We start from the raw sequence: 72,089 nt of genomic DNA, 5'->3' as shown, positions 1-72,089 counted from the left end.
GCGATTCCACTTGTTCACCTAACAAAATGACTTGCAAAACTCCAGAAAACACCTAAAACCATTTATATAATCCTAATGCTAGCTTCTGGTGGCTTGGGCCTCAAAGTGCACAAAAATGACATGGTCAAAACTCACTCTAAACCTCAGGGTACCAAACTGATTTTCTGCAGAAACTAATACTCTCCTTTCACCAAGGTTCTTACTTAACAAACCCAACCAACAACAACCAAAACCCCAACCCAAACCTTAACTAAGGTGTTCTACTGAACTAACTCCCTTACACTCAAAATAATCTTGGTGGAGATCATCCTTACCTAAGGTGCAACATAGCAAAATAAAGGAAATCACATTACATAATTTACAAGCCATTAAGTTTTTGAAAAAGACTAGTTATATATTCTTTTATAAATATATACGAATTAATACCACATATCAAGGAGCACTAATCAAGATTAATATCTTATCTCTACTGAAATTAGGGCTTATTAACAAAAATCAATCCACGTGATCAAAACTTCCAAAATTCCAAGAGAAATCTACATGCATGCATGACTTCGAGTCTTATAAACCAAAACAACATGCTTTTCAAATATATTTTACCATGGAATCAACATGCAAGCCTAGCATAAGCTATAACTAAATGATCACTTAGCATGCAAAGGGTTTTATCAAGTTTTTGACACGAAATTTATGTTATCATCACCAAAAGCAAATAAAATTGACACAAGACAACAAAACATCCCCAACAACCATTCATTCGGCTCCCTTAAGGTCATGGCCGAATGAAGTGGAAGGGAAATGACCATTTAAAATCAAGAGCCTAATTCTCATGACTTGGCATTTCACCATTTCTTGTAGTTCTCTCAAATACAACCTTAAATCCATAAGAATCAAGATTGTACTTTGAGTTCCAACTAAAGCTTTGACATGCAAACTCAAAACTTAAACTTTTCACTCAAAACTCTTTGAATTATGTATGATCAAGATATAGGAAGTAACATTTACTTGAATGGAAAGTGGGAGCTTGAATGAAGAATGAAGAAAAGGGAGGGGGGTATGGCTTCGGCCAAAAAGGCGAGAGGAGAGGGGGAGAGCCGAGAGGAGAGGGGGAGGAAGGAGGAGTGTGGAAATGATGGGGTGAAAGTGGAGTAATAATCATGTTGGTTTGGTTTTTATTTGACCAAAAGTGAGTGGATATGAGAATTTACAAGAGTAACCTTCCAACATAGTTAGGTAGATTTGCATGCAAGGACAAAATGGTAATTTGGCTAGTAGAATGAAAGTGAGTGGGGTTGGAAATGCCTTCCTTGCCCCTTAGTTGAATTGGAAGAGTATTTGCATGCAAGGGTAACCATGTACTTTGCTATTTATAACAAATAAAATTTGTAAAGATTTATTTTTATAAAATAAAATACAAGTTCAAAAATTATAAAATTTATACCATAAAATAACTTGGATTTTTAGAGACTTTATAAAATCATTTTCAAAATTTGTGAACAAAATAACTTTTAAAAGAAAAATTTTCCAAGGCTTAGAATATTCCTTATAAATAAAAAATAAAGGAAATAATTAAACTTTTGTTTTGAAAAATCATATACTACACATAAAAATTTTATAATGCAGAATCTAACTTAAGGGATTCTGTCCCCAGAATCTAAGAGAACATATGAGGATACCGGGAACGCATATCAGACTCTAACTCCCAAGTTGAATCTTCGACCTTGGGGTTCCTCCAAAGTACTTTTACTAACTTTACTGACTTGTTTCTAAGACTCTTCTCTTGCTAGTCGAGTATTTTGACAGGTTGCTCTACAAATGACAGGTCTGCCTGAATTTCTACTGGTTCCTATTCTATCACATGGCTGGCGTCAGGATTGTACTTCTTAAGCAATGACACATGGAACACATTATGCACATGCTGATACTGAGGTGGTAAGGCTAACTCGTAGGCCACCTTCCCCACTTGACTCAAAATTTCAAAAGGACCTATATATCTAGGTGCTAACTTCCCTTTCTTGCCAAATCTAGATAACCCTTTTCTTGGTGACACCTTCAACAAAACGGCTTCGCCTACTTGGAATCGAACATCTTTACGTGTTGGGTCCGCATACTTCCTCTGTTAATCTTGAGCAGCAAGCAACCTTTTTTTGAATTAACTTGACTGTTTCATGCAACTGTTGTACCAATTCTGAGCCTAGAATCTTTCCTTCTCCTACTTCATCCCAACTTGTCGGTGATCTACACTTTCGTCCGTACAAGGCTTCGTATGGTGGCATGCCAATACTGGAGTGATAGCTGTTGTTGTAAGAGAATTCAATCAATGGCAAGTGGTCGTCCCAACTTCCTGCAAAATCAATTGTACAACTGCGCAACATGTCTTCGATTGTTTGAATTGTCCTTTCGCTCTGACCATCGGTCTGCGGGTGGTACACCGTACTCATGTTCAACTTCATGCCAAGACTTTCTTGAAATTGCTTTCAGAATTTCAAGTTAAATTGGGGGTCTCTGTCTGAAACTATCGATACGGGTACTCCATGTCTTAATACGATTTCACGCACGTACAGATGAACCAATTTTTCCAATGACGACTTCTCATTAATTGGAAGGAAATGCGCCGACTTCGTAAGGCGATCAACTACAACCCATATAGTGTCATGTCCAGATTTCGTTCGCGGTAGTCCCACTATAAAGTCCATATCAATATTTTCCCATTTCCACTCTGGAATCTTCAGGGGCTGAATTAATCCACTTGGTCGTTGATGTTCTGCCTTCACTTTCTGACAAGTATAACACTTTGCAACCCATTCTGCCACGTCTCGCTTCATATTTGGCCACCAAAAGTTCTGCTTTAAGTCCCGATACATCTTGGTGCTTCCCGGGTGGATTGAAAATCTTGAATTGTGGGCTTCTTGCAGGATCTCATTCTTCAATTCAGGTACATGAGGAATCCAAATTCTCGAGGAACACCTTAGTATACCTTGCTCATCCCTTTGAGTGCCAATCTCTTCTCCAGTTAGCCTTCTTCCTGACATTTCCTTATCTTTTCCACTAGTTTTGGCTGAAAAGTCATTGCACGACAAACTTCTTCAACCATTCCATAATTACAAAGTTCTAATCCGAATTTCTTAATCTCTTCAGACAATTCCTTTGGTGTTGCCATCATATTCAATCTCTCCTTTCTACTTAAAGCATCGGCTACAACATTCGCCTTTCCAGGATGGTAATTTATCGAGCAGTCGTAGTCCTTTATCAATTCCAACCATCTCTTTTGCCTCATATTGAGCTCCTTCTGGGTGAAAATGTATTTTAAACTCTTGTGATCTGTGTAGATTTCACACTTTTCTCCGTAGAGGTAATGTTTCCAAATCTTAAGTGCGAATACTATGGCGGCTAGTTCCAAGTCATGCGTCGGGTACTTCAACTCATGTGGTTTTAACTGTCTTGACGCATACGCGATCACCTTACTGTGTTGCATTAACACACAGCCCAAACCCTTATGTGAAGTGTCGCTGAATATCACAAAGGTTCATTGGTCATCTGGTAGTACTAACACCGGAGCCGTTACCAATCTCTGTTTCAACTCTTGAAAGCTATCCTCACATTCTGCACTCCATTCGAATCTCTGATTCTTCCTGGTTAACTTAGTCAATGGCGTGGCGATTTTCAAAAAATCCTTGATAAACCTTCTATAATACCCTGCCAATCCTAGAAAACTTCGCACTTCCGTAGGTGTCTTTGGCCTCTCCCAACTAATAATCGCCTCAATCTTTGCCGGATCTACTTTAACTCCTTCATTTCCAACGACATGTCCCAAAAATTGAACTTCCTTTAACCAAAACTCACATTTAGAAAACTTGGCATACAACCTTTCTTGCCGAAGTATCTCCAATGCTATCCATAGGTGCTGCTTATGTTCTTCTTCCGACTTAGAATAAATAAGAATGTCATCAATGAATACTACTACGAACTTGTACAAATACTTTTTAAATACCCGATTCTTCATATCCATAAATGCGGCCGGGGAATTAGTCAATCCAAATGGCATTACTAAGAATTCATAATGTCCGTACCTGGTCCTGAATGCTGTCTTGGGAATATCTTCTTCCTTGATCTTTAGTTGATGGTATTCTGATCTCAAGTCAATCTTTGAAAAGCACTTTGCTCCCTTCAGCTGATCAAATAGGTCATCTATTCTTGGTAGCGGGTAGCAGTTCTTGATCGTTACTTTATTCAACTCCCAATAATCTATACATAGCCGTATACTTCCATCTTTCTTCTTTACAAACAGAACAGGTGCTCCCTATGGTGACGTACTTGGACGAATCACTCCTTTATCCAACAGTTCCTGTAGTTGGCTCGCCAACTCTTTCATTTCTGCTGGTGCCATCCTATACGGGGCCTTTGAAACTGGTTCTGTGCCTGGAGCAAGGTTGATCTCGAACTCAATTTGTCGATCTGGTGGTAAGCCCGATAGTTCATCTGGAAACACATCTGGGAACTCGTTAACTACGGGGATATCTTCTATGCTGGGACTGCCTTTTTCTGAATCCACTACATAAGTTAGGAACGACTCACAACCTTTTCAAAGTAACTTCTTAGCCTGAACGATTGTAAGAAACAGTTGCTCTTGCCTCTGTCCCTTAAATACCACCTTCTCTCCACTCTTCGTCTTTAAATACACTTTCTTGGTCTTACAATTAATCTGGGCGTTATTCTTCCCTAACCAATCCATCCCTAAAATTATATCAAACTCTCCCAACTTGAAGAGTATCAAGTCGGCTGAAAACTTATGCCCCGAAATATCAATCTCACACTTCGGACAGAATTGATTCAAAGGAATCTTCTCTTGGTTCGCAATTACCACATTTACTACCTCGCTCATAATCATTTTATCACATTGTAGTTTATCAACAAAAGTTTTTAATATGAAAGATCTTGTTGCTCCCGAATCAATCAATACTTTAGCTTTGACATTATTGAGTAAAAGTGTACCTGCTATCACGTCAGAGTTCTGAACAGCGTCCTTCATTTTCAAATTGAATGTCCTTGCTGTTGCTTGCGGGGTTGTTGTAGGTGGTGGAGGTAATGCCAATACCTCGGCTGGCACGCTTGCACTGGTACTTGCCACATTCATTAGAGCTTTGACTGGTCCAGTTGTCTTGCACTCCCTAGCTATGTGTCCAGTCTTTCCACACTTATAACATGTAACTCCTGGCTTCGGCATCTTGCACTCATTTGTCAAATGTCCCTTCTGGTTACACCTATAGCATGTCATGCTCAGCTTATTACATACTCCGGGGTGCCTTCTTCCACAGTGCTTGCATTCCGGTCTCTTGAACCTGTTTTCTCCAACTTGCCCTTGGCTTGCCTGGTTGCTTCCCTTCGATTCTTGTCTTTTGCCCAAATTCCCTTTCTTTTGAAAATTTCCACCCTTATGAAATCCAATCCTCTTGACATTCTGATCTTGTGAATTCCCGGCTTCAGACTTCTCTCCATAAAATGGAACCTTTCTCTTCTTGTTATCCCTTTCCTTCCTTGACTGCATTCCATTATTTTAAATTAGAGCAGCTTTATGTATTACTCCCGCATAAGTATCAAGCTCAAACATAGCTACTCTATCTCTGATCCAAGGCTGCAATCCTTGTTGAAATCTCTTTGCTTTTTCCTCCTCAGTGCTGGTAAACTTTGTTACAAACCTTGACAACTCAGTGAACTTCTTCTCATACTCCAGTACAAACATATTCCCTTGCTTCAACTCAAGAAATTTAAGCTCCATCTGACTCTGCATGTACTTAGGGTAATACTTTTCCAGAAATAACTTCTTAAATCTTTCCCAAGAAACCCGCTGAGTTGCTTCCATAGCTTTTACTGATTCCCACCAATAGATGACTTCGCCCTTCAGGAAGTAAGTAGCATATGGCGTCTTTTGATCGTCTCCTAACTGTACCAACTAAAAAGCCCTTTCCATTTCCTTAATCCATGTGTTAGCTATTATTGGATCAGTGGTATCATGAAATGCAGGTGGATTCACATTCTGAAAAGCCTTGAAAGTGACAACTTGTCGAGGTGGTACTGGTGGCTCGGGTGGTTGGTGTGGTTCACGGCTATCTTGGTTTTCAATTCGTTGTTGAAGAGTTAGTTGTTGTTGAGCTATATCATTGGTTTGCTGTTGCAAAGTTTCCAGTAATCGAAGAACATTTGGGTCTGTGGTAGATGTGGTTGTTGGGTTCTTCTTTTTGGGGGGCATGATCCTGAAATAAGAGTTATGTCAAAATAGGTATGAATGATGAAATAATTCGAGGGGTATCGCATGGCATTCTTATTTACATATGAGGTCAAGTTTCAAATTAAACAAATATGGTGATGCGTAAAATAACAGTTGAGAGCAAATGGAACGATAGTGCATAATATTTAAAGGTCACAATACATAGGATTAGGACAAGGTCTGATTATAGGAACAACATGCTTATTTAAAGGAAACAACTGGGAATTCTACGAAGTCTGATAGTACAACAACATGAAAAGGTAAATAATGGAAAGAACTAAGGCTCCACTCCATCAGAACGGGGCTTGGTAGTCTTCTCTTCTCGAAGCGTCTTTACAATGCTCTGGAGCTCATCTGCCACCATCTGGATGACATACTGGCCGGTGCGGTCTCGGTGCGATGGCATCTCCTCAAGCTTAATATTGATGTACTGAACCAAGGTCTCAAGTCTCACAGTCATCTGCTCCTTGGGCTTCCCATTATAGTTTCGGCTGTCCGGGTACACGTTCTTCAGTCGGTCTATCAGTCAGTCGTACTTGCCCTGAAGCATGTCAAACTCGCGCCTCAACTCAGCATACACGGAGAAAGCAATAGTGTCGTCCGACTTAGAGGTTGCCGAGGAATGCGCCCTTTGCTGACAAACCAATAAGAGGAGTATTAATAATAAATTTACTTAACCTACTCTCTCGCATATTATCTATAACCTACACATAAATCCTATAACCTATTTGGGTTGTCCAGGGACTCTAAACCATAGCTCTGATACCAAAACCTGTCACACCCCCAACTTAACAAACAAAATAAATATAACTATTACAATATTTAGAAGAAAGTAAACATAACCGAATCCAAGGTCTTACAGTTTAGGGTTTGGAACAGCCCAACACTACCATCTATTACAACTGATTTTAAATTCGAGTCCTCACACAAAACTATCTCTTATTCTACCTGAGCTCGGACATACGCATCAGCGTCACAGGTCTTACGTGCAGTCTGCTTGAATCTAACCATAGCTGCTAGCTGTAATATCAGGGTAAAGCAAGGAGTGAGCCAAATGCTCAAAGTGCTAAACAATATGGTACAAAGCATAAATCGAGATATATATAAAAGAAAGACAATGCGAAGGCATAACCAATATTAACAAGAGATAAAATTTTGGGTGATGGCATCATTTGCTTGAATCAAAACATTTTCAAATCATTACTTAAACAAAATCATTTTATGACGCTACGAATTACAGCCGGTGATCAGCCGCGAAGTAATCCCGAACCTCGCTGGGTTCTAAAACATTAATGGGATCCCTAGGTAACTTTTAAGCCTACAATATGAGTGTGGAAAGGACTCGCGTCTTAGTCCAGATCCACTATTCAAAGAAAACATTTATCCCCCTTTGGGACTGAAAATCCATATTTTAATCATTTCAAAAACTAATGCCGATTTATAATAAAATCTCTTAAGTAGTAAACATTTTTATCAAGGGATTATAGATCAACTTTGAAACACTGGAAATTTGTCACCGAAGTTCAGGGCCATGATCCACTAGACTATACTGTATTAGGGTAATTGAATGGTTTCCAAATACAAGAACTTTGACAAGGATATTTTAGCAAGGCTATTGGATAATATGAAAGAGTAATGCCAAACTAGGCTTATAGCAATGGTTTTCGACAAGGTACAAGTACTAGAACATCAAGAAGATAAGCTTCATTAGGGTTCAAGCATCAGGTGAGATATCAATGTAAAGTTTCTATAAGGGTTCAAGCATCAGGTGAGATATCAATACTTTAGGAATCATTAGCATGTTAATCAATAGGATCAATCAAGTATTATAACAACTCTTCATTTTATCATGGCATTCCAATTACTTTAATATACTAACGTGATAAGACTTTTGATCTACCTGCAATACGTACTTGAGGGTTCAAGGCATTTCTATATAATTCAAGACAAACTTAAGAATCGCTTGGTTCAAGTATAGAAAATGACTCAGGATAATCGCATCAATATATATATGAACTAATTGTTACACATTTACAGTGAATACGAAAGACAGGTTGAATCACTTGCCTTGAGAAAGGCTGGTCTGGTCTGGCTGGTAGGAGCAACTGAAAGCTTCACTCGACCTTTATGGCAATTTTACCCTCGTGTCGAGATCCTACAATAATAATAATAATAATCCTCATTATAATATATTCTCACCAACTTAACCTATTTACAACACAAATGGCACTTAGGCCTATATACACGCAATTTATATTCACCTTATAAATATAATTGTACACATAGCCACATATACTCACATATCATATTTTAATACCAAATAATATCACACACATCATAATGCAACACTAGGCTTGGATGATCTCGACTCACAACTTAAGTCACTTGGTCGATAAACTAGACAAAGTCTCCAAATTTTGGCTTCCTTACTCAATGTGCCTTTACTAAACTATCCAAAACCTATTGACCCTCACTTGGGCCTTTAATTCTAATGGCTTTATACTATCTTGCAACCATAGCGGTCAACCTAGGTCTTACTCATAAGTGCTCTAAAACTATGTGTTAAGTGAAAGTGCTCACTAGAGTAAATTTCAGAATGACATCTATGGGTTCTTGAGTGCATTAGACACACTTAAAATATAAGCTTACCTCCAAAACTTGTAAACTAGACTCTTCTGACCATAAGGCATCTCCCAAACTTGATGTGGCTCAAGGGCCTAGCTTGGGCCTCCTTGGGCCTAAGCTTAAAGTCCATGGTTCCTTTTTTTTCTGGGCAGAAAATGTCCTGACTTGAATTAACTTGTGATACATGGTTCTAACTCAAATCCTATGAACTATGGTTGGAATAACTCCTCTGATACTCCCTCTAACTAAGGCCCAACAGGGCCTAATGAGGGCCTACCCATGACATGGTCAAAACTTCCTATTTCTAAGTTGCAACAAAACTGTCCCCTGCTGGACAGATTTTGCGATTCCACTTGTGCACCTAACCAAATGACTTGCAAACCTCCAACAAACACCTAAAACCTTTTATATACTCCTAATTATAGCTTCTGGTGAATTGGGCCTCAAAGTGCACAACAATGACATGGTCAAAACTCACTCTAAACCTCAGGGTACCAAACTGATTTTCTGCAGAAACTAATACTCTCCTTTCACCAAGGTTCTTACTTAACAAACCCAACCAACAACAACCAAAACCCCAACCCAAACCTTAACTAAGGTGTTCTACTGAACTAACTCCCTTACACTCAAAATAATCTTGGTGGAGATCATCCTTACCTAAGGTGCAACATAGCAAAGTAAAGGAAATCACATTACATAATTTACAAGCCATTAAGTTTTTAAAAACGACTAGTTATATATTATTTTATAAATATATACGAATTAATACCACATATCAAGGAGCACTAATCAAGATTAATATCTTATCTCTACTGAAATTAGGGCTTATTAACAAAAAGCAATCCACGTGATCAAAACTTCCAAAATTCCAAGAGAAATCTACATGTATGCATGACTTTGAGTCTTATAAACCAAAACAACATGCTTTTCAAATATATTTTACCATGGAATCAACATGCAAGCCTAGCATAAGCTATAACTAAATGATCACTTAGAATACAAAGGGTTTTATCAAGTTTTTGACACGAAATTTATGTTATCATCACCAATAGCACATAAAATTGACACAAGACAATAAAACATCCCCAAGAACCATTTATTCGGCTCCCTTAAGGTCATGGCCGAATGAAGTGGAAGGGAAATGACCATTTAAAATCAAGAGCCTCATTCTCATGACTTGGCATTTCACCATTCCTTGTAGTTCTCTCAAATACAACCTTAAATCCATAAGAATCAAGATTGTACTTTGAGTTCCAACTAAAGCTTTGACATGCAAACTCAAAACTTAAACTTTTCACTCAAAACTCTTTGAATTATGTATGATCAAGATATAGGAAGTAACATTTACTTGAATGGAAAGTGGGAGCTTGAATGAAGAATGAAGAAAAGGGAGGGGGTATGGCTTCGGCCAAAAAGCCGAGAGGAGAGGGGGAGAGCCGAGAGGAGAGGGGGAGGAAGGAGGAGTGTGGAAATGGTGGGGTGAAAGTGGAGTAATAATCATGTTGGTTTAGTTTTTATTTGACCAAAAGTGAGTGGATATGAGAATTTACAAGAGTAACCTTCCAACATAGTTAGGTAGATTTGCATGCAAGGACAAAGTGGTAATTTGACTAGTAGAATGAAAGTGAGTGGGGTTGGAAATGCCTTCATTGCCCTTTAGTTGAATTGGAAGAGTATTTGCATGCAAGGGTAACCATGTACTTTGCTATTTATAACAAATAAAATTTGTAAAGATTTATTTTTATAAAATAAAATACAAGTTCAAAAATTATAAAATTTATACCATAAAATAACTTGGATTTTTAGAGACTTTATAAAATCATTTTCAAAATTTGTGAACAAAATAACTTTTAAAAGAAAAATTTTCCAAGGCTTAGAATATTCCTTATAAATCAAAAATAAAGGAAATAATTAAACTTTTGTTTTAAAAAATCATATACTACACATAAAAATTTTATAATGCAGAAATTTTCACTCACACAAATGTACAATCAGTGAACATATTTTTATTCGGCTTTAATATTATACCAAATCCATAATTAATATTACACGAAAATGCCAGTCGTAATAAATTGGATGCAAGACTGCAAAGGAAATATGGGATGCTTTGGAGACAAGATGCCAGGGAACTGAAGCCATCAAAAAGAACAGGAAGACTGTACTCACATAAGAGTATGAGCACTTTGATTCAAAAGCTGATGAATCATTAACTGATTTATATGACAGGTTTGCCAAACTCTTGAATGATCTGTCACTGGTGGACAAGGAATATGATCTTGAAGATTCAAATCTAAAATTCATTTTAGCTCTTCCTGAAAATTGGGATTTGAAGTCTACTACCATGAGGGACACCTATGACCTTGCTGAAACTACTCTTGATAAAATTTATGGTATGCTCAAGACTCATGAAGTTGAGATGGATCAAAGGAGCAAAAGGCATGGAAGAAAGTCAAAGATAGTTGCTCTTAAATCTAAGGAGGAATCTCCTAAAGTGGTTGTCTCAAAGAGGGGCAAAGGAAACGCTCTCATCATACAGTCTGATTCAGAGTCATCATATTCTGATGATGATGATTCAGAATCTGAAAATTTATCTGAATTGGATGTTGATGCAGAGATGATGCAACTGTGTGCTCTTATGGTGAAGGGTATCACAAAGATAGCCTACAAGAAATTCAGAAAGGGCAAGAAGTTTTCCAGGAAAAGTGGAAGTTCTGAAAAGAAAGGGTTCAGGAAGTCTGAAGGCAAAGGAGGAAAGTCTGACAGAGGAGACAACTCAAAAGTCAAATGCTACAATTGTGGTGAAAGAGGCCACATCTCTCCTGACTGCAAGAAAGGAAAAGGTGATAAAGGCTAGGCACTTATCGCAAAGAAGAAAAATTTGGCAGACACTTCAGATTCTGAAGAAGAGGTGAACTATGCCTTGATGGCAAATGCTGATAGCAGTTCTGGAACTGCTGAATTGAAGGTACCTCATTCAACTCTTGCTTTTCATACTGATGATATTTCTGAGCTAAGATTATATCTTAAAACCATGTTCATTAGTTTTAGAGATTAGACTTTAGAAAATGAAAGATTAAAATCTGAAAGTCTTGCTCTTAAAAATAGAAATGAGTACTTAGAAAAAGAGTTAGTTATATTCCATCAAACTCAGAAAGAAAGAGATGAGGCTTTGTATGTTAGAGATGAACTGCTAAAATTGAGAAAATCTCTTAAATCTGAACTGGAAAAAGAAAAGGAGATAATCAAAACTTGGACTAACTCTGGAAGAACAACTAAGAAAATCTTAGAAAATGGAAATTGGAAAGAAGGACTAGGTTACCTAGATGATAAAGAAGAAAAGGAAACTGTGTCATCTAAACCAAACTTTACCAAGAAAGATGAAAAGCCTAAAATTAAACCTGTCAAGTTTGTGTCAAATTCTGACAAGTCAAAATCTGAAAAGATGAAAGACTCTAAAACAGAAGTAAAAGAAAAGTCAACTTCTGACAAATTAAAACAGGATAAACCAACTGAAGTAAACATAGGTGTAATGACAAAGAAGCAACTTAAGTATTAGCTGAAAGAGATTAAAAATGTGAACAAGGTCAAGGAAGCTAGGAAAAATAGGAATGAAAAGGAAGGTGTGAATAAAAGCAATAATTATATGCCTGTTCCTAATGCTCCTAGAAAGAAATGCTATAATTATGAAAACTCTAACCATCTTGCTTTTTTTTGCAGGAAAAATAAAGATATAAACTCTTTACCTCCTAGATCAGGATTTAAGAGTCAGTCTGTTAGGTTTAAACCAAAAAAACCCTTGTTTTCATTGTGGTAGTTTTTGGCATTCGATTTATACTTGTTAGGAATATCATAGTTTGTACTATGATTATTATCAAATAAAACCTTCTTTGAAAAAGTTAGTGTAATTCCTTCTAGTATAAATTCTGATGCAAAGCTTGATATAAGGTCTGATAAAAAGCATGTTAGCATAAACTCTGAAACTAAATCCGCTGCAAATGCTAACAAACTTAATAAGGCCAAAGGATCCAAGCAAGTCTGGGTCCTCAAAACTAACTAATAGTGGTCTTTGTGATTGCATGGCAACAGGAAAAACATCCTCGTTCTGGATAGTGGATGTTCAGGACATATGACTGGAAATAAAGCCCTGCTATCAGACTTTGTGGAGAAAGCTGGCCCAGGAGTTTCTTATAGAGATGGCAACATGGGAAAGACTCTGGGATATGGAAATATCAATCTTGGGAATGCCATAACTGAATCAGTAGCTCTTGTCTCAGGACTTAAACATAATCTGCTAAGTGTGAGTCAAATATGTGACAGAGGTTATCATGTGGATTTCTTTGAAGAACACTATGAAGTTGTAAGTAATTCTACAAGCAAAGTGGTTCTGAAAGGTTACATACATGGTAACATATATGAAGTCGGACTTTCAATAAACTCTGATGGTTCTACAATCTGTCTGTTAAGAAGAGCATCAATTGAAGAAAGATAGAATTGGCACAAGAGACTCTCTCATTTAAATTTGAACCATATAAATGAGCTAGTAAAGAAAGATCTTGTGAGAGGATTGCCAAAATCAGTATTTGCTCCTGATGGTCTTTGTGATTCATGTTAAAAGGCAAAACAAAGAAAATCTTCATTCAAGAGAAAAACTGAATCCTCAATTCATCATACTCGTCTGCCTTTGTTCTGGCTCTAAAGCTTTTACTCTATCTCTATAACCTTGGGAAGTACTTTCCTGAAAACAATTGACTGAACTTAAATCAGTTTATTATAATCTCTTGCTCCGTGCCTTCCTTGGTCTTTCACCAGTGGGTGGTCTCTCTCTTAGGAGGGTAAGTGATAAAAACAGTCTTTTGTGATTCGTCAATCATTTAGAATCTCAAATGATTCCTATATTTCCTTTAGACAGGCTCTTGCCTCGACTGGGTCAGCTTGTTCCTTGGAACTCTGAGAGCTTAGCGACTTAGAGGTCCTGAAAGAATTTCACACCACATTATTTCCTCAAGGTGGTGGTTGGGAATAAAATATAAGTTCTGTTTAGACAGGTTCATGAATTTCCGTATAGGAGTACCGTCTCGGGTCTCCTTATCTCGCTCGACTTCTGCTGTCTTAGTCTAAATATTTCTTCCTACTCCCCATATTTGGGGTCATCTTCTAATTTAAAATCTTCATTTTCCACTTTATTATATTCCGGATTCTTTATATCTTAATTGCGACCTCCCTGATTATCACATTCAAGGTTTGCCCCTAATCTTATTCCTTGTGGGGGCATATTACTTGGAAAATTTTGAGAATCTCCGGATATTTGTCTTACTTACTTTGCTTAAGTCTTCCCCTCGTTTAGTCCTTGCACGATTGCAAATTACGAATTCTCAAGTTCGATAAACTTCATGACACTCTCTTAAGTGTTAATAGAGCAATTAACAATGTAATTTTATCACAAACAAACTGATCTGAACTGAAATTAACGAATATATACATAACCATTTGTTCGAGGGTACAACAACTGAACATATTAAAGAGGATTACATCATATGAACTTATCGCTCCTATCCCAAAAGTACTACCATAGATAGTCATCTCGTCATTAAAACTAATCATTCATAACTTAGGCTAATCCTCCAAAAGCGGTGCTACATGAAACCCTTGTTTGATTGCTCTGGCTCTACACACTACCATGGATTAAGAGATGCGAGCACGCACGACATCCCTAACCTGCTCCATCACAGAGGTGATGAGGTCTAAGATAGTCGCAAGTAGAGCTGGATCAACCTGACCCTCAAGATGGCCTCTAGCTGTAACACGGGTGGTAGCCTCAATCCTTTCCATGCTATACGCTAATCCTGCCGGAAGTATCCTACCCTCAATCCTTGGTGCAGTAAGTCGATCTAACAGATCACTCCTAACATTTCGGACCTCTGACAGGCCACCCAAAGTCATATGATAATCAGCGATAAGAGAAGCCTGAGTGGTAGCATCTAGCAGTCCATGGGGTGCAGGTGGTGCAGACCCAGGAGATCCAAATGGATAACCAAGCACGGTATCAGGTGACAATGGTGCAGGGGATAAAGGTGGCATTTCCTCAGTATGTGCTGGGCTCTATACAGGGGAGGGAACAGGAATTGGTGGAACCTCATGGATGTCTACAGGAGCCTCTGGAAGAGGGTCTGATACTGGTATAATTGGGGTCGTGGAAGGCCCCACTCCTTCTGCCCTCATTAACCTTTGTGCCCTTGGTAATTCTTCATCCTCTATTGCCACCCTCGCGGCCATTCTTGCTCTGGTAGTCGCCCTGACTACGGTCATCTGTTCCTCAGCGGTCCTCTCTTCATTCTCATCAGGATCCTCCATGAGATCCTCCTCAGCCACAATCCTTTCCGGAATAACATCCTCAACTGCAACATTCTCTATATGAACCTCATCCGGTCCCTCATTAGGGTACTCCATCAGATTCACAATTTGATCTCCAACTTGTAATAAAACATCCTCATGCTGATGCTCCTGAACCTCAAGGTTCGGTGCCCCGCTGCCCTATACGAGAACGAACTATGTTACTATCACGATATTTATAAGGGTTCCCATAAGGGTTTTAATTGTCAGTGCTACGTTAGGTAGCCCGACTATGAACTTGGCAAGAGTTCTAATTATCTTAGTGAACTTATTATCTTAACGTCCCATCATCTCTGAGGTTTATAACGCTTAGCTCTGATACCATTTCTGTAACACCCCCAAATCCGGGGTCGGGGATCCGGGTTGTCACGAGTTCCATTTCCCTTAATAACACCCAATCTTAATAATTACTCAACTACTCTGTACTGTGACCCCACAATAAACACACACACCACACGTTATAGTCTCAGAGATGAACATCCAAAAATAACCACAAGTCATTTTATTCCACAATTATCTGTCCATACACCTTAAAAGGTTTTCTGAATAAATTTACATTTCTTTGCCATTATTACAATTCATAAATATACATAAATCTGGTACATTAAAAGTTGAAAGCCTAGCCTATAGGTAGTTCCTACCTCAGCTACGGCGGCATCAATGCTTCTAGAAAACTGCGGAACGTCTCCTAATCACTTGCGAATCGGAAGCTTGGTCCTGTTCATCTTTTCTATCTGTTGTTGTGTGATGAAAGAAGAAAGCAAGGGTGAGCAGCAAGCCCACCAAAATAATATGTATAATGATTAACAATATGAGCCTTCTCATAGTACTCATGAAAGTATTGGTCAAAAGAAATGAACCAAGTTTGATATCTTAATGCGATGAAGTCGCAAAATATTCAGTATATATACATATATACTTTTCAAAATATTGGAAGTCCTCTTCCATGCATAATATACACAGAGTCCCAGTGTATAACTGTATAAAAAATATCGTTGCAAGGTGATCTCATATATCTAACCTTGTCTCAACGTTTTTCTGAAAATCTTTGTCATTCATAAGACAATTATTAATTAGATATAAGTTTAAAAGATGAAGTTACCAAATACTTCACTACACTTATATCATTTATAAAGCTACTTGAACTACCATTGTTCAAAGTATAATGAGCTTTCAACAGTTCATCACATAGATGAGACTACAAGACAAGATTTGAATAGATTAAATCTTTAAAATATTATTAAAGGAAATGAAGTTATGACATACTTCAATAAGTTCTGATATATATATATATATATATATATATATATATATATATCCACATATACATCTTCCTTTATACATTTCCTGAAAACCTCTGTCATTTAAAGTATGAACAGAATTGCAATATCCAATAAATTTGGAAAGGAAAAGAATTTTTTGGCATAAACCAGATATCTTGCTGATCAGGCAAAGATACCCATAAGTAACCTTTTCTACTAGTAGATGGACGAATTCCCCACTGGTCATCACCCTGGTCATAATAGGACCTTATGCTGGACTGCCACTCAGCCACTTATGCATTTGATGGACTCCCACTGAGCCACTTACACTATCATGGACGCCCACTAAGCCCATGTTGCTTATGCCGACTCAATAGATGGACTTACTTCCCGAACGTTGGGTAAGTAATCAATTCATTTACCAAAACTGCAACCGTGTTGCGAATATAAAATACACCACAGAGCCGGATCCCTCAGGTTTTGAGCGAGTATTTAAATCCCCTTAAAAAGGAAGATCTTAAATATAAAAATGAGTTTTGGGATCCGCTCTAACTTTTAAAAATCATTTTGAAGACTCGAAAACACTTTATAGAGTGTTTGGAGTAAAGCTGATTTAATGAAGTAAATCAGTCCCCAGAATATTTAGAAAATGACTGAATATTATTATTTAAATAATATTCCCATAAAGAATAATCTTTATAAAAATAATTGAAGTAGAAGTATTAAAACTTATACTTGAAACGAGTATTAAATAACCAAAGATATACTTATATGAAAGTACTATCTTTATTTGAATAATCGAAAATAAGTTTGATTATTGACACCTTATTCTTTAATAAAATAAATAATATATCTCAGCAAATAATCGGAGTCATAGATCCTCAAATGGATATTCAAATAATATTCATTAAATAATATAAACTGAGTCATAAGCCCTCGAATGAATATTCAAATAATATTCAATAAATAATATAAAAGAGTCATCAGCCCTCGAATGAATATTCAAATAATAAAATAAAAGGAGTCATAAGTCCTCGAATGAATATTCAAAATAATATTCATTTAATATAAAGGAGTCATAAGCCTTCGAATAATATTCGAAATAATATTCAATAATAAAATAAAGTTAAAGTTATCGAATAAACCTTATTCGATTAATAGTTTTGAAAACTATGACCATATATATATATAAGTATATATATATATATTTATATCCATATATACAAAATCTACTCGGGATCCTCGACTCCCGGTTTTAGAAAATATTTTCACCTTTGGGTCCCTATACTAAGGGTATATGCAAATTATCGCTATCCTCTAACATAGGTATTATCAACTGAATCAACAGATATTTATGGAAAGAATATGAAACAGGCATGCATATATATATATATATACCATAGCAGCATGCTTCAATATATTGCAACATTTGCTAATTAACCAACATGCATCTATCGCAAGATAATGCAAATACATATATACATCACAACAACAGTTATAACGGGTAGAAAACTTGCCTGAGCGACTTGGGGTGATAAAAGGCTCGGGACGAGTCTGGTAACCTATAAACAACAAGTAAGTTGGAATTAAACCAAAGTCACTTGTAAATCTATACTTTAACTAACTTAGACTCTAACGCTTATTTTGCGCTTACTGACTCGCTTAAGTCACTCGGGTATCCTCGGCTCCACCATTTTTAATAATTTAACCTTTACGAGTTTTAAGGCGATTCCTTCGCGAGTGTCTTACCAACTGCCTAACACACTTACCATAAATGTTTCATACATTAATTAACCCTTTTTGGTCTTTAACCTATGTTTCAAAGTAAGGCGAGGGGAAAAGTTTCGTTCGCGAAACGCCGTTACATGAAACGGTCGTTTCTCCTAAACCGTGCATCGGAATCGAACGAACTACATATCAAAATGAAGCTCGTAACATGAGCTATCTAAACATGGCAATGGTCATAATCTAGCAGGGGGTTCTCGGGTCCTAATGTTATGCACAAAAACAGTCTAAAGAAAATTGGACGTTACGACGGCTATGTTTACGCGATTTCCCAATTTTAAACCATTCAAAACCAACCCAATTCAACCTCAAATCCAACATACAACCAACATCCATCCTTATCACATCATAACAACCCCAACCAATTCAATTTTTACATTCATACTTATGCCTAAGCTTAACTTTAACCATACTTAAGTTCTTTTATTCAAAACAACAACATTTACCATTCCATTTCACTACCATTTCAAATCCCAAACTCTAAATCACAACATCAAGCTACAATATCACCCTACTAATCAAAATCATCTTATAATACATAGGAATCTAGGGTTTGGAGATGATATACCTTCCTTGAAGTGGTGGGAGGAGTTAGGAAGCCTTAAGAAGCTTTAAGAAGTCTTAGGAATGCTTGGATCTTCAAGGAAAACAAGAAAAATATCAAGTTAAAAACTTGAAAACACTATTCATTGTCTTCTTCTTTGATTAAATGAAGAATATTGAGAAGGAATTAATGGCTTAAACTCATGATATAGCCCTAACTAAGCATAAAGATGATTAGGGAATTATCTTACCAATTTAGGAGGCTTGGATCTTGAGTTTTGAATTTCTTCCCCTTTTGAAATAGTAAAAGCCGAGAGCAAGCTTGCTTGGAATGAGAGAATTGATTTTTTTTTTGTGTTTTGATGAAATGATTTGCTTGGCTTGGTTGATTTGATTTTGTGTTTGATTTAGTCAATTACCTTGTTGCCCTTGAATTTGTGTGGTTCTCATTCAACCACACCTCCTTCCTTCCCATGTCATGCCTATGTCATGTGGTGATGTCATCTTTCCCTCCTTGTCCTCTTCTCATTGGTTGGGTGACATCACTCTCTCTAATCCCTTTGATTAACTTCCTAATTGTTTGCCTAATGACCGCTGATCTGTTATACGGTTCGCTTAACTTTCGTTCTTGTTCATCGTTTGAAGGATCATACCCGGGATCTTATTACTTAGGTTCCCTTAACCTTTCTCAATACATTATATTCCTTTTTATGATCCTCTATTATAATCCTTTAATTTAAATCCTTTTTATCCTGTTACCTTATACTCAATTCTCTCTGTATCTAGTGTATTTCCGGGAAAATCAAAGTGTTCGGATTTGGATTCTGACGATCTTTACATACACTTATATCCCATATAAAGTGCTAATAAAATCTCAGAATATCCATATCAGAACCCCTACATAGTGTGGCATGAAAAGTTTTCTCATTCAGCAAAAACACTATTCATAAGGGTTTCAAAATTTCCCAAAAATTGGGGTTATTACAGTCTCCCCTCCTTAAAAGGATTCCGTCCCGGAACCAGATAGAAATGAATAGGGATACCTTCTTAGTATTGCATTTTCTAACTCTCAAGTCAATTTTCCCACATTGTGGTTCTACCATCAAACTCTTACTAGTTTGATAACACTTCTCCTAAGCACTCGTTCCTTCTTAATCTATACCCTTCCTGGTTGCTCCATATAGGTTACGTCTGGTTGTATGTCTATGCGCTCATATGCCCCTATTTGTCTAGCATCCGAATTACACTTCCTTAACATTGGTACGTGGAACACGTTATGAACTTGCTACAGGTTCGGGGGTAGGGCTAGCTCTTATGCTAACTTCCCAAACGTCTTTATATACCCAAGGGTCCAACTAATTGTAGACTTAGCTTTCCTTTCTTTCCGAACCTCATCAATCCTTTCCAAGGGTTTCCAAGGGAATACCTATAACATTACTAGGTCCTTTATTTCATACTCTTTGCCCTTTTTAAGTCAAATCAGCATACCTCTTATGTCCATCTGGGGTTACTACCATCCGTCCTCTGATTAGATCTATTATATCCCTAGTCCTTTGGACTACTGCGGGTCCGAGCATCTTGCGCTCTACAACTTCATCCTAACATAAGGGAAATCGACATTGTCTTCCCTCAAGGATCTCATAAGGCGATATCTCAATACTGACATATGATCTATTGTCGTAAGAAAACTCAATCCGTGTTAGGTGATCATTCCAAATTCTTTCAAGTCTATTACACAGACTCTCATTAAAACTTTTAGCATTAGAACTTTTGCTTCTCAATACCCATTCTTTTCCAGTTCGTAATCGCTACTACCTTCCGTTCCTAATATTATACGGGTTATCCTTTTTGCTCGCTAGCGTTCTATAACCTTTTAATAACCACGTCAACCTTAGTATCACGAATGTGTTTCCATTCCGCATACTACCACCACTTTATTACTCCTTTTTCAGTTGTTTCTATTTTCCAAAATTTGATCAATCAAATAGAAGTAAAGGAATTTGTTGAGAGATCACTATGATCATGAACACTTGTTATATCGCATAGTTAGTACAGAAGGTGGCCAGCCTTTAGTACTTGACAAGCAATTAAACAATAGCTGGTATCCTACTCGGCTTCTATCACACAGATAGATAGTCATTCGGCAATACCTCCCCTTCTGGAAGGGTTGTTCTTCTCAGTTTACATGAAATGAAAAGAAGAGAAAAGAACGAACTGAAGAGAATTGTATATATATGAAAAAAAAATATACTGCCACAAAATATCTGGCTTGGAACCTACCTCTGAACTATAGAGGTTTGTCATAGGAGAACAAAACATATATGTATTTATATCAACATCAAGTATTATAGCATCGTATTTCCCATGCCTAAATATTTGCTATTCCGTCCATCATTCTATGGACCCATGCTCTTCCTCGAGCTTATACACAATTACCTTTGAAACTCCCTCGACATCGAAAATCGAATCTGGGATCTCATTCTATATATCACCGTTACTAGGATTCTATGCTTGCACCGCAACCTTCCTCATATAGTAATACGACTCTCTATTGCTAAGAAGGAGTAAATATTCAATAGGTAGATACTCTACTTAGTCTATCAATAATAACTTATACACTACCACGACCCGATTAGTGGTACTCAATCTCAACACCCATTCCAATACAACTCTCACGGTTGTAATCAGCTCATTACTCACAGAATCATTGCTGCCTTACTATGGTCCACCACTTACCTACTGTAGTCATTCATTTTCCATGAAGTCTTAATATCTAACCATACGGAGTCCATACATGTCGTATCAAATCCTTCTAAGGAGGTAACATAATCACCATTCATGATTCATGGAGTACACTCCTGATTCTGACATACATACATGACATGAAGCAGATAAAATTGCAGAAGAGTTTCGCTCAAAGCAACGATAGCAGGTTAATACCATTCTTAATCATATGCCTTTAATAGAAGACTTAACTCAAAGGTTTGTTTAGTCCTTTTTGAAATATGGTCCTGGATTATCTCAAGATAGGACCTTCTAAGATAGATAGCCCGTTCATGGCGATTACACGAATTACACCTTTACCAACTACTATTACGGTCGGGTATTGCACAGTCATCAGAAGGAATGTCAATCTTCCAAACCATAATACAACCTTCATAGATTTAACCATCATCACTGTATTCCTTTGGCACAAGCGCCTATAATTATCCTCTTACCTTTAAAGTGTCGGCCACCTCTTTGGCCTTTCCTGATAGTAAAATTTCCTTACAGTCAATGTCATTTTAACCACCTCCAAATAAATTTTCTACCTTATTTCAATCACAGCTTATGTGAAAATGCTTTTCTTTAATATCTGATGAGTAAAAAAAAAATTTCCATTTTTCCATAAGTTATCCCCTCAGTCTTTAGAGGTTAATCACTGTCATGATTGACTCTCAATCATAATTAGAACATCTTTTATCTTAAGTCCTAATTGCCCTGAACAATTTCGACCATTACTGGTTCGATCCATACTTTCTCGTGGTTTAACACGTGCCCCACTTGGCAACATTATAATTACGTCATATTTCCTTTATCAACATTTCTATTCTTGAGAGTTTTGAATATTACCTTTCTCCTTGTAAAACCTCTAAGGTTATCCTTCAATCATTCCTCCTGTATTCCCTAGATACAGGGCATATCACAATACCATTTACTAATACTAGAACCATTGTCTATATTCTTCTGAAAAATTTCTCCACTGATTCTTAAAGGTTGTTGTTACCTTAACCCTTTCCCAATCATACTGTCAAAACTCATATTGTCCCTATTACGGGTGACATGCCAACCTTTATGCAGTTCCCTAGGATTCATTTTAAGTTACCAATGTTATATCCTTAATTCCACCTTTAAAAGGTAACTGCATCCTTCCATGGATAAATCAAGTCATATATCCTTGATAGATTATCTTATTCATCATTCCCACCTCGATAGTCTATACCTAACTTCATAATAGCATCCTTATTCAAATTGAGGTCAATCCATATGGCCTCCAAAAGATAACCATGGTCATCCGCTTTTCTTTCCTGATTTGGTAATGATAACATGGATGTTCTGGAAGATATTGGTCTTGTTCAACGTGAACTTCTTCTTAATAATTCCTTATTTACTTTTGTTGTTTATCTCAACAGTCACCTCAATGTTGGGATACCTTTCATACCTGGCGTCTCCCTTTCTGGGTATCGAGCCACCGGTCTTACACTTCACATCCTTGAAGGTCACTTCCTTCATCCAATTTTTCCTAATTTCTTACTTCCTTGTCTCCTCAGTCTATCCGCGTCTCATTATTTATCCTTCGAACTATTTCAAGGTTTCCTCGAATCCTCCCAACTTAAAGGGGGTACAATATATGTATCTCTTATGCCTTCAACCATCAATTTTAACTCATGGTGGATCATCATCATCCTGACGATTACATACTTTTCTATTTCTATTGCTATGAGTCTTTAGGGTTTCCTCATACCCGACTCCCTTATCATACCTCAAACTCTATTGCCTTTATATCCCTTTCCAATTCAGTTCCTTTTTATTTCCCTTTCTCTTATCATTATTTCATGAACCAACACAACATAAGCATTGATTTCAAACATCCCGTCATTCTGGATTCGTGTCCTTAGAACGAATCTTGACAACTTTTACAACTTAGATTCATAATTCATCATACTCGTCTGCCTTTGTTCTGGCTCTAAAGCTTTTACTCTATCTATATAACCTTGGGAAGTACTTTCCTGAAAACAATTGACTGAACTTAAATCAGTTTATTATAATCTCTTGCTCCGTGCCTTCCTTGGTCTTTCACCAGCGGGTGGTCTCTCTCTTAGGAGGGTAAGTGATAAAAACAGTCTTTTGTGATTCGTCAATCATTTAGAATCTTAAATGATTCCTATATTTACTTTAGCCAGGCTCTTGCCTCGACTGGGTCAGCTTGTTCCTTGGAACTCTGAGAGCTTAGCGACTTAGAGGTCCTGAAAGAATTTCACACCACATTGTTTCCTCAAGGTGGTGGTTGGGAATAAAATATAAGTTCTGTTTAGACAGGTTCATGAATTTCCGTATAGGAGTACCGTCTCGGGTCTCCTTATCTCGCTCGACTTCTGATGTCTTAGTCTAAATATTTCTTCCTACTCCCCATAATTGGGGTCATCTTCTAATTTAAAATCTTCATTTTTTACTTTATTATATTCCGGATTCTTTATATCTTAATTGCGACCTCCCGGATTATCACATTCAAGGTTTGCCCCTAATCTTATTCCTTGTGGGGGCATATTACTTGGAAAATTTTGAGAATCTCCGGATATTTGTCTTACTTACTTTACTTAAGTCTTCCCCTCGTTTAGTCCTTGCACGATTGCAAATTATGAATTCTCAAGTTCAATAAACTTCATGACACTCTCTTAAGTGTTAATAGAGAAAATAACAATGTAATTTTATCACAAACAAACTGATCTGAACTGAAATTAGCGAATATATACATAACCATTTGTTCGAGGGTACAACAACTGAACATATTAAAGAGGATTACATCATATGAACTTATCGCTCCTATCCCAAAAGTACTACCATAGATAGTCATCTCGTCATTAAAACTAATCATTCATAACTTAGGCTAATCCTCCAAAAGCGGTGCTACTTGAAACCCTTGTTTGATTGCTCTGGCTCTACACACTACCATGGATTAAGAGATGCGAGCACGCACGACATCCCTAACCTGCTCTATCACAGAGGTGATGAGGTCTAAGATAGTCGCAAGTAGAGCTGGATCAACCTGACCCTCAAGATGGCCTCTAGCTGTAACACGGGTGGTAGCCTCAATCCTTTCCATGCTATACGCTAATCCTGCCGGAAGTATCCCACCCTCAATCCTTGGTGCAGTAAGTCGATCTAACAGATCACTCCTAACATTCCGGGCCTCTGACAGGCCACCCAAAGTCATATGATAATCAGCGATAAGAGAAGCCTGAGTGGTAGCATCTAGCAGTCCATGGGGTGCAGGTGGTGCAGACCCAGGAGATCCAAATAGATAACCAAGCACGGTATCAGGTGACAATGGTGCAGGGGATAAAGGTGGCATTTCCTCAGTATGTGCTGGGCTCTGTACAGGGGAGGGAACAGGAATTGGTGGAACCTCATGGATGTCTACAGGAGCCTCTGGAAGAGGGTCTGATACTGGTATAATTGGGGTCGTGGAAGGCCCCACTCCTTCTGCCCTCATTAACCTTTGTGCCCTTGGTAATTCTTCATCCTCTATTGCCACCCTCGCGGCCATTCTTGCTCTGGTAGTCGCCCTGACTACGGTCATCTGTTCCTCAACGGTCCTCTCTTCATTCTCATCAGGATCCTCCATGAGATCCTCCTCAGCCACAATCCTTTCCGGAATAACATCCTCAACTGCAACATTCTCTATCTGAACCTCATCCGGTCCCTCATTAGGGTACTCCATCAGATTCACAATTTGATCTCCAACTTGTAATAAAACATCCTCATGCTGATGCTCCTGAACCTCAAGGTTCGGTGCCCCGCTGCCCTATACGAGAACGAACTATGTTACTATCACGATATTTATAAGGGTTCCCATAAGGGTTTTAATTGTCAGTGCTACGTTAGGTAGCCCGACTATGAACTTGGCAAGAGTTCTTATTATCTTAGTGAACTTATTATCTTAACGTCCCATCATCTCTGAGGTTTATAACGCTTAGCTCTGATACCATTTCTGTAACACCCCCAAATCCGGGGTCGGGGATCCGGGTTGTCACGAGTTCCATTTCCCTTAATAACACCCAATCTTAATAATTACTCAACTACTCTGTACTGTGACCCCACAATAAACACACACACCACACGTTATAGTCTCAGAGATGAACATCCAAAAATAACCACAAGTCATTTTATTCCACAATTATCTGTCCATACACCTTAAAAGGTTTTCTGAATAAATTTACATTTCTTTGCCATTATTACAATTCATAAATATACATAAATCTGGTACATTAAAAGTTGAAAGCCTAGCCTATTGGTAGTTCCTACCTCAGCTACGGCGGCATCAATGCTTCTAGAAAACTGCGGAACGTCTCCTAATCGCTTGCGAATCGGGAGCTTGGTCATGTTCATCTTTTCTATCTGTTGTTGTGTGATGAAAGAAGAAAGCAAGGGTGAGCAGCAAGCCCACCAAAATAATATGTATAATGATTAACAATATGAGCCTTCTCATAGTACTCATGAAAGTATTGGTCAAAAGAAATGAACCAAGTTTGATATCTTAATGCGATGAAGTCGCAAAATATTCAGTATATATACATATATACTTTTCAAAATATTGGAAGTCCTCTTCCATGCATAATATACACAGAGTCCCAGTGTATAACTGTATAAAAAATATCGTTGCAAGGTGATCTCATATATCTAACCTTGTCTCAACGTTTTTCTGAAAATCTTTGTCATTCATAAGACAATTATTAATTAGATATAAGTTTAAAGATGAAGTTACCAAATACTTCACTACACTTATATCATTTATAAAGCTACTTGAACTACCATTGTTCAAAGTATAATGAGCTTTCAACAGTTCATCACATAGATGAGACTACAAGACAAGATTTGAATAGATTAAATCTTTAAAATATTATTAAAGGAAATGAAGTTATGACATACTTCAATAACTTCTGATATATATATATATATATATCCACATATACATCTTCCTTTATACATTTCCTGAAAACCTCTGTCATGTAAAGTATGTACAGAATTGCAATATCTAATAAATTTGGAAAGGAAAAGAATTTTTTGGCATAAACCAGATATCTTGCTGATCAGGCAAAGATACCCATAAGTAACATTTTCTACTAGTAGATGGACGAATTCCCCACTGGTCATCACCCTGGTCGTAATAGGACCTTATGCTGGACTGCCACTCAGCCACTTATGCATTTGATGGACTCCCACTGAGCCACTTACACTATCATGGACGCCCACTGAGCCCATGTTGCTTATGCCGACTCAATAGATGGACTTACTTCCCGAACGTTGGGTAAGTAATCAATTCATTTACCAAAACTGCAACCGTGTTGCGAATATAAAATACACCAAAGAGCCGGATCCCTCAGGTTTTGAGCGAGTATTTAAATCCCCTTAAAAAGGAAGATCTTAAATATAAAAATGAGTTTTGGGATCCGCTCTAACTTTTAAAAATCATTTTGAAGACTCGAAAACACTTTATAGAGTGTTTGGAGTAAAGTTGATTTAATGAAGTAAATCAGTCCCCAGAATATTTAGAAAATGACTGAATATTATTATTTAAATAATATTCCCATAAAGAATAATTTTTATAAAAATAATTGAAGTAGAAGTATTAAAACTTATACTTGAAACGAGTATTAAATAACCAAAGATATACTTATATGAAAGTACTATCTTTATTTGAATAATTGAAAATAAGTTTGATTATTGACACCTTATTCTTTAATAAAATAAAGAATATATCTCAGCAAATAATCGGAGTCATAGATCCTCAAATGAATATTCAAATAATATTCATTAAATAATATAAACTGAGTCATAAGATCTCGAATGAATATTCAAATAATATTCAATAAATAATATAAAAGAGTCATCAGCCCTCGAATGAATATTCAAATAATATTCAAATAATAAAATAAAAGGAGTCATAAGTCCTCGAATGAATATTCAAAATAATATTCATTTAATATAAAGGAGTCATAAGCCTTCGAATAATATTCGAAATAATATTCAATAATAAAATAAAGTTAAAGTTATCGAATAAACCTTATTCGATTAATAGTTTTGAAAACTATGACCATATATATATATAAGTATATATATATCTATATATTTATATCCATATATACAAAATCTACTCGGGATCCTCGACTCCCGGTTTTAGAAAATATTTTCACCTTTGGGTCCCTATACTAAGGGTATATGCAAATTATCGCTATCCTCTAACATAGGTATTATCAACTGAATCAACAGATATTTATGGAAAGAATACGAAACAGGCATACATATATATATATATACCATAGCAGCATGCTTCAATATATTGCAACATTTGCTAATTAACCAACATGCATCTATCGCAAGATAATGCAAATACATATATACATCACATCAACAGTTATAACGGGTAGAAAACTTGCCTGAGCGACTTGGGGTGATAAAAGGCTCGGGACGAGTCTGGTAACCTATAAACAACAAGTAAGTTGGAAGTAAACCAAAGTCACTTGTAAATCTATACTTTAACTAACTTAGACTCTAACGCTTATTTTGCGCTTACTGACTCGCTTAAGTCACTCGGGTATCCTCGGCTCCACCATTTTTAATAATTTAACCTCTACGAGTTTTAAGGCGATTTCTTCGCGAGTGTCTTACCAACTGCCTAACACACTTACCATAAATGTTTCATACATTAATTAACCCTTTTTGGTCTTTAACCTATGTTTCAAAGTAAGGCGAGGGGAAAAGTTTCGTTCACGAAACGCCGTTACATGAAACGGTCGTTTCTCCTAAACTGTGCATCGGAATCGAACGAACTACATATCAAAACGAAACTCGTAACATGAGCTATCTAAACATGGCAATGGTAATAATCTAGCAGGGGGTTCTCGGGTCCTAATGTTATGCACAAAAACAGTCTAAAGAAAATTGGACGTTACGACGGCTATGTTTACGCGATTTCCCAATTTTAAACCATTCAAAACCAACCCAATTCAACCTCAAATCCAACATACAACCAACATCCATCCTTATCACATCATAACAACCCCAACCAATTCAATTTTTACATTCATACTTATGCCTAAGCTTAACTTTAACCATACTTAAGTTCTTTTATTCAAAACAACAACATTTACCATTCCATTTCACTACCATTTCAAATCCCAAACTCTAAATCACAACATCAAGCTACAATATCACCCTACTAATCAAAATCATCTTATAATACATAGGAATCTAGGGTTTGGAGATGATATACCTTCCTTGAAGTGGTGGGAGGAGTTAGGAAGCCTTAAGAAGCTTTAAGAAGTCTTAGGAATGCTTGGATCTTCAAGGAAAACAAGAAAAATATCAAGTTAAAAACTTGAAAACACTATTCATTGTCTTCTTCTTTGATTAAATGAAGAAGATTGAGAAGGAATTAATGGCTTAAACTCATGATATAGCCCTAACTAAGCATAAAGATGATTAGGGAATTATCTTACCAATTTAGGAGGCTTGGATCTTGAGTTTTGAATTTCTTCCCCTTTTGAAATAGTAAAAGCCGAGAGCAAGCTTGCTTGGAATGAGAGAATTGATTTTTTTTTTGTGTTTTGATGAAATGATTTGCTTGGCTTGGTTGATTTGATTTTGTGTTTGATTTAGTCAATTACCTTGTTGCCCTTGAATTTGTGTGGTTCTCATTCAACCACACCTCCTTCCTTCCCATGTCATGCCTATGTCATGTGGTGATGTCATCTTTCCCTCCTTGTCCTCTTCTCATTGGTTGGGTGACATCACTCTCTCTAATCCCTTTGATTAACTTCCTAATTGTTTGCCTAACGACCGCTGATCTGTTATACGGTTCGCTTAACTTTCGTTCTCGTTCATCGTTTGAAGGATCATACCCGGGATCTTATTACTTAGGTTCCCTTAACCTTTCTCAATACATTATATTCCTTTTTATGATCCTCTATTATAATCCTTTAATTTAAATCCTTTTTATCCTGTTACCTTATACTCAATTCTCTCCGTATCTAGTGTATTTCCGGGAAAATCAAAGTGTTCGGATTTGGATTCTGACGATCTTTACATACACTTATATCCCATATAAAGTGCTAATAAAATCTCAGAATATCCATATCAGAACCCCTACATAGTGTGGCATGAAAAGTTTTCTCATTCAGCAAAAACACTATTCATAAGGGTTTCAAAATTTCCCAAAAATTGGGGTTATTACAGACAGCATGGATCATGAGGGAGGATCTAGTTCTAGAGATCAACTTCCATCTGCAAGGAAGTGGACTAAATCACACACACTTGACTTAATAATTGGAGATCCTGAAGCAGGTGTCAGAACTAGAACAACAACATCAAATAAATATCTCTATCACTCCTTTCTATCTCAGACTGAACCAAAGAAAGTGGAAGAAGCTCTTCAAGATACTGATTGGGTGCAAGCAATGCAGGAAGAGTTAAATGAATTTGAAAGAAATAAAGTCGGGACCCTAGTGCCAAGACCAAAGGACAGATCTATTGTTGGTACAAAATGGGTGTTCAGAAATAAAACTGACAGTGATGGCATAATTACAAGAAACAAAGCAAGGCTGGTTGCTAAAGGTTACTCTCAACATGAGGGTATTGACTATGATGAAACATTTGCTCCAATTGCTAGATTGGAAGCCATAAGAATCTTTTTGGCTTATGCTGCTCACAAGAAGTTTAAAGTCTTTCAAATGGATGTGAAAGGTGTTTTTCTCAATGGAGAATTGGAAGAAGAGGTATATGTTGAACAACCTCCAGGATTTGTAGATCCAAAATTTCTTAATCATGTCTACAGACTTGATAAAGCACTTTATGGCTTTAAGCAAGCTCCAAGAGCATGGTATGAGACTTTAGCTCAATTTCTTCTGAAAAGTGGATTTACCAGAGGCACAATTGATAAAACTCTGTTCTATCTCAACCTTGGAAAGGACTTACTTTTGGTACAGATATATGTTGATGATATCATCTTTGGTTCTACAAATGCCAAACTCTGTGAAAGGTTTGCAAAGCTAATGCAGTCAAGATATCAAATGAGTATGATGGGAGAACTTAGCTATTTTCTGGGACTTCAAGTCATGCAAAATGAAGAAGGTACTTTCATAAATCAATCCAAGTACACCAGAAATTTACTCAAGAAATTTGGAATGCAAGACTGTTCAACTGAATCCACTCCCATGGCCACTGCAACCAAGTTAGATAAAGATACTGAAGCATTAGTAGATATTACTAAATATAGAGGTATGATTAGCTCTTTACTCTATTTAACTGCAAGTAGACCTGATATCATGTATGCTACCTATCTTTGTGCAAGATTTCAGGCTGATCCAAGAAAACCTCATCTAATAGTTATGAAAAGAATTTTCAAGTACCTCAAGGGTACAGCTGATCTAGGATTATGGTATCCTAGGGAATCATATTTTAAGCTAATAGGTTACTCAGATGCAGATTTTGCAGGATGCAAAATAGACAGGAAAATCACTAGTAGAAACTGCCAATTCCTTGGAGGCAGATTGGTTTCTTGGTTTAGCAAGAAACATAAATAAATTTCCACATCAACTGCAGAAGCAGAATATATTGCTACAGGAAGCTGTTGTGCACATATTCTTTGGATGAAGAATCAGTTACTGGACTATCGGTTAGAATTTTCTAAAATACCCATTTACTGTGATAATCACAATGCTATTGCTATGACAGGTAATCAAATTCAACACTCAATGACAAAGCACATCAACATTATGTACCATTTCATAAGGGAACATGTGATGGAAGGTACAGTGGAATTGCATTTTGTCCCAACAGATCAACAACTAGCAGATATCTTCACAAAACCATTATGTGAAGCTACTTTTACAAGACTGGTAAATGAACTTGAAATGGTTTCAGGTTCTTTCTCAAAATCTGCTTAGTTTTTGTTCTCATGCATCAGACTTTATGATTAGTGTTTATAGATTGTCTTATCTTCATGTAATCTGTGCTTAAATTGTAACATATTAAATACTGATTGTTATCTGATGTGATTCTATAAACTCTGAAAGTGTTTTGAATGTTTTGTGACTATTCACTCCTATGAGGATTATTTGTTAGATGTTGACTTAGTAGTTTTTAACAAACTAGGTATCCCATGTTTGAATTAGTTGTTTATGTGGAAATACATAACACAAGCAAACTCTGATTTTGATCTTAGTCAAATTTACTTCTTGTATCTTATTACTAAGTCACAAACTAGATTATTATTTCTTATCTGTCAAATTTTGATGTCAGTAAATCTTAAGGATGAACTACATGCTTGATAAGCCTCACTTATCTAAAGAAAACAAAAGAAAAGAAAAGTTGAAGTCAGGTACTTCTTTGAGATCTAGAGTAATTATGTGAAAAGGAAGACCCAAGTGCATTGTTGGTATTAATTTATATGCATTAGAAAAGCAAATAAATTTTTCTTAGTGACTTTTCACATTCTCTGATTACTGGAGAAATATTCTGATAATAGCATAAATTTTGATAGCAGTTGTGACTCATTTACACTGAGAAGCCACTGTAAAAAGAATGTCAAAAGATGCATAAAATGAGCACAAACAGTTGAGGTGGACTCTTGCATAAATTTATTCTATAGTAGACTTCAAAATTAAAAACATATTTTAAGCATTTTTCTTAGTTATGCTTAATTTCTAAGATATCTAAAGTTTATCAGACTTTAATCTTTATCTGATCATTTGCAAATACACACACTCTCACTCCATATGAATGATGAAAATTACTGTGGTGATTAAGTTATTTCTGACAAACAGTTAAGTATTATTTGCATAAATTCTAAGGACAAGTTCTGATGATTAAACTCTGAAGAAACCAGTCAGTATTTGTGTGAAGAATCACAAAAAATTGTCATTCACTTTTTAAATACATAAGCCATGTTCTGATGACCGTTAAATTCTGATAATAGTCAAGTTCTAATGCAAACTCTGATGCTTACGTGTCACATTTTAATTACTTGACTTAATTTTACTATTTACTGTAGCAGTTATATTTTGTCAAAAAATAATTAAGTGAGATAAAAATAGTGATAATCATTTGGTTAATGGGTTGCGTGTTTGCTTTGGTAACAGCATGTGAGCAATAATTACTGCACGTTTACCGTGCCCACTAATTACTGTTTTGACTATTTCCATGCTGCCAGGTGTAAAAAGTTTGTTCTGCTTCACAAAAATAGTCGTTGTCACGTGGAGTGTATAAATAAGAGAGTTAAAAGATTTTACAATCTTTTACCTACTATTCTTATTTTCTAATCTCTCTTATTCTCTCTCATTCTCTAATATTCTCTGAAGCTATTTCTTACTGTAATTTTATCAAACACCTTGCAAACACATAATTTTTCACTTAATTTCTTACAGATATGGCACCTAAGGACGTTAACTTTAATGGAGCCAAGTTCGTCCCCAAGCATTATCTTCATAACAGGGGAAGATGAGCATCTGGTTACCTTGTCTACTGTTTGACAAGCTCTACATCTGCCAGAAAATTGCACTTTCAATGCTCAGATTGAGGAGCCACTTCTACAAAGTATGATGGCCAATCTTGGCTATGAGAAAGGTTTGCCAAGCTGGGACAACTGAAGAGGCCATACATTAGAAGGGAGTGGAGTTTTTTCTTTGACTGCATCACCAGAGCTTTTACCAACAAATGCTCCAACTTTAATGCCATTCCCATTCAGAGGCATCAAATAGGGTATGCACTTCTAAATCAAACTCACATTGATTATGCTACTACTATTTTGGGTTTTATTGGGGATAGGATGAAGGAGGACCCAAATACTGTTTACTTTGCTAGATTTTGTCAACTCATTTACAGTTTTTGTTGTTCAGATAAGCCCCAAAACTTTAGTGAGTCAATTCAACCTTTTAAACTTGCTAAAAGGGCCTTCACAGACTTGTTATCTACTGATAACAAGAAAGAGATACTAAGACCCCTTCAAATTCCTACATCGGTAAAACAGTTCTTAGTAAACTCTGACCCCCACATATACAGCCCAATTTCCTGATATTGCACAATCTTCTCATCCACAACCATCAGCACCTACTACCAATACTCAACCAACTCAATCCTCTCAACCACAACCACTATAACACCCTCCAAATCCGGGGTATAGATTTGGGGCATTATTAACAACAATTACCAACTATACCTGCACAAGTGGAATATTAATATAATAATTACCCCGAATTATCACTACTCAGGATCTTTTAAGGTTTGAGTTTGGAAACAAGAATCATGCACTACACTTTATTACAAACCCAGCTAAATAAAACCTGTCTCAAGAACTCTCTTTATTACAAAACTTTATTCTATCTACAGTTTCACTACGCAATCTTTTATTCAAACTACACAAAACTTTTATTCAACCCAACATTACTACTTATCCTGCTACACCTGATCTGGCAATTCAAAGCTCTCTTCGGGAATAGGAAGGAACACTCTTGGTATAAGAGGGTCCCGCTGCTTGACTCGCTTCTTGACTATGCGGGTCCTGATGGGTTTCATTCTCTACCTTAACTGTAAAACAATATGAGTGACAATAAAAGAAATGAGCCAAAATTGCTCAACAAGCCTGCAACAATATATATATATATATATTATAAAGAGAGAGAAATAAATGAACCAATAAGCTGCTGATTTGAACAACCATCTGTATCTGTATATGATAATAATTTGCCAACACTGGCGAGTGCCAAATGAACAAGACTGGAACAAGAACCAACATATGCACTATAACCTGCTGATCAGTCAGAATATAGTGCGGATCTATACCCAACTGCATAGACCCAACCAACATTAGGAGTACTCAGGCAACTATGGCCTATTAAATAATGGTCTGGGTAAAACCCAGTCCGTAAAGTAACCATCCAGTCCAAGGCTTAGCATCCGGAATAATTGGAATGCTATTGATATATCCCAACACCAGGATATACCAGACTATATGTAACAAGGGTAAAGGAATTGAAATATGAACAGGGAATTCAATAAATTGGGTAAATCAAGCATTGAAATGAAATGGAACAAGTGATAATAAGTAGGTAACAGTGTATATGAACAATGATTATCAAAGAGAATCGATACGATAGAAAGGAAATATAAATCACTATTCTGAATTTAGAATAGGGGAAAACTTGCTCTGCCTTGCTAACACTGAACAAATCATGGAAAGATAGGTGTTTAGATAATTTACTACATACGTGTATCTTGAATTGATATCACGCAACCTTATCAGTCTACCCATGCGTTTCTATCTGACTCGCATATATATATATACATACATTTATACAGCACATCTATTCACATAATCACATAAAGCACGTAGCATGTAAAGCACATAATCAATTTCTAGATTTATAATTATTTTTAGAATCAATTCTGGGCTTATACCTGCATTACTAGTCGTATCTGATTTTATTATAATTTTTCGGGATTTATTCGACTCAATTATATCCCTACTGGGACCTACGAACTATCAATTATCACCAAACCACTCTTTTTCAGAAGAAATTATAACTTACAACCATTTTTATTGGATTCGTCTCATTTTTCTGAGTCTAGAGGTCTTCGTTTCACTCAAATCGGACTAACGGTTGAATTATTATGAATTAAATAAGATTTAATTAATTAATAATTAATTATAAATAATTAATTATAATTAAACAATCCTTAATTATATTTTTAAATAATTAATTAATAATTATTATATTTTAAAATAATTAATCCCTAATTATTAGGAATTATTATTATTTATTACAAATTATTATTACTTATTCGATCAGCTCGATTATTTACAAATAATCAATCAACTTAATTAACCGATACGCTATTTATCGAATAACTAAGAATTACTCGAATTATAAATCACTTAACGATTAATCACTCGTATAACTACGAGCTACTCGCAATTCTCGCATAACTATCGAATCGCTATTATTACTATACCTATACGATTAATTAATCACTTGATTATCTATATTTAATTATTAGATACGAATAATTATTACGATATTCTTCGAACAATTATCGGTCGAATAATAATTCTAATTATCGAATCCCTACTCGCATAAATACGAGTTACTCGTAATATTAACTAATTATCGGATTATTAATCATATTATTCGATTACTTATTTATTAATTAATTACCTAATTATTAATTAATTATCTAATTATTAATTAATTACCTAATTATTAATTAATTAGATAACTAATAAATAATGAGATAAATAATTACATAATTAATTACATAATTAAATTCGAAATTCTAAATTAATAAAATAATTTAGAAATTAATTGTAATATTTTTCAGAATTTAAAACTAATTTGTAATTGATTTTTAGAATTATTAAAAACTGATTCTGATTTCCTAAAATATAACTAATTAATTAAATAAATCAGAAACACCATAACAGGTACATGGTTAGGGTTTTCAGGATCAAACCCGGGTCGAAACCGGGTTGGAAACCGGGTCGACGCCGGGTTGAACATGAACACGCCGGCCGGCTGCCTGAACTCGGCACCGGCGGCGAAAACTCCGGCGAACCATAACGCAGGCAAACCCCTTGATTTCGACCCCGTTTTTCATCGTTTTTCCACCCCCGTGACCTCTCCTCCCTACTCGTTGCCACAGCACCCCGAACCACGCCTTCCTTGCCGTTCCTGGCCGCCCGTCGATCCGTCGCCGGCGTCCCTCCGGCCAAAACACGATCACCCAAATTCGTATACCAAACTTCGAAAAACTTATACCAAATCAAAGCCACACTCCACTATAATCATTCCCAATCATCATATTAATTCAACAATCTTTAGAAATTAGTAAAAATGAACTTGAAATTTTACCAAAACCCCTTAACTCGGGAATCATCTTCCCGGGGTTATACGAACTAATTTATTACACCAAATCACTCCTAGGACTGTGAATCAGCTATACAAATCATCAAAATCAACAAACAATTCCCGAATCATAAACCCTTAAATCTAGTATAAACCCTAGAAAAACAAATTGAAAATCGAGACTACAAAACATGAAATTGATGGTATGAATAGAAAGTAGAGATCAAGAGGATCATTTTGGCTACTCACATGATTGAATTGGACAACAGAATCACCTTCAAATCTAGAGATTAATTCTGCAGTTGTTCTTCACCAACAAACTAATTTCTTGATTTTCTGAATTTTTTAATAATAATTAACTAATTAATTAATAATAAAACAGCTATTTATAGTACTGAAAATAATACCCCTAAATAAAATTAAGGGTCTAATTACACTCCTAATAAAAATATTTGGCCCCAATTTTTATAATTTTTGGGGTATTAATATTGAATTTTTAAATATCCAATAAATACAAAATAAATACTAAAAATTCCCAAAAACTGTGAAAAATACAAAAATACAAAGAAAAATGATATATGATAATTTCATAATAATATAAAAATAAAAATGTGATTTTTGTGGGGTTTTTGGTACCCGAAGGGGTCCGGAAAAGTCGTTTTTCGCGAAAAAGGTCAATTTATAAAACGTCTAGGGGTTCAGAATAGCGATACGGTATAGGGCATTTTTGGCAAAATAGGGCCAATGATTTTGTTTGAAATACGGGCTTTTAAAACATAGTTTTGAGCTGTACAGGTTTTGATATAATATATATAACTGACGATAGAACGCTCAATAAATATCCAAAACACGTTTGGATCAAAACAACCAACACATAACACATAGCAGTTAGGGTTCAACGACTTAACACATTTAATCACATAATAATACTCATAATTATTATTATTATAATATAATACAAGCGTAATTCCTCGGTCGTTACATTCTCCCCCCCCCCTTAACAAGATTCTGTCCTCAGAATCTAATTATGCAAATAACTGAGGATACCTTTCTAGCATTTCACTTTCAAGCTCCCAGGTTGATTCTTCAACCACTGGGTTTCTCCATAAAACTCTCACTAATGACACAGACTTATTTCTTAATACCCTCTCTTGCCTATCTAGAATTCTTATTGGCTGTTCTACATATGACAAATCTGCCTGAAGTTCTACTGGTTCATACTCTATTACATGCCTTGTATCAGGATTATACCTCTTAAGCATAGATACATGAAATACATTGTGAATGTGCTGCATATGGGGTGGTAGAGCTAACTCGTACGCAACCTTCCCAATTTTCTTCAAAATCTCAAATGGTCCAACGTATCGTGGCTTCAATTTCCCTTTATTGCCAAATCTGGTCGATCCTTTCCATGGCGATATTTTGAGCAATACGTGTTCTCCTTCCTGATAGTCCATATCCTTCCTGGCTTGGTTTGCATATCTGCTTTGTCTGTTTTGTGCTGCCTCGATTCGTTTTCGAATAAGATTAATCTTTTCTTTTGTCTGCTGAATTAATTCTGGACCCAAAATCTTGCGTTCTCCAACTTCATCCCAATGCACGGGTGATCTGCATTTCCTCCCATATAATGCTTCATACGGTGGCATTCCAATACTGGCGTGATAGCTATTATTATAAGAAAATTCCACTAGGGGTAAATGTTCATCCCAACTGCCTTCAAAATCGATCGCACAAACTCGTAGCATGTCTTCAATCATTTGAATTGTCCTTTCACTTTGGCCGTCAGTTTGCGGATGATAAGCTGTACTCATATTCAACTTCGTTCCTAGACATTCTTGGAATTGTCTCCAAAATCTTGAATTGAAACGAGGATCTCGATCCGATATAATTGATACTGGTACTCCATGACGCATCACAATTTCTTTGAGATACATGTGCACTAATTTGTCGAGCGAAAATCTTTCATTAATTGGTAGAAAATGTGCCGACTTCGTAAGTCTGTCAATGATTACCCATATCGCATCATGATTTGCCCTAGTCCTCGGTAGTCCTACCACAAAATCCATTGCTAGATATTCCCATTTCCATTCTGGAATGTCTAATGGTTGCAATAACCCACTCGGACGTTGGTGTTCTGCTTTAACTCGCTGGCATGTGTAGCATTTACTCACCCATTCTGCTATCTCCTTCTTCATATTCGGCCACCAAAAGTTTTCCTTCAAATCGCGATACATTTTCGTGCTTCCTGGATGAATGGAATACTTCGAATTGTGCGCATCTCGCATAATTTCTTCTTTTAATTCTGCCACGTTAGGGATCCAGATTCTTGACGCAAAACATAAAATTCCTTCATTATCTTTCTGAGTTGTAATCTCTTCTCCTGTTAAGTTATCGTCTTGACTCATCACTTCTTCTTGACAACGGCGAATCTTTTCCAGCAATTCTGGTTGGAAAGTCATAGCGTAGATAGTTTCTGCAGATTCATTAGGAATACGAATTTCGATTTCCAATTTGTCGAATTCCCTGGCCAATTCTTCGCATGAAGTCAACCGATTTAATCTTTCTTTTCTGCTTAGCGCATCTGCTACAACATTTGCTTTTCCTGGATGATAACTGATTGTAACATCGTAATCTTTAATCAATTCCAGCCATCGACGTTGTCGCATGTTTAGTTCCTTTTGCGTGAAGATATACTTCAGACTTTTATGATCCGTGTAGATTTCACATTTTTCACCGTACAGATAATGTCTCCAAAGCTTCAATGCAAAAACAATTGCTGCCAATTCCAGATCATGCGTAGGATATTTCTGTTCATGAGGTTTAAGTTGTCTCGACGCATATACAATGATGTTACCATGTTGCATCAACACACATCCTAAACCACGATATGAAGCGTCACTGTAGATAACAAAATTTCCTTGCTCGTCTGGCAATACTAATACTGGTGCCGTCACCAACCGATTCTTCAACTCTTGAAAACTTTCTTCACACTTACTATTCCATTCGAACTTTTCACTTTGTCGAGTTAACTTGGTCAGCGGTGTAGCTATCTTCGCAAAATCTTTGACAAATCTTCGATAATATCCTGCCAAACCTAAGAAACTTCGAACCTCTGTCGGCGTCTTTGGTCTTTCCCAATTTAACACAGCTTCAATCTTTGTTGGATCAACTTGAATGCCTTCTCTGCTGATGATATGCCCTAGAAACTGCACTTCTTTCAACCAAAACTCGCATTTGGAAAATTTTGCATAAAGCTGCTCCTTCCGTAATATCTCCAATGTCGTTCTTAAATGCGCTGCATGCTCTTCTTCAGTCTTTGAATAGATCAAAATGTCATCAATAAATATAATGATAAACTTATCCAAATACTTCTTGAATATTTGATTCATCAAATCCATAAATGCTGCAGGTGCATTCGTTAATCCAAAAGCCATCACAAGAAATTCATAGTGTCCGTACCTTGTTCTAAACGCTGTCTTTGGAATATCTTCGGCCTTGATCTTTAACTGATGATAGCCTGATCGTAAGTCGATTTTCGAAAACCATGCTGCTCCTTTTAGTTGATCAAATAAATCATCAATGCGAGGTAAAGGATATTTATTCTTGATAGTTAACTTGTTCAGCTCACGATAATCAATACACAGTCACATACTACCATCCTTCTTTTTCACGAACAATACTGGCGCACCCCATGGGGATACACTTGGCCTTATAATTCCTTTGTCAAGAAGTTCTTGCAACTGCTTTGCTAATTCCCTCATTTCAACAGGTGCCATTCGATATGGAGTTTTCGAAATTGGTTCAGTCCCTGGCGTCAAGTCAATAGTGAACTCGATTTCTCGATCTGGTGGAAGTCCTGGTAATTCGTCCGGAAAAACATCAAGAAATTCACAAACTACAGGAATATCTTCAATCTTCAAATTTCCCTTATCCATATCCCGTACATAGGCTAAATAAGCTTGACATCCTTGACGTAGCAATCTTCTCGTCTGCATTATTGATAGGAATTTCTGCTTTTGCTTCTCACCTTTAAATATTACCGTTTCATTTTCTTCAGTTTGCAATTTCACTCTCTTATTCGCACAGTCAATTTGAGCATTATTACTAGACAGCCAATCCATTCCTAAAATAATATCAAACTCCCCTAACCTAAAAGGTATCAAATCAACTGAAAAATGACATCTCCCTATCTCAATATCACAGCTCGGACATACTCGATCTACTGCAACCTGATCATTATTCGCTAATTTTATGACTAACACTTCATCCAACCACTGAATCTCACAATCTATCTTAGAGATAAAAGCTTCAGAAATAAAAGATCTAGTAGCTCCTGAATCAATCAATACCAAAGCATTTACGGAATTTACAGGGAGTGTACCTGCAACCACATTCGGACTCTGTACCGCTTCCTTCATTGACATGTTGAAAGTCCTTGCTCTGGGCTGATTTTGCTGTGGTAGTGGAGGTGGAGGTAATGCTAAAATTCTTGGAATACTGGCAGCCATTGCAATTCCTCTGCAGTCTTTGGCGATATATCCTTTTCTCCCACATTGGAAACAAGTAACTTCTGCCTTTCCCATTAGACATTCTCCAGAATAGTGTCCCCTTTGCTTGCACTTGAAACACGTAACATTTAGCTTGTTGCAAACTCCTGTATGCTTTCTACCACATGTTCTGCAATCAGGTATAAGCGGTCGGATAAGTCTCTGCTGAATTGGGGCTGGAAGTCGATTTCCCATCCTCTGATTGTTCTGCTCTGGCCTTTTGAAATTTACTTTTCCCCGAGCTTGAAATCCCGGCCTTTTGTTGAAACGATTCTGAAAATTCCCTGGTCCTTTCTCTTTCTGAGCTGCTTCGCTTTCTCTTTCAATAATCATAGCCTTCTGAACAACAACCATATAAGTTGTCAATTCAAACACAGCTACCCTGCTACGAATCCATGGTTTCAGTCCTTGCTGGAATCTTTTGGCCCACTTTTCGTCCGTATCCACCTGCTCTGGAACAAACCTTGCCAATTCAGTAAACTTGGTTTCATAATCCGCAACCGATAAGTTGTCTTGTTTCAGCTCCAGGAACTTGATCTCCATCTGGTTCTTCATAAAACGAGGAAAATATTTCTCCACGAAAAGATCAGTGAATCTGTTCCAGGTCACCACACCTTCTTCCAAAGCTTTCTTTGATTCCCACCAGTAATTAGCTTCGCCTTTTAGAAAATAGCTAGCGAAATCTGTCTTCTGCTCTTCCTCAACCTTTACCAATGAAAAAGCCTTTTCCATCTCTTTCAGCCAAGCTCTCGCTTTTGTAGGATCTGTGGAACCCATAAATTCCGGTGGCTTCACCGACTGAAATTGCTTGAAAGTAGTCGTAGGTGCTGCTGGTGGTATTTGATGTCCTGGATGAGCGGCTTGCTGTAACATCTGTTGCTGGAACTGCTGTTGCTGCTGCTGCATTTGTTGTTGCATCATCAACATCTGCTGTTGCATGAGATTAAACATCTGATCCATCTGTTTATTATTGTTTTGTCCCTCGGTGTTTCCATTCGATGAGTCGGGCTGCGCTTTTCTCTTAGGTGCCATTTTTCTGGTAAATAAATAATGGATCTTATTTAATAACAGTATATTAAACATATATTAAAACAGTCGATTCGAGAAAATAAAATAACTTATTAAATAACTGAATAAATAAAACAGTATGATATGTTTTAATTTTTTTTTTTTTTTACAACCTGATCGTGAATAAAACTACATTTGTAAATATGCAATGGTACTGAAATAAATGTAAATGCTTAAATGACTGGAAATAAAATAAAGAAAACGTGTAAAAGATTATCTCATATATATATATAGGTAGAACACCAGCTACAGGTGTCAGTGCTTGATACAAAAACCTATGATATAACAGTCGTACTGCTACTACTATCAGTCAGAGTCAGTAGCTACACTCATACAAACTAGTCATACAATACTATGCTGCCTCTATCTACAAAATATACATAATACAACACTCATTGATCTACTGGTCTCAAAATCCTGGTGGTACGTGGCTCAACTCCTCCTGCACTGCCTCTAGCACTGCCTCGGTAAGTCCCAATGCTCTGCGATATGCTGTCTCCGCACTAAGATCCTGCTGTCTCAAATCAGTAAGCTGCTGCGAACTAACCCGGTGAATATGATGTAGTCTCTCTCTCAGTATATAATCCGGTCGTAATGCTCTGACAGGACCATCCGTCTGTGTCTCATATAACCCAAGGATCTCCCTACACTGGTTCTGCCATCTAATCCTCTCCTCCCTCTCTGCCTGAAAGCGCTGGTAAGTCACGGTATGATGCTCATGAAGATCAGTGCTGGAACCTCGAGAAGGTAATGGTCCATCCACCACGATCTCATCCATAAACTCTGGCTGAGGAAACTGATAAACTCCTGGAATAGGTGCATAAATAGCTAATGGGGCAGGAAATAAGACAGGCTGCTCCATAGGCGCATACACTGGCGGCTCTGCCTCTGGCTCCATATGTGGCAGCTCTGGAATCTCGACTGGTGGCATAGGAATCTGAGGCTCTAAATCCTCCCACTGCGGAAGATCAACCATATCAGGAATATCAAACATCGGAAACTCTAATGGTGGAATATCTGGTATTTCTGGCTCAACGTATGGAAAATAATCTGCAAAACCTGGTACCTCCGGGGGAAGTGGTATCTCTGGTGCTGGCTCAGGTGGCAATGGAGGTAAGATCTGCTCTGACACTGGGGCTACTACCTGTGCATCCACTGGATCTGTCTCGGTCCTCTCCGTAGATGATGATAAAGAAGCCATCTAATATACATAAAAATAATAACACAAAACAATCAAATCACAATCCTATAACTCATAACTTCTAATCACATAGATAAACAATCCTAACACTCTTACTCTCATCCTATCTTATTTTCCTATCTTATCTTAACCCTAACATTCTTGTTTTCCAAGGTCAATCCTAAGCTCTGATGCCAACTATAACACCCTCCAAATCCGGGGTATAGATTTGGGGCATTATTAACAACAATTACCAACTATACCTGCACAAGCGGAATATTAATATAATAATTACCCCGAATTATCACTACTCAGGATCTTTTAAGGTTTGAGTTTGGAAACAAGAATCATGCACTACACTTTATTACAAACCCAGCTAAATAAAACCTGTCTCAAGAACTCTATTTATTACAAAACTTTATTCTATCTACAGTTTCACTACGCAATCTTTTATTCAAACTACACAAAACTTTTATTCAACCCAACATTACTACTTATCCTGCTACACCTGATCTGGCAATTCAAAGCTCTCTTCGGGAATAGGAAGGAACACTCTTGGTATAAGAGGGTCCCGCTGCTTGACTCGCTTCTTGACTATGCGGGTCCTGATGGGTTTCATTCTCTACCTTAACTGTAAAACAATATGAGTGACAATAAAAGAAATGAGCCAAAATTGCTCAACAAGCCTACAACAATATATATATATATATATATTATAAAGAGAGAGAAATAAATGAACCAATAAGCTGCTGATTTGAACAACCATCTGTATCTGTATATGATAATAATTTGCCAACACTGGCGAGTGCCAAATGAACAAGACTGGAACAAGAACCAACATATGCACTATAACCTGCTGATCAGTCAGAATATAGTGCGGATCTATACCCAACTGCATAGACCCAACCAACATTAGGAGTACTCAGGCAACTATGGCCTATTAAATAATGGTCTGGGTAAAACCCAGTCCGTAAAGTAACCATCCAGTCCAAGGCTTAGCATCCGGAATAATCGGAATGCTATTGATATATCCCAACACCAGGATATACCAGACTATATGTAACAAGGGTAAAGGAATTGAAATATGAACAGGGAATTCAATAAATTGGGTAAATCAAGCATTGAAATGAAATGGAACAAGTGATAATAAGTAGGTAACAGTGTATATGAACAATGATTATCAAAGAGAATCGATACGATAGAAAGGAAATATAAATCACTATTCTTAATTTAGAATAGGGGAAAACTTGCCTTGCGCGTACTTAACCTGGTTTAACTCACTGCCTTCTGACCCTAGCTTGCTCTGCCTTGCTAACACTGAACAAATCATGGAAAGATAGGTGTTTAGATAATTTACTACATACGTGTATCTTGAATTGATATCACGCAACCTTATCAGTCTACCCATGCATTTCTATCTAACTCGCATATATATATACATACATTTATACAGCACATCTATTCACATAATCACATAAAGCACGTAGCACGTAAAGCACATAATCAATTTCTAGATTTATAATTATTTTTAGAATCAATTTTGGGCTTATACCTGCATTACTAGTCGTATCTGATTTTATTATAATTTTTCGGGATTTATTCGACTCAATTATATCCCTACTAGGACCTACGAACTATCAATTATCACCAAACCACTCTTTTTCAGAAGAAATTATAACTTACAACCATTTTTATTGGATTCGTCTCATTTTTCTGAGTCTAGAGGTCTTCGTTTCACTCAAATCGGACTAACGGTTGAATTATTATGAATTAAATAAGATTTAATTAATTAATAATTAATTATAAATAATTAATTATAATTAAACAATCCTTAATTATATTTTTAAATAATTAATTAATAATTATTATATTTTAAAATAATTAATCCCTAATTATTAGGAATTATTATTTATTACAAATTATTATTACTTATTCGATCAGCTCGATTATTTACAAATAATCAATCAACTTAATTAACCGATACGCTATTTATCGAATAACTAAGAATTACTCGAATTATAAATCACTTAACGATTAATCAATCGTATAACTACGAGCTACTCGCAATTCTCGCATAACTATCGAATCGCTATTATTACTATACCTATACGATTAATTAATCACTTGATTATCTATATTTAATTATTAGATACGAATAATTATTACGATATTCTTCGAACAATTATCGGTCGAATAATAATTCTAATTATCGAATCCCTACTCGCATAAATACGAGTTACTCATAATATTAACTAATTATCGGATTATTAATCATATTATTCGATTACTTATTTATTAATTAATTACCTAATTATTAATTAATTATCTAAATATTAATTAATTACCTAATTATTAATTAATTAGATAACTAATAAATAATGAGATAAATAATTACATAATTAATTACATAATTAAATTCGAATTTCTAAATTAATAAAATAATTTAGAAATTAATTGTAATATTTTTCAGAATTTAAAACTAATTTGTAATTGATTTTTAGAATTATTAAAAACTGATTCTGATTTCCTAAAATATAACTAATTAATTAAATAAATCAGAAACACCATAACAGGTACATGGTTAGGGTTTTCAGGATCAAACCCGGGTCGAAACCGGGTTGGAAACCGGGTCGACGCCGGGTTGAACATGAACACGCCGGCCGGCTGCCTGAACTCGGCACCGGCGGCGAAAACTCCGGCGAACCAAAACGCAGGCAAACCCCTTGATTTCGACCCCATTTTTCATCGTTTTTCCACCCCCGTGACCTCTCCTCCCTACTCGTTGCCACAGCACCCCGAACCACGCCTTCCTTGCCGTTCCTGGCCGCCCGTCGACCCGTCGCCGGCGTCCCTCCGGCCAAAACACGATCACCCAAATTCGTATACCAAACTTCGAAAAACTTATACCAAATCAAAGCCACACTCCACTATAATCATTCCCAATCATCATATTAATTCAACAATCTTTAGAAATTAGTAAAAATGAACTTGAAATTTTACCAAAACCCCTTAACTCGGGAATCATCTTCCCGGGGTTATACGAACTAATTTATTACACCAAATCACTCCTAGGACTGTGAATAAGCTATACAAATCATCAAAATCAACAAACAATTCCCGAATCATAAACCCTTAAATCTAGTATAAACCCTAGAAAAACAAATTGAAAATCGAGACTACAAAACATGAAATTGATGGTATGAATAGAAAGTAGAGATCAAGAGGATCATTTTGGTTACTCACATGATTGAATTGGACAACAGAATCACCTTCAAATCTAGAGATTAATTCTGCAGTTGTTCTTCACCAACAAACTAATTTCTTGATTTTCTGAATTTTTTAATAATAATTAACTAATTAATTAATAATAAAACAGCTATTTATAGTACTGAAAATAATACCCCTAAATAAAATTAAGGGTCTAATTACACTCCTAATAAAAATATTTGGCCCCAATTTTTATAATTTTTGGGGTATTAATATTGAATTTTTAAATATCCCATAAATACAAAATAAATACTAAAAATTCCCAAAAATTGTGAAAAATACAAAAATACAAAGAAAAATGATATATGATAATTTCATAATCATATAAAAATAAAAATGTGATTTTTGTGGGGTTTTTGGTACCCGAAGGGGTCCGGAAAAGTCGTTTTTCGCGAAAAAGGTCAATTTGTAAAACGTCTAGGGGTTCAGAATAGCGATACGGTATAGGGCATTTTTGGTAAAATAGGGCCAATGATTTTGTTTGAAATACGGGCTTTTAAAACATAGTTTTGAGCTGTACAGGTTTTGATATAATATATATAACTGACGATAGAACGCTCAATAAATATCCAAAACACGTTTGGATCAAAACAACCAACACATAACACATAGCAGTTAGGGTTCAACGACTTAACACATTTAATCACATAATAATACTCATAATTATTATTATTATAATATAATACAAGCGTAATTCCTCGGTCGTTACAACCACAACCTACTATCAAAACCTATTTCCAACCAGCACAATCTTCTCAACCACAACCATCAGCACCTACTACCAAACCAACCTCTTGTACTTCCCAAAAGGTGCCAGTTGTAAAATCTGCTACAACATCTAGACCCAAACCTTCAAGAGAAAAATCTGTTCCTCAATCTCCAACAAGAAGAAAGAGAAGGCTGATTCTGAGAGATAAATCAGATAAAGATGAGCAGGCACAGGTTCCCACATCAAAACCTGTAGAAATAGAAGCTGAAAAGGAAATTTTTCAGAGAGAGGTAACTCCTCAAAAACATACTGAAGCTGAGGGTTCTGGAATTTTAAAAAGGAAAAGAACTTCAAGTTCTGATGCTGCTCAAGCAACTCCTCCACCATCCAGAAGATCAATGAAGAAGAGAGCAGGTGTGAAAATTACACAAGCTCAATATGAAGAAGCTGAGGAAAGGGATCAGGAATCTCTGATCTCATCAGAACCAATAGTCATTGAAGCCCTTCCGGCACCTGAAGACACTGTTCCAGACACAGTGATCATACCTCATGTCTCTCCAATCAAAGAATCTGTTATAGTTGAAGATTTAGGATTAAGTCCTGAAATTGATATTCACAGGCTGAACATACCAACTCTCTTGTATCTAGAAGCACCAACAAAGGAGACAACTCCACCTGTTTCTCCACTAAATGCTGAAGTTCCTACTACACCAATTCTGGATGTGGAAATAAATGAAGTTGTACCAGAATCACCTTCAGTGACACAACTTTTAGTACTGTCAGAAGATGATGAGATTCTCTCAAGTTCTTGAGACAGTGCTCCAGTAAATGCTCCAATTCTTGGAAAGGAGGCACTGCTTAAAAAGTTTGTTGAAGAAGATGCTCCTGTTCCTTGGGAAGAAACTCACAGAGGGGTTGAGTGGACCAAGAAGTGGAATGAATCTAACTTCATTCCCAGCTCAAAAATTTTGTCAGATCATATTGCAAAAGCTGATGAGTTGCTGGAAATTTTTGATTTTAAAGCACAACTTAAAGTCACAGCTCTCAGTACTAAAAATCTTCAAGGTCTACACTCCATAACTCATGAAAAGGTTAATAAACTTCAAGAAAATGCTGATAAGTTGGACCTGATGCTCAAGCTAGACAAGAATAGATTTATCAGACCAATTCATGAGAAAGTGGAAGCTATTGAAAAAGTTCAAGAAAAGCAACAGGCCCAACTGGATGAGGTCTTACAAAATTAAGCTGCTCAACAAAATCAATTGACTGAGATCTAATCTTCAGTGGAACTTCTTCTCTCTCTACTCCTATCAGATGATGCCAAAAAGTGGGAGAAGGTAGTTCAGTCCAAATGCTCAACTAGTCAAGTACTGAAAAAGAGGGATGATAAAGGAGATGACCAGGGAAACCCTAGCAAGGGCAAAGGTCAAGGTCAAGGGCAAAGGTCAAGGTCAAGGGCAAAGCAGCAAAGTTTCTTCACATAAACTAATTTCTGATTCTAGCAAATCTTCTAAACAAAAGAATACAAGTTCTGAAGCCATGAATGCTCAAGTTCTGAAAGCAAGTTCTGATAATCAAAATCTGATATCAAGTTCTGATATTCTCATTCAAGGAGGAAGTAAAGACACTCAGAAGTTTTTACAAACTCTGAAGCTTAAGGGAAGGGAGACTACTGTCTACTATAAGGATCCCAAGATTCAGACACTTGATGAAGAAATTGCTAAAAGATTGTTTCTCAAACATAATCCTGAAATGGATTTAGAGACTCTAAAGGAGGAAGAAGCTAGATTTGCAGCTGAGAAGACAAATCTTAAATCTAAAGCTTCAAATGCAAAGAAACCTCCAAGGCCTAAGGCAAAAGGCATTGTGATCAAGGAAAGGTCAACTTCTGAGGCTTCAAAGCCCAAGACAGGATCACAAGTTGAGATTGATCCCAAAGAAAAAGGGAAAGAAAAGGTTGATGAACCAACATAGATTAAGAAGAAGAAAATTCCTTGAGTTCTAATAGATCCTGCCTATCAAGCTACAATGCATGATGATGATACTCTGATAGAAGAGGAAGTTGAATCTTTGAAGAGAAGGAAGAAACTGAAAGAAACAGAGTTAACTACTGATAATGCTCAAGCTACTCAAACTCTGGAAGTTCAGAGTTTATCAAATTCTGAGAAGCTATCTGCTCAAGAAGATAATGAAACAGCAAATCCTAATCAAGTCATCAAGACATCAACCTCTGACAGAGCTCAAGTTGATTTGAATAAGATGGCAGTTACTGATAAGAAGAAACTCCTATGGAAAAATGTTCAACCATCAGATCCTAAGAAAAGTCACTGCTATCTGATTTTATGACTATTGGATTAAAAGCCAGAGAAGCAAGGGATGGAGCTGGATTAGGTTCTGAAGAAGCCAAGATCAAAATAGGAGTTGAGGTAATTTCCAGATATCCATTCTTATTAACTGACAAACTTCTTGAGGAAGTTACACAAAAACACCTTGACAATGTTATATCTGCTCAAGTGGTATTGGATGCTCATGATAAGAGTAATGTCAAGGAAAAGCTGATTCTATTTCTTGAAGATGGAAGAACATACAGAATGTCAGAATCAGATGTGCTGAACAAATCTCTGAAAGAACTTTAATTCTTTCATTATTTTGGAGATAAAGTCTGAGATTACCAAAAATGGTCAAATTTCATAATGAAGACCATAAGGGATAAAGCCAGAATCTCTGGATCAAGGGTTGCAGAATTTATTCCAAATATAGTTGAAGATGATGGAAGTGAAATTCCAATGAAGAAAAAATCTGCTAAGCTAGAAGTTATTCTGAAAGAGAAATGTCTGTCCTATAATGAATACTCATCTCATTTAAGAGTAATTAGACTTGGTGATGGATTGGAAAGAAATCACATCTCAGCACTTAGGACTGCCATCTACCAGATTGGAAGTCAAGATGAAGAAATGAAGCAAGTCAAGGCTACATTACCTCAAGTCCTGAGAAATGCTGAAGAGAAACTGATATCAAACTTTGTCAAAAATCACTTTGGATTAAGATTGATTCAGTAAGATTGGTAAAAGCTGCAAGGACTGTAAGTTGTAGTTAGTTGTCTAAATAAACTCTCATTGCATTTGTACTTTAATGTTTTTGACATCATCAAATCTATTAACTTGTATATTTTTCATAATGGTTAAATATCAAGTAGGTCACTTACTGCGTCCAAATGTATCAAGTAAATCACTGATTACAAAACTGACTCAAATTAGTCACTCATTTGAAAACTTGTATCAAAAATATCATTTTATCTTTAGTCAAAATTCTTAAATGTATTATATATTGAGTTTCGCATATTTTTTATGAATGATATTACATCCAAATGAAAGATTCTGAGTTCTAGTATTTTAGATAATATTTTTAAATTTTTAAAAATTTATCTACTATTTATTTTTATTTAAATCAAATAAAACAATCAAAAAATTAAAAATAAATAGTTGATAAAATTTTAAAAATCTAGAAATATTATCTAAAATAGTAGAACTCGGAAACTTTCATTTGAATATAATATTATTCATAAAAAATATGTGAAACTCAATATATAATACTTTTAAGAATTTCGACTACTGATAGAGTGATATTTTTGATATAAATTTTTAAATGAGTGACTCATTTGAGTCAGTTTTGTAATCAGTGACTCACTTGATATATTTGGACGCAGTAAGTGACATACTTGATATTTAACCCTTTTTCATAATTTATAAGTTAGGGGATATTGTTAGATATATTTATGATGTCATGTCTAATCTGTTGTGTTTAGTTTCAGAACTTAATATCAGGACTTACTGGAAATCAGGACTTACTGAAGTCAGAACTTATATCAGAACTTAAGGCCGTTAGGATTTATATTAGGACTTAAGTGCGGGTACTTCAGATAAGGAATGCACCTAATTTACAGGAGAGAATCTGGACTAAAACAAAAGAAGATATGCATGAAGAGTTAGAAGACTGGAAGACTTGTAGAAGATAATATCCGATTGATATATTTTAGGAGACAGAATTATATTCCATATCAATTAGAAGATATCTTGTAACCATTTACTATATAAACACATCTTAGGATTTACACTATAAGTGTTATCATTCACGAGAACATTATTCATTGTAACCTAGTAGCTCTTAGTAATATTGTTCATCACTGAGAGAGTAGTTTAACCTACTTTGTAACAAAGTTTATTATATTGAATAAACTTGATTACTGTTACATACTTGTGTTCTAAATCAATTTGATTGTATAAGCACTATATTCAACCCCCTTCTATAGTGTTGTGTGACCTAACAAACTACATTGAAGCAAATTGTCTAAACATATAGCTAGACTCCTATTTTTTTTGACCCAAATACCCTCAATATTTTCTCTTTTATTGCTAACACTTGTATCATCAATGTTAGTAGGGTCACATTTAGGGATATTAGAACAGAATGGGGGAGGGTTCCAGAGGTGTCTTCAGGAGCATCTTCATTGTAAACATCATAATAGTCTCGAGTTGTCGCCGATAACACAATGGACCAATTAGCATCAAATGGATCTTCAATATAAAATACTTGGTTGACTTGGTCAACAGAGACATATATGTCCTTTTTGTGACCTAGTCGATTGAAGTTCACAAGGGTAGGGGCCTTGAATGTATGGTAATCTAATTCCCATATTTCCCTGATCGCCCCATAAAATGTTAAGTCACTCTCTATGGGAATCATGTCCTTAGCACTACAGACTTGGACTGTCCTCGCAACTAATGACACACCACTATTCTGAACTACCCTTGCATTATCTCGATCCTTTGTGTGATATCAGACCCCTTCAACAACATAACTTTCGTAAGTTAACACTAAAAATGAAGGCTTCCCAGCCAACCATCTTATAGTTTCAGGTATGGCTTCCGCATTCTCCCTCATTATTGTATTGACCTACATGTAAATTATTGATGCATATAAGTGGATATAAATTAAAAAGCACGACTTATAGGAAATAAAAATAAAAGAAAAAGAATGTAAACCAACTTTTTGTTCAAACCAATCGGCAAATTGTCGATTGTGCTCTACTAATAGCCATTGTACACTCTTTTTTCCCTTGATAAATCCCTTCCAAATAGTTTTTATGCAACCTGAAATTAATTACATCATATTCGACTAAACTACACAAAATACAACTTTAACACTTATATGTATACTTATTTATGTTTTACTTACATAACATATGGTTCCACTTCAGAATTATTAAGAAGAACTGAAAGATGAGCCTCATCTCGTTCTTTTTCCGCCACTGACTTCACAGTCACACCACCGATTGGACCACAAATTTTTTCTTCATCTTTCTGAAGACCAGCTGTTCTACCACTCCTGCTAAAGAACTCACTGCAAAACTCTATTGACTCTTCTTTGAGGTAACCTTGAGCTATATAACCTTCCAGATAGAATTAGTTTCTTACATAACTCTTCAATATTTTATTGAATCGTTCAAATGGAATCATCCATCTATAATAAACCGGTCCACATAATCGCAGTTCCCAGTGGACCATAAGATGTATCATAGCATCGAAAAATGACAGAGGGAATATCTTCTCTAACTCATACAAGGTCAAAATCACATCTGATTGTAATTTACTCAACTTCGACACGTCTACAACTTTGTTGCACAGAGAGTTGAAGAAAAAACACAATCTTATGATACTAAACCTAACATTTTTCAGAAGCACTGAACGAATGAAAACGAGTAGTAATTGTTATAGAAGGATATGGCAGTCATGGGACTTTAAACCATACAACTTCATATCAATCATCGAGTACACATTTTTTGATATTTGAAGCATGTCCGTAAGGAAGTTTCATGCCGTACATTGATGACAACGTTATTTGTTTTTCTTTACTAGAGAGAATATAAGGGGCAGGAGGTAAGTATGTTCTTTTCTCACCTACTTTTGGAGCTAAATCAGCCCTTAGTCCCATATCAGCCAAATCAAGACGCGAGTCAAGGCTGTCTTTACTCTTGAATTTCATGTGCAGAAGTGTTCCAATTACGTTATCACACACGTTCTTTTCGACGTGCATGACATCTAAACAATATCGAACATGGTGAAACTTCCAATACTCTAACTAAAAAAAACTGATTGTTTTTTCAATGGAGACACCACCTTTTTTTACTTCCCCCTTCCCAAAACTAAACCTAAGTTGCTGTTGTTGCCCCAACACTTCTTCTCCGCTAAGTGGTTCAGGTGCAGAACCAAATTCTTGTTCTCCATTGAAAGCTGCCCTTTACCTCCTATACGGATGATAAAGATCTAAATAACGACGATGCCCTTGGTAGCTCATTTTTCTACTATGACTTATATATTTAGCCATGGTCTGATCACCGCATACTGGACAAGCCTTATAACCCTTATTAATGCACCTGCCAAATTTCCATATCCCGGGAAGTCATTTATTGTCCACATCAAGATTGCCCTTAAAGTGAAAAATGATTTGGTATGGGCATCGTACACGTTTGGTTCACCTTCCTCCCACAATTTTTTTAAATCATCGATCAATGGCTGGAGATCTACGTCAATGTCATTACCAGGCTCTTGTAGGCCAGAAATTAATGTTGTTAACATCATAAACTTTCTCTTCATGCATAACCATGGAGGAAGATTATAAGTTACTAACATAACTGGCCAGCAGCTGTACCGATTGTTTAATCCATTGTTGTGTGGATTTATACCATCATCCGCTAATCCTAAACGTATATTTCTTGCCTCACTACCAAACTTAGGCCACCTACAATCTACATTCCTCCAAGAAGGAGAATCAGAGGGGTGACACATCTTTCCATCTTTGGATCAAATATTTACATGCCGCACATTAATTCAGCAGTAGACGAAGATTTAAACATTAGCTGTCATATAACCTTAGCTGGAATATTAACCCTAACTTGACCATCTTTCCCAACTTTCCAGCGAGAGAGATGGCATTTGGGACACTCAGAAGAAGACTCAAGAACTCGACCCCTGTATAATATATAGTCATTTGGACAAGCGTGGAATTTAGTATACTCAAGTCCTAAATTAGTCAAGGTTTTCTTGGCTTCATAGATATTAGACGGAAGCAGATTATCTTTAGGAAGAATTGATCCAATTGACTGAAGTAGATCAGTAAAAGCTTTATCGCTTACCCCAAACCTAGCCTTCCAATTACGTAATTTTAAGACTGACTCTAGTTTAGTACACTCACTTCCAAAGAGGTTGTTCCGCATCAACAACAAACCTCTTAAAGTTATCTGACTCTTTATCATAATCTTCCCTATTACAGGCTACTGCACACACGTTAAATGTTTCTGAAATTGGTATGGGCTTCGAGGGTGGACAAGTACTACCAACAGATGAACTAATACTATTAACATGTTTTTTCCATGCCAAATCCATTCGGAATATCCTAAACTAAAACCTGATTCATACAGATGACCTCTGATTATATTCACAGAAAACTTTTTGAAGTTAGAGCAGTGTGTACAAGGACAAGGAATTTTCTTCGGGTTTTTAGCATTTTCCTCGGCAAATATCAAGAATTTCTCAACACCAATTTCATATTGTAGAGAGTCTCTATCGACTGTTATCTAAGACTTATCCATTTAAAACCACCTGGTATGTCACTAAAAAATTCAGTATAATTATAGTGATTAAGTTTTATGTATGATGGCTTATATTTATTTTATAAGTCTTTGATTTTAAGTATTACAACCACACATAGGGCATACTATGCACTACATAAGAAAACTGAGAATTCATATTATACATAATCATATTGTACATAATGCATATTATACATTTGATTATGATATGAACTGATTTGTAATGCATTACGTAATTCATATTATATATTTGATTATAGTACTAGTACTGTAAAATTAACTAGTCATTCAATACGTAATGTATAATCACTATAAAATTAACTATATTTAATCATAGTATATATTTAATCAAAGTATAATAGAGTTAGATGACAGATGCAGATTTATAAATATCATAAAATATGCATAGAATAGTGTAGTAAAAGCTTACTATATCGACCTATCGCCATCTATCTTATAAACATTTTACATGCACCTTAAAGTTATCAAAACTTTAAGGTATAAGCAAGTACAGAGCACATAGAGATGCGCAAAGAAGAACCAACTATAGAGCACATAATAATTTATCTTTGCTGATAAATTACTGCAATAAAGAAGAACTAACTACAGAGCACATAGACAAAAAAACATTACCAAAACTAAGAAAACAAATCAAATGTAAAAGCGTACATTATCAAAATTGTTCACATTCTCATATAAACTATTATTTATGCAAAAAACTATAGTACAGAACTGAAATTTACAAATAAAAACACCCAAATTACCTATAACTCTAAATAAAAAATTACAAATAAATGAAAACTTAATTTACAAAAATAAAAAATAAACAAAATTACAAAAGTATAGATAAAAACACCCAAATTACCTATAACTCTAAATCTTTTTCTTAAATTAGGTCAAGTATACAACAAATTAAAAAGTATTAGGAACTTCAACACACATTGAATTATTAAAAAAATTAGGGTTTGAAATTAAAAAAATCCAATTTACAAAATTAGGGTTTCAAATTCAAAGACCTCCAATTTATAAAACCGGTCTTCATGCAGAGAAGACCAGTTCGATTCGAGTACATAGAATACTTACTGGAGTATAGAGCTTAATAGAGAGAAGCTTAATAGAGAGAGAGTGAGCAGAGAGATTGTGACCAGTTGAGAGATATGTGAGAGGAGTTCAGAGAGATTGTGAGCAGAGAGAGAGATTGTGAGCGGAGTTCAGAGAGATTGTGAGTGGAGAGAGAGAGAGGTTCCAGAGAGAGAGAGATGTTCGAGAGAGAATGGGCAGAGAGAGAGAATCAGTTTTTACTTTTTAGTTTTTATTTTTTAGTTTTTAGTTTTTAATTTTCTGAAGTGAGGAATATGGGGAACAAAAAATTGCTTAAGTGGGAAATTTTGGGAGGGGGGAATTTTGGAACAAAAAATGAATAAAATTTTGACTAAAGGGGGAAAATAAAGGTGGGCCCGAAATTATTATTTTTGGCTAAGTTTAGACGTCGGTTTAATAATAACCGATGTCTTCAAACAACAAAGACATCACAAAAACACGGGGTGATGTCATTAAGACTTTTAACATCAGTGGTACTGTCAACCGATGTGTAATCTGTGATGTCTATTGACATTTTTTGTACTGTTCCCCCCTTAATAGGATTCTGTCCTTAGAATCTCACTAAAAAAATAATTAGGGATACTTTTCTAACATTTCACTTTCAAGTTCCCAGGTTGACTCTTCAACCATAGGATTTCTCCATAAAACTCGTACTAAAGGTACCGATTTATTTCTCAATACTCTCTCTTGCCGATCCAGAATTCTTATTGGCTTTTCTATATAAGACAAATCAGGTTGAATTTCTATTGGCTCATATTCTATTACATATCTAGAATCGGGATTGTATCTCTTAAGCATCGACACATGAAACACATTATGGATATGCTGCATGTGGGGTGGTAAAGCTAAATCGTAAGCAATTTTCCCCACTTTCTTCAAGATTTCAAATGGACCAACATATCGTGGCTTCAATTTACCTTTGTTGCCAAATCTGGTCAATCCTTTCCATGACTATATCTTGAGTAATTCATGCTCTCCTTCTTGGTAGTCCATATCTTTCCTGGCTTGGTCTGCATATTTGCGCTGATGATGTTGCGCTGCTTCGAGTCGCTTCCAGATAAGTTCTATCTTTTCCTTGGTTTGCTAAATCAATTATGGACCCAAAATTTTGCGTTCTCCAACTTCATCCTAATGCACAGGTGATATGCATTTTCTTCCGTATATTGCTTTATAAGGTGGCATTCCCATGCTTGCATGATAGTTGTTGTTGTAAAAAAATTCTACTAGTGGTAAATGCTCGTCCCAACTACCTTCAATTGTTTGGATAATTCTTTCACTTCGTCCGTCTATTTGCGGATGATAAGAGGTACTCATATTTAATTTGGTTCCAAGGCATTTTTCAAATTATCTCAAAAACCTTGAATTAAAACGTGGACCTCGATCAAATACTAGATACTGGAACCCCGTGTCACATCACAATCTCCTTAAGATATAGGTGTACTAACTTGTCGAGTGAAAATCTTTCGTTAATTGGTAGAAAATATGCTGACTTCGTTAGTATATCGATAATCACCCAAATTGCGTCATGATTTGCTCTGGTCCTTGGAAGTCCTACCATAAAATCCATTGCTAAATGTTCCCATTTCTATTTTAGAATATCCAGTGGTTGTACTAATCCGCTTGGACGTTAATGTTCTACTTTGACTCGTTGGCACGTGTAGTATTTACTTACCCATTATGCTATTTCTTTCTTCATATTTGGCCACCAAAAGTTTTTTTCATATCTCGATACATTTTTGTGCTTCCGGGATGTATGGAATATCTTGAGTTGTGAGCGTCTCATAATATCTCTTCCTTCAGTTCTGGCACATTAGGTATCCAGATTCTTGATGAAAAGTGTAAAATTCCCTAATTATCTTTCTGAGTAGTGATTTCTTCTCCAGTTAAGGTGTCGTCGTCTTGACTCATCACTTTCTCCTAGCATCTTTGAATCTATTCCAATAATTCTGGCTGGAATGTCATTGCGTGAATAACTTTGGTGGATTCATTTGGAATACGAATCTCAATTTCTAACTTTTCAAATTCTCTGACTAATTCTTCTGAAAAAGTCAATATATTCAATCTTTCTTTCTGGCCCAGTGCATTTGCCACAATATTTGCTTTTCCTAGATGATAGTTGATTGTAATATCATAGTCCTTAATTAACTCTTACCATCGCCGTTGTCTCATGTTAAGTTCCTTCTGCGTAAAGATATACTTTAAACTCTTATGATTCGTGTAAATTTCACATTTTTCTCCGTAAAGATAGTGTCTCCAAAGTTTCAGTGCAAACACGATTGCTGCTAATTCCAGATCATGTGTGGGATATTTATGTACATGAGGTTTCAATTGTCTAGAAGCATATGCGATTACATTACCGTGCTGCATCAATACACATCCGAGTCCTTGATATGAAGCATCGCTATAAATGACAAATCTGTCGGTGTTTTTGGCCTTTTCTAATTCAATATAGCTTCAATCGTGGTTGGATCAGCTTTAATTCCTTCCATGCTGATAATATGGCCCAGAAATTGTACTTCTTTTAACCTAAATTCGCATTTCGAGAACTTCGCATAAAGCTGTTCCTGTTTTTAAATTTCCAAAGCAATCCTTAAATGCTCGACATGTTCTTATTCAGTCTTCGAGTAAATCAAGATGTCATCAATAAATACAATAAAAAACTTATCCAAATACCTCTTGAATACCCTGTTCATTAAATCCATAAACATTGTTGGTGCGTTGGTCAAACCAAATGTCATTACGAGAAATTCATAATGTATGTATCTGGTACGAAAAATAGTCTTACGAATATCTTCAGCCTTAATTTTCAATTGATGATATCCCGATCTTAAGTCTATTTTGGAAAACCATGCGGCTCCTTTCAGTTAATCAAGCAAATCATCGATCCATGGAAAATGATATTTATTCTTGATAGTCAGCTTATTCAGTTCACGATAATCGATACACAGTCACCTGCTACCGTTTTTCTTCTTCACAAACAATACCGGTGCACCCCATGGGGATACATTAGGTCTTATAAATCATCTGTCCAGAAGATCTCATAATTGCATTGACAATTCCTTAATTTCAACCGGTGCCATCCGATAGGGAGCTTTTGAAATTGGTTCTGTACCTGGTGCTAAATCGATAATAAACTCAATTTCTCGATCCGGTGGTAATCCGAGAAGTTCATCTGGAAAAAATTCAGAAAATTCACATACAACTGGGATGTCTTCTATCTTGGGACTTTCTTTTTCGGTATCCAATACATAAGCTATATACACTTCACATCCCTGTCGTAGGAATCGTTTGGTCTGCATCATTATCAGGAATTTCTTTCGTTGTTTCTCACCTTTAAATATTACCGATGCATTTTCTGCAGTTCGCAATTTCACTTTCTTTTTCGCACAATCAATCTGAGCATTATGATAAGCTAACCAATCCATCCCTAAAATAATATCAAACTCTCCTAACTTGAAAATAATCAAGTCCACAGAGAAATGATGTCCGACTATATCGATATCGCATTCAGGACATACTCGATCTACAGGAACTTGGTCGTCACTCGTTAATTTTATAATTAACGTCTCGCCCAACCATTGAATTTCGCAACATATCTTATCAATGATTTTTTCAGAAATAAAAGATCTCGTAGCTCCAGAATCAATCAATACTTTTGTATTTACTGAATTCACATAAAACGTACCTGCAATCACACTAGGACTCTAGACAGCTTCTTTCATTGTCATGTTCAAAGTTCTCGCTCTAGGCTGATTATGTTGTGGTGGCGGAGGTAGTTCCAATACTTTCGGAACACTAGCGGCCATAACTGGTCCTCTGCAATCCCTGGAAGCATGTCATTTCTTTCTACCCTGGAAACAAGTAACCTCTGTTCTTCCTGCTGGACATTCGTTAGAGTAGTGCCCTTTCTGTTTGCATCTGAAGCATGTCATATTTTCCTTGATACAGACGCCCGTATGTTTCTGACCACATGTTTTCAGTACGGTACTGGGGGTCTAATAATTCCTTGCTGCTTGGGAGCTTGGAAACGAGTACTTGCTCGCTGATTGCCTTACCCTGCCCTTTTCAAATTCATATTCGTCCGGGCTTGGAATCTAGACTTTCTGTTGGAACGGCTCTGCAAATTTCCCTGTCCCTTTTCCTTTTGGGACCTTTCACTTTCCCCTTCAATATTCATAGCTTTCTGAACCACGGCGGTATAGATCGTCAATTCAAAAACTGTAACTCGGTTGCGAATCCATGGTCGTAATCCCTGTTGGAATCTCTTGGCCCGTTTCTCTTCAGTATCAAAGTGCTCCGGAACAAACCTAGCCAACTCAGTAAACTTGGCTTCATGTTCAGTCACTGACATATTCCCTTGCTTCAATTCCAAGAACTAGATTTCCATCTGGTTCTTCATATAGCAAGGAAAATACTTCTCCAGAAATAATTTCGTAAACCTATCCCAGGTCATGATGTCTTCACCCTCTAAAGCTTTTCTGGAATTCCACCAATAATTTGCTTCCCCTTTCAGGAAGTAGCTGGAAAAATCAGTTTTCTGATCCTCTCTAACTTTCACGAGTGCAAACGGTTTCTCCATTTCTTTTAGCCAAGCTCTAGCTTTAGTAGGATCTGCCGTACCCTCAAACTCTGGAGGCTAAATTGACTGAAACTGCTTAAAGTTAACAACAGGCACAACTGGTGGTAACATCTTGTTATTCCCAAACAATACAAGAAGAATTACAGAAAGGGGGGGTTGAATGTAATTCTGGCTTCTTTTTGAGATTTTAAAAATTTTCTAACTTAATACATATAACAGTGTTTGATTTGCATTAATGCGGAATGGAAAAGTATTTGAAATCAAAACACTAAGTAATAAAACACAAAGCTTTAAAACTTTCTGGTGGATTTGAATGTATCCACCAGAGATATATATATCAGATTGAGAACCCTGTGAAGCTTTGAATAGCTCATAGCTGCTTTACAAGTTGAACAAAAAAACTACAGAGAAAGTTTTACAAATACAGCCTTATCCGTTTCTCTGAAAATAAACTTGCTTTGTTAATTGTTTTACTTGCTACACTTGGTTTATATATCACCAAGTTACATGATAGTAAGACAAGATAATAAAACAAAATATATCTAGTCTAACTCCATGCTACTTCACTACTCTATTCCAGCATCTTTAAAAATCTTGACATTTGAATGGAAATTGTAATGCTTCCTTGTTCTCAAAATCCTACTTAACAGACTGCCACATTCCTTTTGCAAACACCCGACGCATGTGACTGTTTTGTAACTATCAATAACTATTTTGAATATGATCATCCATTGGGACTATGTTGGTCATTCATCGGGAGTCATGTTGATTATCCGTTGGGTACTTTGTTGATCATCCGTCGGGAGCCTTTGTAGATTATCCATTGGGAGTCTTTCTGCCACTTGACTCTATTTCACTTGTACAGAATTACAAGACATCTCATATTTATAATTAGCCAACCTATTCTGCATATTTATCTAGTAGTCAATATGACTTGGAGAATCCTACTGAATCTACTAGACTAAAACATGTTGTTTACAGAAATGTGTTACAGTACTTATTTGTTACATAAGCTACACTCTCGATGGATGTTCAGTTGTCATCCGTCGAGACTATAAAGTTCATCCGTCGGGATTATATTAGAACATCGATCGAGAGCTACAAAATTCACTAAGTTAAATCTACTAAGGTGTTTTGTTTAACTTATCATCAAGTTTACAACATATTCCTAACAATCTCCCCCAATTTATGTCTACTGGAATTGTAGCCATAAATTAAGAGAAACTTGATGATAAGAAAACACCCTAAATGCACAGATTGAGATATAGTAGATAAAACTGATAAGTGCTACAATACTTATTGTTAATTGAATAAAGCAAAGTACACAAAGAGTTCTCACAATCATTATCAAGGTGCTCCTCTAGTCTGAGCAGATGATTTATATTTCCTTGATTGTCTGGATTTCTTCCCAAGCTTCCTGTTATTCTCTTCTGTTTGATTCTGGAGTTGTCTGTGGAATTCAAGTTCATCAGCTTCAGATAGATCCAGCTTTTCTTGCATTTCCAATAGAGTTTCATAGCTAGAGATACTCAATTGGTCATCCAGTCTGAAGAATCTTCTAACACCCTTGTCATCCATAAATTCCATCAGCCAATAAGGCCTCAAATGCACTCTACTTCCTGTGAAGGGAAGTGTTAGAGTTCTTGGAAGTGCATTCTTGGCTTTATCACTCCTTAGATCTTATATCTTCTTTATAACCAATTTTGTTACAGTTACATTGAAACCAAAGCTTTTCTTGAAGGATGATAAGATCTTAATCAGTACAGAGCAGCTTTCCTGAAGAATCCTGTGAAGAGGCCATGTGATTTCTCTCCCTCATACTTAAACACCAGTCTTTCAGGAAGTTGTCTGTGAGCATCAATCCCTCTTACTTCTTCCAGTTCATCAAATAGAGGTTTAAATCTGAAAACTCCTTGATATCACAGATATATAAAAGATCTCCCTTGTTGATTGTAGGTTGAGATTTGGTTAGGGTCTTGGTTCTAAGAGTCACAGGCTTGACCTTCTTAGTTTCTTTAATCTTTGTTTTCTTTGGCTTGTTGGAGATTGGTAAAATGAGTTCAGGAATTGGTAAACTTTCCCAGTCTATTGGCTCATCCTTGGGAATTATAGGCTCGTCATGAAAGTTCTTTGTTAGATCCACCTTGAATTCCTCATGTACCACTGAGGGCTTGGATGTTTGAGTTGAATTTGTAAACTGTTTGGGAATGTAGTCTTCCATTTCTTCATCACTGAAGTCCAATTTTCTTTTAGAGTGAAGCTTGTATCTGAATTTCCTTTTCTATTGAGGTTCATTTTGCATTTGTTCATCTTGAGCTTCAGTAATCACAGGTGGTTTTTATAATAACTCAAATTTTTGAGACCTTGTAAAACGTTTAATTAATAGTAACCCTGACAAACGGGGAAAACTTTTTAGCCCATACTATGTAGTGCATGAGAAAATGAGTTTCAGAGTTGATATTATGATTATACGTACCAAATGAGTGTATGTAAACACTATTAGTTTTCGAAGAAAACGAACTTTGAAAAATGACCATATTTATGAATCATCGAGGATTACGGGAATCACAATATAATTATGAATTTAAAACCCTACGGATTTATATCCAAGTATGGTAATTCAAAACATAAGAAATAAATACGAAAGGAATTACGTCGCGAACCATTTACGAGGAAGTATTACGAAAATGTTTAAGCGACCGAGCGAACGCGTAAACGATTAAATAAACATAACACACTAACTAATCATGGTAAAAGTAACCATGGTTACTTTATCAAATAGTGAGCTAAGGTATAGGATGATCAACCAAGGCTAAGAAAATAGTGAGCTAAAGGGCTAAACAAGTGGCTTAGCTTGTAAACTAGGAAGCCTAGTTAGATTTGTCCCCAAGATTTGCAACAAGAATAAAATCCTAGGATATAAACTAGGGAATAACAAATCAATATAAGATATCACAAGCTATCACTTGCATCATTCCAAGAAGCAACCAAGAAGCAACAAAAATTTTCTCTCTTTCTCTCCCAAGAACACCCATTTGGCCCTTTTCTTTAAACAAAGAAATCAAAATCAAACCTTCAAACTCTAGCCATGGATAAATCCTCCTATTAATTCTCAATCTTCTTAACAACCAAACTAAGGTAAATTAAATCTTTGAGCTCTTTTTATCAAGGTTTGATGGGTTAAATAAAATCAAGAAAGTTGATAATGAATAGTGTGAATAGTAACTCTTCTTTGGTTTCTTGAATTCAATGGTTGTTTTAGGTTCCAAAAACCATACTAAGCACTCCCAAGACTTCACCATCATCAAGAACACATCTAAAGCTCTTAATAAAGATAAAAATATTTGACCCAACTTTATTTAAGATTTAAGTTCAAGATCCTTTTAGTATATAGTTGTAAACCTAGTTCTAGTGGCGGTATTGTTGAAATCTTAATATTTAGCCAAGTAGATTTAAGGTTGATTGGTGTTGCCTCAAGAACATAATGTTCTTGAGACGAGTTAGTGTGTTGATGATGATATGTTGATTTTTGGTGGTAGTATAAAGATTTAAGGCATAAACAAAACTCCGATCGTAACCGTAATCTCATTAAAACGAACAAAACGTAACTTTAAGTTTCTGCAGAACGTCCGGAGGATGTAAACTGTAGTTTATTGAAAAATAACCCTCGATTATTATAGAAAATGTTATAAGTATATTTTAGGCGCTTGAATCACTTGATTACGATTTACGAATCAAAAGTTATGGCCGTTTTACTAAAAGTGATTTACGCGACAAAAACTGCTACGAATTACGAACTTTGAAAATATAAAGAATCAACTTAAGAATGTTCGTAAATCATGAAAATTTTATAGAGAGTAGTATATTGAGTTTCTTAACTTCCATAAAAAATTCAAGTGAAAACAATGATTTTTTAATTTTATAAAAATATCGGAGCTGAGATCGCGCGATTAGAAACCGTAGAATCCATAAGCGGAGCCGACGATGAAAATGAAAATCGACTTAAGATACTTTGAAAAAGGAAGCGACCATAATGTGAATGAATTAAAGAAATAATAAGGGTAATATAAGTTGAGAGGGTGCATAATAATTAGCGCATGAGTACGGGTAGCCGTAAATTAGAACGGGACCTAACGAAATGACTTGTGTTTATGATTATAGATTTCCGAGCGGAACCTAGAGCATCCTCCACCTCGAGATACCTAGGCAAGTTTACGAACCCAACTCCATTTACTGTTGTGTTGTGAAAGGATTGTTTTATTATCATTGCATAAATACCATTCTTGCCATGATACGCAATAGTTGAATTTTTCGCTTAATGTAGCGATGTTGTACAATAAGTATATATCATGAAATGTTTAATTCCGCTATAAGCATTGTAGGATTTTATCTATCACGGAAGCATGGTAAAACAATTTTACACATATAAAATCCAAATAAAAGCATATAAATCGTGATTAAAACATATGGGATCGATTTCTAACCTTTAAAAGCGATCCAAGAACAACGAGCAAAGGTCCCTAGCAGCTGCTCCTCAAGTGTGAAGCACTCCACCGGTATCCACCAAGAAAACGATGTAATGAAGGAGGAGGAGGTGGAGAGAATTAGGGTTTTGTAAATCTTTTTGGTTGAGGCAAAAATAGGGTTTATAAAAGTATATTTATAGGCAAAATTTTCAGCTGAAAATTTTTCCATAAAATATTATTATTATTAACCCTTTATTATTCTCACTAATAATTAAAACACCTTTTAATTATTAATCCTTTTCCTAAACACTTTAGAAATAATTCTTTCTCTTGATTTAATTTCCAAAAATTAAATTCTTAATTAATAATATTAAGAACTTTTCTTAATTAATTTATAATCAATTAAATCTCATTTAATCAATTATTAAATTTGCCAATTAATTATTTATTTCATAAATAAATAATTATCAGCCATTATTAATTAATTCCTCCATCATTAAATCATTCTCTTTTATGGTGTGACCCTGTAGGTTCAATATTAAGCCGGTAGTAGAAATAAATAATAATAAAACTATTTTATCATTATTTATATAAATTCTCTAATTCATTAAATATGATTAATTAATTAATCATATTTATTCTACATTGTGAGGGATACTTCTCAGCATATCGCGACTATCCGGATAATACGAATTCACTGCTTAGAATACCAAGAACCTAGATTAGCATGGTAAAAATCAATTATTTTTCTGGATTATTTTATACCCGACAGATAACTGCTTTATTCTCATCCGTCGAATTGCCTTCATCCTAGCCGTTGGAACTCTGAACACTATCCATCGGATATACTTATATCCTGTAAGTATATCACGACGGATAATTGACAGAATCTTGATAGTTTATTTATTTTAAACGGCTATTTTGGGCTATTTTTATTGGTTACTTTATTTCACTTTATTATTTTTGACAGTTTATTTCTGAGATGGTTTAAAAGCAAAATTCATTTTCATTCTTTTCTTTTATCATTCTCAAATCAATTTCTCTTACTCTCTTCTTCTCCAAAGAAAATACCCTCTCTCTGCAAATTTCCTTACTTTAACAATGGCACCATTAGTCAAAATTATGTCTAAATCAGGATTTGTCTACGAGAAAAACAACTTCGCTGCACTTGTGAACAAAGAGATTCCTGCATCTAAAGATTTTCACAAAATGATGGACTTTGTGAAGGGATGCAAACTCATTTATGCTATGCTGGAATCACCCACAATCTACTGTGAAGTTGTGGAGGAGATATGGACAACTGCTGTGTACCAGTCCACTGACAAAACCATAACTTTTACTCTTAAAGGTAAGCAATTCTGCATTAACAGTGACATAATTCAAGCTTGCTTTAAAATTCCTGAGAACACTACTACTGAACCACACACAGATGCTAATTTAGTTACCATGCTTAATTATATTGACTGTGCTCTTACTACCACTAAGTTAAGTGAGATTAGAAGGCTAGCTCTTAGAAAAGAATGGAGTTATTTATGTGATGTAGTTACCAAGGTATTTTCTGATAAAATAAGCAATTTTGATTCTGTGAACACTGCCATGCTTAACATGCTTTACATGCTAGTTACTGATAAGTTCTATAATTTCAGTGACATGATAATGTTTGAGTTAGGTTACAAGTTAGGGGAAATTAAAAAGAGAAGTAAAAATATTTACTATGCTAGATTCTTTATGATTTTTGCTAACCATCTTGTTGAGAATATTGTTATTGAGAACCTAACCAACAAATTGGATTGTTGGGTTCAAGAAAGGAGAGTGATTTAAGATCTGAATAGAGCAAGTCACCACAATGAGGTTCCCCTTTTCTATTTTCCAATCATGGAGGGCCATCAGGTAAGTGAGGTAAGCACCATTGTCTCTATAATTCCTACCTCTCAAATTTCTTTTCCCTTGAGTGTAGCTATGGCATCTGTGTCAATGACCCAACAGATGCCTATCCAAGCTACCAAAACAAAAACTTACAAATCCAAAACAAAGAAAACCCCCTCAGGTTTCTGTCAAAAGAAATCAGTTGCAAAATCTACCAAAACTAAAGAGGGGAGTGTGAAGGGTGATGAGATAGGTGAGGGACAGGGTGAACATCAAAAAAACCCCAAGGATAAGGATGGAGAGGTAAGTGTATCCAAGCCTAGCCACACCACAGTTTCTCAACAAATTGTGGTGATAAGGAAATTAGCACAACTCTAGTTTCATCCTCTCAAAATGATGTTACTATTGAAACAAGCTCCCAACCAGGAGCAGAGGCCAAGAGGGTAAGAGGCACAAGCTCACCCCAAACTTATGCCAGAAAGAAGAGATCTAAAACCATTTGGGATACACAGGGTACACACACAGTGCCTACTACAGTCAAAGACTCAGTACATGCACCATCACAAATTCAGTTTGACGTGGCTCCAATAAATGTGGAGTCACATCCAAAATCATTAATTATAGAAGCACCTCAAACCCCAAACTCTCCCACAAATTCTCTGGATGTGGATATGATCAACATATCAATTCCTGATTCCCCTTCTTTAATTCTGTTGGGGAAGCCAAAATCTAATGCAAGTGAGTATCATCTATTAGATGATTTGTTGTCTCACTTGCCAATTCTTTCAGGAATTGTTGAGACATCTGTGCCCAAATTATCATCAATCTACACAGAGTCTATAATAGTTTCCACTCCAAACTCTATAATTTCTTCTATTCCGGTGGATATTGTTCATCCGTCGGTTAGTGATTATATCCTGACGGATGTGCCTAACAACAGTCATCCGTCAATTATCCTAACTACTACCCCGATGGATGTTTCTCATCTGTCGGTACTCACTACACACACTGAAATTTTAACAATTGTTATAATTGTAGATGAGTTAGTAGTTGTACAATTCTTAGGATTGAGGGAAGGGAGTGAAATGAGTGAGAGGCTGGGTTGCTCCCAGGCAAAAGGAGAGGAAATGAGTGAACAAATGCAGGCTATTTCTTCCACCTGGAAAAAGAGAGTGAGAGGAGTTCCACCTTAGTAGGTGAAGGTGAGGGTGTGAGGGTGGTGAGCCAAGGAGAGCCCTTGATGCAACAAAAGAGACAACATGAGAGAAATGCAGGTACAGGAGTTATAAGGATGGAAACCATTTCTAGTGAGTCAATGGATGTCAGTGAAGCAGAAAAAGAGAGACTATTTCATCAAGAATATCAAGCTGTTATAGATTCTATCTCTTTGGATGCTGAGACATTTACTCATCCTGTTCCAGCTTATCAAACTCTAGTTGGACAAGGCAATGAGAATGCTGAGAGGATGCTGAACTTGGTGCATACAACTTCCTCAATGAAAAGGGCAAAGGATGCCATCACTGCTATGCCATCCACAACTGGTAGTGAGTTTGAATTGGCTGAAGACTCTTTTGGGGATGATGGTGAGGATGATGAGAATGACAGCATGAGCATAGGGGGAGATGCAGATATTCCTTCCTGGATGCTAACCAAAGAATGTTCATATTCACATCTCTAATCCACTTTATTCAAGCTTATTCATGACACCCAAACAGTCATTCAAGCATCCACAAGTGCCAGCACAAAAAGGTTACTCATAGCACATCTTGAAGCTCTACAGCTGCACAAAAATTCAGGCTCTCCAACACAGTCAGAATGTGGATAAACTTAAGCAAGAAATTTCAGATGTCAAACAGGATTTTATAGCAAGGTTGGATGCTAGACTTCCTGGAACCACCATGACTGAGATAGCTCAGAAATTGAGAAAAGAAGCTGGTTTGAATAGGAAAGTTGAGGCCAGAGACTCTAGACTGACAAATGTGGAGAAGTCTGGCCAAAATACTTGCCAATAATGAAGCTCAGACTGCTCTGCTCCAACAGTTGGTGGCTGCACAACTCCCTACTTTTCATCAACTTAATGCTAACAAAAAGGGGGAGAAAGATTCACTCATCCTAGTTAGTCAAGGGACTCATCCAGTGAGGGGGAGAAACTGCTCAACATTCAAGTCAGTAAAGTAATTGTGCCAGCAATTGCTTTCACTAAGCCACCAGTTATGGATAACATTGATCTCATCAATCTAGCAGTAGTAAAACTGGAATCAAATGATAAACTGACAAAGATTGATGTAGCAGCAACTGAGAAGGAACTAGATGATAAATAGAAGAAGATTAGTGCAGACATTCAAAAGAAATTTGGTCAGATATAGAAACTAGACAAGACTTTTCATCACCACTCACAAGTCAAACAAATCTCAGTGAATGAAATGAGCCTTGGTAGCTTGGAAAAAGGCCAAACTTCATGCATCAAATCTCTAAAAGCCCGTCTAATTCTGAAGCCTAAAAGGAACTATTCAAAGTTCTCAGACAAAAATCATGTGGATCTTGTGTTTGAGACTCCTAGGCCAGATGCAAAGAAGCTGTTGGCAAGGTCAATTGCATTCTTAAAAGATCCAACCGATTCAGTACTTAAAAGAAGAATTGCCAAGATCTACAGGAATGGTAAGGAAATCTTTGTGGTGGCTGGACACCCTCTGTTTGCACAAGCTAAGAAGGAAGAAAAAGAAAAGACCAAGCAAGAAAAGAAGCAGGCTGCTTTAGATGCTAAGAAGCTCAAACAAAAGAAGAAGCAAGCTGCTATTTTGGCCAAACTTCAAGTTGTCAAATCTATAACTGAGATTTCTGAAAAACTGTGGCGCCCCAAAATCCGGAGTCAGGAATCTCGGAGGCCACGCCATCTAAACCACTACAAACCACATACTTCACACCACAATTTACAATACTCACACTTTACGACCACACACTTATCACACACACACTTACAGGTTATTGTCTTGGAAACGAACCATTCATAACTAGAGTAAATCAAACAACAAAGTGATAATTATTACAACCCAAAAGTAATTAAGTCTTACCGGGGAGTAACCTTTAAGTAAGGCTAGTCCGTCGGCCAAATATACATTTCTTTTTATTACCTTACATAAGTCATACTTATAAATAAGCCGAACTAAAAACAACTGAAAACCAATCCAGCTTATTCGGACCACCTGTGGTACATCACCAAATAACCTACGGAACAGCTGGCCATTTCCTACCCGTTTCCTGACTTTGGTTCTCATGGTAGGCATCTTGATTCACTGTTGTGTTGTGTCAATTTAAGAAAACAAGTGTGAGCTATAATGCCCAGCATAATAATGTACAGTATGAAAATGACTGTATGATAAACTTACGTAAAACATCATATATGATAATTACGTTTTATTCGAAAATAGTTTTCCGTGGTGATACACACCTTTTATGAAAACAATCTTTTAGTGGATTTTATTAATCTACGAATACCTTAATAGTAAACCCAGCACCTAGGCTTGGGTTACGGTATTGCATCACAATTCCAATTGGAAGAATAGGACACTCGTTGGAGCCACGACATACGATGATCAGTCGTAATACGATAATAGTAGCCTTTTCTACTTGTAGAAGGACGACACCTTCATATCCCGGTTATCACCCTTGCCACATTCGGGCTACGTGTCTCATTTTTGGGTATACACATACTTCATAAGTTCCTGAGTACACATAGTACCTTCGCCTGCGGTACCTTTGGTAGTCCATCTAGCACACATAGTACCAGAGTCTACCCCTCCCTTGTCCTTTTAAAAGAATTTTATCATATCTCGAGAACTCAAACCACATCGAAGTTCCCCAACCATTTTGCTTGTTGATAGAAAAAACTTATTTTACTAGGATATATATATATATATGTACTTCTGAAATTTTCGGAGGAAGTACTAAGGATGTGAGTTGACCGTTGTCAACAGATAATTAAATAAGTGGGGCAAAGTTTCTCCTTGAAATACATTCAAAATATTAAAATAAGTCGGGATAATATTCTTCGACGATCTAAAATTATTCGAATGATTTTTGAAAATCAGAAAGTATTTTAAATCCGGGTCTATGATTTTTAAATCATAAATAAACCCTTTAATAAATAATAAATAATTAAATGATAATCAATAAATAATTAAACCTCGAAGGATTTTACTTTTAAAAGAATAAAAATAATATTCCTCAACTAATTTATGTTTAATAAAGTATAGTTGACGGAATACGATCTTTGGAAATCGTTTTAATAAAAGTTCGAGGTGTTTAGTATTTTGTAAGTGGACGTTGAGTCCCTTTAAAACGTACTACTATGGACTTGTAATCGTCCTATGATATCACCGGAATGATTCCCGGATTTTTATCTTGAAATCCCGACCGACTCTCGGTCTTATTATAATACGTCATGCTGGAAAGAGATATGTCCTAAGTCCAATCATGTATTAGGATTTAGGAATAACTTTTATGTAATCTGTTTTGATTTCATTGATATTAATAAAAGACTTGTTTTGTTTTTATTACGGGCTGTATCTAGTTTAAGTGTTTAAATAAGATAAACCACAGTTTAGAGTAAAGTTTTTTTATGGATTGTGATGAGATCATAATAATGAGACCTAAAAGATGATAACTCTAAACTTAAATAGTTCCTGGTCGTAGGATTACTAACTGGTAATTAATAATCCGCAAAGAGCGGTACATACTATGCTTGCTTCATCATGAAGGATGTCGGTTCTCATAGACATTTGTGTGGTGACACTATAGCTAGTATGTAGGTGCTTATTATAGAATAAGTTCACTGAATATGACTCGCACAGCTGAACAACTGATGGAGTTCACTCACGTGTCAGCAGTTGTTCACATAGTGATAGTTGTACAAGTATCCTTAGACTTGAGGTCATCATAGTCATCTTGTGTACACTGAACTATGTTTTGGTTTAGTTCTTAGTCTCCAGGGATAATTATAAGGGCTCTACTGGGTATAGGAATTTGTACACGAAGATAGTGTATGATCAATAAAGGATCTACCCCTTCCAGTGAAGGAAGAGAATGCTCAATGCTGATCCACTTATGCTAGTTCAGGAATCTTTGGCCAGAG

Source organism: Apium graveolens, chromosome 5 (genome assembly GCF_009905375.1).
Source record: "Apium graveolens cultivar Ventura chromosome 5, ASM990537v1, whole genome shotgun sequence".
Classification (NCBI taxonomy): domain Eukaryota; kingdom Viridiplantae; phylum Streptophyta; class Magnoliopsida; order Apiales; family Apiaceae; genus Apium; species Apium graveolens.
This window is presented reverse-complemented; position numbering follows the sequence as displayed.